At 43.6% G+C, this 65,795-nt stretch overlaps 1 protein-coding gene across 3 annotated transcripts; it reads left to right on the forward strand.

Moving 5' to 3' along the window:
• The first annotated feature begins 3,115 nt into the window (after positions 1-3,115).
• Positions 3,116-47,382, forward strand: LOC137124224 (protein jagged-1a-like). Of its 3 annotated transcripts, none has more exons than XM_067498992.1 (26): positions 3,116-3,241; positions 22,544-22,840; positions 30,580-30,637; positions 33,030-33,287; positions 33,710-33,770; positions 34,040-34,170; positions 34,441-34,560; positions 35,171-35,284; positions 35,361-35,474; positions 37,052-37,165; positions 37,472-37,518; positions 38,104-38,277; positions 39,098-39,248; positions 39,328-39,492; positions 39,625-39,738; positions 39,820-39,933; positions 40,547-40,660; positions 40,742-40,858; positions 41,550-41,577; positions 42,069-42,154; positions 42,784-42,897; positions 42,996-43,105; positions 43,944-44,174; positions 44,335-44,466; positions 44,904-45,054; positions 45,916-47,381. In XM_067498992.1, the coding sequence occupies exons 2-26, from the start codon at positions 22,586-22,588 to the stop codon at positions 46,446-46,448; spliced, it is 3,606 nt and encodes a 1,201-aa protein (XP_067355093.1). In that variant the 5' UTR covers positions 3,116-3,241; positions 22,544-22,585; the 3' UTR covers positions 46,449-47,381. The 3 variants fall into 3 exon arrangements, with proteins under 3 accessions (XP_067355093.1, XP_067355092.1, XP_067355091.1); XM_067498991.1 differs by lacking the exon at positions 3,116-3,241 and adding an exon at positions 20,514-21,231 and having other exon boundaries at positions 45,919-47,382; XM_067498990.1 differs by lacking the exon at positions 3,116-3,241 and adding an exon at positions 20,519-21,231.
• Positions 47,383-65,795: the final 18,413 nt, after the last annotated feature.

Raw genomic sequence — 65,795 nt, forward strand, 5'->3', positions numbered from 1 at the left:
CTCCTGTTAGGAGCGATTTCCGTTTGCCTTGTTAGTTTCAAAAGCCATATGTCAAAAGCCCTTTTGTTATTAATCACTCGCAGTGTCTCATCTCTTGGATCCTCCCTTAACCAAAACCCTGTCAGAAATGCTCTATAAACAAAACTATTCTATAAAAATAATAGGCCGATCATTCTATCCTGGGATGTTCTGCTTTGTTGTTCTCATAATACAGGTAGCAGACAGGAGGTAACGGACTGAACCCTAATGTGTAATGATGCCCGAGAATGTTCACACTGACTGGTACATCTGTAGTACAAGTATCAAGGACCTACGTCAAAGGATTGTGTGCAGGCCTCCAGTGTATGTGTGTTAAAGTTAAAAGGACTCATTTTTAGCTTCGTACATCGGGCTGCGTTCATTCTTCCTTCCACGTGATGCAGACTTCTAAAAGCAGTTTTTTTTCGATCATATTGTTTTGTAAACCCAATTTAACACACTCTGTGCCTCCTCAAGCATAAGTGTTTAAAATTAGACAGATTTTACATTTGAATCATTAATTACCTAGTTAGTTTATCAACAGTGATGCAACTGTTTGCAGTCATTTTATTATAACTCTCTTTTTACACACTGCTCGATCATTTTTGTTTCCTCTGATAATGAATATTTGCACTAGGTGACTGTGCATCAACCATTATGTGGAATACCATAATAACAAAATAACAAATTTATTTTCATTAAATTTGTTATTTTGCATTTGGACAAAACTGCATTTGAGCGGATTTCAAATGGAATTGGTGCATTTGTTAGTTTAAATTGTGCTAAAATTGTGTTTCAGTCTGATAAACACTGTTTCTCAGTAGCTGTTGGATCATTTGTTCAGTCTGGTTTTATTCTCACTGAAATAGATCTGAGCTAAACCACAGTTGTTTCAGAATGAGCAGGATGAAAACCACAGATTTACCTACTGGTGCTGTATTAGATAACGAGAGGATGAGGTCATTTCTTAACTCTATTCTTCTAAAGTGTAGATACAAAGAAAAGACTGGACACAAACAGACTGATCCCTGGGAAAAGACTCAAACGCATCACATTAAAGCTCTATAATAGTTTTTTATAGATTCCTTCTTGTTGCTATAATTGTTCACAACTCTATAAACGAGGGAGAAACAGTCCAGACGGTTCATTAGAGCGCTGCAACATCGTTTGAGCGTCTCGCTCTCGCCTCACCACGACGTGCGAAACAAGAGCAGGATCTGTAAAAGGGACATCAGTGAGACGTTAGCGGAAATAAAAAACACATGTAGCTCACAGAGACTGCATTTCCCAGAAGTCACCACACAACAGAACTTAGCTCAGGAGGTTTGATGTTAACAGGAAGGCCGTTGGTTTGATGCCCGTCTCCTCTAAATGCTGATGTGTCCTTGAGCAGGATACTAAACTTCAGATGTTGTTTTTAGAAGAAACAGGAGGAAGAGGCAGAAGTTTGGTGACTGCTACGATCTGCAGCTGAGGGGGCAGGAAGAGACAACCGGTTAGGACCTGGGTCGGGCTGGGCCTCATAACGGTTCACTAATTGTAACAACAACCCCCACAATTGGTTTCACTACAACATAATCAAACCTCCATGGCCCCTTAACCCCCCAACTCCAAATACACATGCGGCTCCACAGACCTTCCCAGTCGTGTCCGTCCACAAGCAAACGTTTGCTATAGTCAGAGTGTGACAGTCTTTTTTTTAACATAACTCTTGGAATATTACAATTTGTAAAATCAACACACAAACAGCTTCTAGGACACTGAGATAAAACTCTCAAACCTTCCAACCGTGAAACAAGTATCAAGTTTACAGATGGTCATTGGGTTCAATCACAAATACTTGGGCTGCACGTGAACATCCTCCAAAGTTGGTGCTGCAACATTTCCATTCCAGACGCCCCGTGGTGCTTTAGTTTGGATTCATGAATATGCAGCCTTTCAGATATATAAAATATGAGTTGCCATCCAGTGCAAAAACATAGTTGCACAAACCAATTAGTTGCGTAAGACGTAGATTTTAGAAGCCAGTGTTGCTGGTTAATATTTCAGTGCCACATTGAGATACCCGTGAAAATAAAGGGGAAAACCAAGAGATTTTGGACAGACTGGAGTCCACCCCCACTTCATAAAACACTCTTCAGATGCAGATGTGTCCAGTCCGGCGGGTAGCAGGGAGCTACATGCTGACCCAGCTCTGCCTCTCAGATGGAGGGTTTCCCCCAACCCTGCGAGTGAACACTGAGCCTGATTGGTCGCAGTGGGACTGAATGTCCTGACCTCTGGCAGCATCGGTGCCTCCCTCTAAACTGCTCAGAGACCACATTTATGTTATTGTGGGATTTTAATCGCAGCAAGACGTCAACATAGAAGAGACAGATTTAATTTCTTTTGTCTTTTTAAGTGCTTCAGCATTTTCTTTTCCAGAACATAACAGCATCCTTCGCTCTAAAAGCAGCGAAACACTTTGCAGCACTGTTTGCTCAGTGGAAACAGGGCGTGTCATTATTACAAATAAGTGAATGTTCTGGTTTGGCAGCACTGAGTGAAAAAGACATTGCTGGATATTGACACAGTCACGGGAAACCCCTTGTCTCCCTCCAGTTGTTGTAAATTCTGTTCTTTATATGGGTCTGGAGAGTGAAACTCCCACACAGTTGACCTTAATCGATTTATTCTCCCTGTAGCTTCAAACTGCATGTCAGCGTGCACCAATGTGATTACAACTAAGCTGAAAGAAGCTTCTAGAGGTGGTTAAGGCGGCTGCATTGAGCCTGACCCTTTTATAACATTCACCAGCCTTTTGAGGGGCCCACAGTTTAGACTGGGAACCACCAAACTAAATTAGGTAACTGTTTATGTGCAGTTAAATCTAATTCAACCTGCTATAACAAAGTGAAGTATCTGCATTAACGGCTTAATGATATAATATCAGTCACAGGGTCCTTTGTCTGCAGAACAATAGCAGAACTGTACTTTTAAAAGTAAAGTAAGTAAAGTACTTTATTTGTCATTATACATACAAGGTGTACAACGAAATTCCGAGGATCAGATGGAGGGTTAGTCCTGAGCTGCTGCGACTAAGCTGCCACTGTGGGCCAGCGGAGAACCCGGAGGAAACCTCCGCAAACATGGGGAGAACAATGCAAACTCCACACAGAAGGGCCCTGTGCAGTCCGGGGATTAATCCTGGGACCTTGTTGCCGTGCTGCCAAAGTTACTTACTGTAAGTAGAATGTTGAGCACAGAATTTTCCCTTAGAATAACGGTGCAGTGATACTTGAACATAACATGGCTCCGCTTTTTGAAATATAATTGTCTTATATTCAGGTCACGGCAGTTATTCACCAACAACTCATAAACAATTTGCTGTGCCACTTTCTGGTGTAACCACGGAGCAATGTCCCAGATTTCAAAGTTCCTTAAAGTCAGAAAAGCTGGAGGAGGTTGAATAAAGTCCTCACTTTTCAGGTGAAACTGAGCAGAAACTGTGGCTCACTTCCTTCCTCTGACAAACAGACCTGATGCTTCTTGACAAGCTAAATCATCTGCTAAATGTGGAGACTTCCTCCCTCTGAGGAGTTCAGCTGTTCAAGCCGTTGAGGCAGAAGCAAACGAGGAAATAAATCTAAAAAAGGCCTGAGGGCAGACTGACACAAGCTCCATTAACTGCTTATCCCACAAACATTTTACACATGTCGCCGTTTGGCGTCCGTCTGCAGGTCAGCTTGGCGCAATCATTGCATATCTGGCACATATTATTTTGGGACTGGACATTTCAACGACACTTTAATGGATTAATCAATTAAAGCCAAATACAAACATGTACGCGTTTGAAATCCTCCAGTCTCTGCTCACACATGCATTTTGTTTATGTCTTTTTCTCCGTTGCAAAAACTCTAATTTGGCTCCAGAGTGTAAGCATCCATTTCTCATGGTCTCAGGTTTCCATTCTGACATTTGCAGTCTGAGTCACAGATGTAACAGATGAACTGTGATGCAGCAGCCAGGCGCTCTGGTAAAGGTCACACAGGCGGACTGGACGGGTGTGTCAGGGAGAGAGCACGTTGTTCCTGCACCCATGTTTCACGGGTTTCACGTCTGAAGCTGCTCTCTTCAGACTAAAGGACACACTCTGGGAGACATGGCGGCCGGGGGTCTTTACCTGCTCGGGGTAAAAGTGCAACCGCTTATTTGCAACTGTCTGACTTGAAGTGACGTCCTTTACTGTGTTTGATGCGTCCACACTTTGCATGTTTAAAGTCAATTCTTCCCAAACAAATCATGAAAGGAAACACTGATGCTATCTATTATAGTACTTCACATACAGACCCTATGTGAGGGGGGCTTCTGTGCATATAGTTTGGCAAACACTCATCACGGACGAGAAACAGCTTTAACAGCAGAAAACACAGGGAACAGGGGGAAAAAAGGTTCCATGAAGCTTTTTCTCCATTATTGGTTTTACGGTTGAGAGTTAATTTAAGGCAACTTAAAGTCAATGGGTTTGCAAAAGATCCCATTCACGGTTAAAAGAAGAAGAACATTAAGATGGCTCTGCTTCACTCTGCATGCTGACTCAGTCTGCCACCGTGTGACAGGTGTGTTTAGGCTGAACACAGGTTTAAGTGGGGGGGGAAGCAATGCAAAGACGTGAGCAGATGCAGTGTGTGTTTGTTACCTGCAGCTGATGTCTGTGCAGTCTACACGGGGTCAAGCTTGACGAGTCAAATCAGTGCAAGTAACACAAAGCAAAACGTGCAACTTCTGAGGAGCAGGAATGTTCACAGGTGATCAAACAGATTTTCACTTACTAAATGAAGGCAAACAGATCAAGACCAGATTAGCTCACAGGCCTAATGTGGGCTGAGCCGAGACCCACTACCCAAATGATTCCACATATATCACGTTACCTTTTTAATTGAAGTGACAGGATCCTGAGCTAACAACACCTTTACAGCACCAAGTACTCGTATCAAAACAGAATAGACATAAATAAATGCTGAGCTGTTTGACTTCTCTTCCGTCCCTTCATGTTGCCTTCAGGTATCCACAGTGATTAAACATTTTTACGGCTATTTAATTACATTTGCTGCTGTGCTGGCGCCTCTTTGAAGCTCACAATCCTCATACACCTTTTCATTGACCTTAGGGCACGTGGAGAGGACTGTGAACTGAAGCTGCACAGTTTTCTATGTTTTCACTCTGAAATGACAAATAGAAAAGTTGGCAGCGTCCCATGCTGTCAGCATTCGGCGTTGATTTCAGTCGAAGAAAGCATGAGATTTCTTTCCCCGCAAAGTCTTCAGTCTCAGGATGGGCCCCGGGGGATCATCGCCGGAAAGTCTTAAGTTGACGCTGATGCTGTGCGATGCTGATGGACCTGGCTGATCACTGACGGATTTCTCTGAAACCCTGCTTTATGGGGTGGTTAATCAGGAGACAGTGTGTCTGTGGGTTTTGAAGCCATTTCATAAAAGGCTAAAGAGTCACACAAAGGCTGAATCTTTGAAGGTAGTTTTCAGTAAATTTGTCCCAAAATCCTTTGTAACTTTCTTAGCAGCTTCTTACCAATTAACAAAATATAGGTTTTGTTTATGCAATGGAATCAAACTAAATGAATAATAGCAAAGCTGTATATAGAAAGTAATTTCCAAAACGGCTGTTTGTACAAAAGGTGATATGTAACACACACACGTATTGGCTCAAAGTTATGTTGATAACTAGTCTGAACATTAACCCTGCATCACAGCTCACTGACGCAGAGCAGACATAATAAGTCCCCCCACTGAAGTAAGGTGTAAATGGGTTAAAGCGAGTCTTCTTTCAGCCCACTGATGTGTTGGTCCCCTGAGCATTTGTGACCTTTTCGAAATGCTCCTCTAAATGTAAAGCTGGAACCAGTGTCACAAAGATAAAAAAAAACACCCATTTCAGCTGCTGAGGATGAATCCACCACGTGGACATTTTGCGATTGCTGTCTCTGTCCTCTGTCCTTAACCATTGGTTCCCCCTCCACAGTACCCACTGCTCATCAAACGGATCATCCGAATCTAAGTTGGTATCTGAACACACCTGATCCAGGTAATCAGCAGGTTACCTCTAGATCACCTGTCTTCACAGAGTGAGTTACCGATTACGAGTTTAAGTGATTTCCACTTCTGAAACATTAAACCGGAGCTTTTTTCACAAAACTTTCTGGGGTTTTACAAGAAAGAAACAGTTCCTGGTGGCACTTGAAAAGAAGGGCAGGGAGCAGCCAAACCCTCTTTGGGGAGTTTATCCTCTTCTGGGGGGCATGAATATCCACAAAACCATTCATGGAAATCCCATCAGTGGTTGTCAAAATATTGTACCAAAGTCTACCCCGACGTGCCCAGTTGACCACAACTCCTCATTTCTAGCAGGGCAAAGGAACAGATCAAGAGAGTAGGCAGGAATCTGCAATAGAATAACCAAAATGAAGTGAAAATTGAAAGTGTGATTAGGCATTGGGGAGTGGGGTGGACATCTTTGCAGTCTCTTGGATCAGCCTGATGAATAATTTAAAGCCTCTTCAGACAATAACGGCTCTATTCTCCTCTCGGGGGATTGCTGTTATGATGCCAGGCTCCGGCCCAACCCTCAGTCATTACCCTGTTTGCTGTTGTCGTGGAAAAATCCACCTAACTGCAATATTGCGGTTTCACTTTTTCCTTCCTCAAAATAAAAGCTGACACGATCATCAGTGTGTTGACTGACTTGCATGGGATTGTCGTAGAATCCCGCTGCATGACGATTTCAAAAGCGCATCAAAAGTCAATGAGAAATGAATTTCTCTGTCCTCCAGTCGCTGTTAATTGTGCAGTTAACACACACGTACATGTGGTGTGTGTCTGACAGCATGTGTCTGGATCACAGCTGTATGAAGTTATGTGAGGGAACGGCTTCTGGGCTCTGTTTGCAAAGATGGAACATGTTAAAATGAATGAGAACTGTTTGGGTGGGACTGCTGCCAGAGCACCCCCTTCCCCCCGAACCTCCCCGTTACCACCCCACCCTAAACGTTTTGGCTCCGTTCCCAGGCCTTGTCTCAGCCTTGTAATACATTTCTATCACGCAGGAATGCTGCACAGTCCCCCACCAGTCTCCTCCAGTTAAGATTTCTGTGGGACGGGACAGAGATGCCCCCGGATCCTCAGTTCTCTTTAGTCAGGCAGCAACATTTTAAAATGTGAACAAGATGTGCAGCTGCACAGCAAAAATTCTCGAGCGGAAAAATAAGTTGTGTCATGTGAGATAGAGTTGTTCTTAAACAGTTTAGTTTGGCTGCAGGCGACAGATCTGTAAACTACGATACTACGATGCAGAACATGATTTATGAAGCGCATTTGAAAACCACAGACCTTTGCTAGAATATGGTTTATGAGCTTGGATATGTTTGAAGAGTGTGGTTATGCTATCTGTCCACACATTGTTGTTTTTCTTTCCCCTCAGAGTCCACTGTGCGTGTCTCATTGTTCCAGAGACAAGTCTTCAGTAATCAGGAGACATTAGTTTCTTATAGTGTGTCAATTATTGCACATGCATTTTTCTCTAGAGACTTTCTTTAAATGGAAAAATGATACCCACAAACTATTTGGGTTCCTAATGTGGCCTCCAGGATTTGCCAGGGCAGCGGCTCAGCATCCTTCAGTCTTCTCTCCTCTCTGAAGCTGAACTGTCTGAGTTTGTGAATGTAAATGTGCACAGTGTCCTGCATTGATTCAGAGCCTCGCACGACCGGGAAGCAGCGGTGTGTGTGTTCCCTTAGTGGGAAGGCTGAGCTGCTAACATGCTGTTAGCTGCTAACATGCTGTCAATGAGCAGAGTTTGACTGTGCGTGTTAGTAGCCCCGACTACAGGACATGGCAGTAATGGAGATGACCAGCACCTGCACAGTCAGTTAGGTTGTATATTCAGAAAGACAGGGTCTGATGTCTCTGATGTTGCAGAGGACAGATCTGTCTCCGAAAGACAGATGAGATATGGTCAGTAAAGCTCAGTTGGTTGTTGATGATGATCCCCAGACTTCTAGCAGATCTCGTTGGGACAAACACTGAAGACCCAGTGTTGATGCTGATGTTGTGTTGTGCTGAAGTTCATAACCACAATTTTTCATGACTATACCTACGTCAAAGATCAACGGCTTTCAGCTCGTCCCTTGAGGGGTCACCACACTTCTTGATTTGACAAGAGTATTTGTATGTCAGATGCCCATCCCGCTCCAGACCTCCCATTTTATCCGGGCTTGGGACTGGCACCAAGGTGGCCCTTGATGGCTCCTTCAGCATCCTAACCCGATGCGCGACCCGTTGAGCCACCAGGCCCCCATCATCACTGTATCTACATACCCTCAGAAATTGTTCCATGGTGCTTCAAAGAATATCTGCATAACGGTGACCCTGTATTTTATCTCGTGGCTACATGTCCACATGTCTGAACAGTGCCTTCGTAGACATGTGCGTATGGCTCATCTGCAGCTGACAGGACGTCATTATGCATTGCACAGTACACGTCAAAGAATATGCAAGTATTTTCACTTCACAAATTATAAAGGTGAAGTATTTGGTATTTAGCCTCAAGTAAAAGCCACATCCTCCTCAGCTCTCAAACACCTGTCTGGACACATATGGAAGTTTTCTCCTCACACACAATAATGATTTAGATTTGTACTGTGCAAATCTCCAAACAAGACATGTCCCAGACCACTGTCTTGAGCTACAAACTCTTCTTTTACTGAGCAAATCAAATGTTTCATGTTTACAAATGAAAGGGCCTCTTGTAACCATCACCACCAACAAGGATATGAGGAGATGTTTGGCTGACGGCAAGAAACAGAAGCAGAAGAACCAGAAGAAGAAGCAGAAGAAGCAAAAGAAGCAGCAGAAGAAGCAGAAGAAGAAGAAGAAGAAGCAGAAGAAGCAGCAGAAGAAGAAGAAGAAGAAGAAGCAGGAGAAGCAGAAGAAGCAGGAGAAGCAGCAGCAGAAGAAAAAGAAGAAGCAGGAGAATCAGCTCCTTTGTTTGTTCTATTCCACTGAACAACAATGACAAAGTGCAAACATAAGTTCTTCACATGAACAGTGAACCATGAATGTTCACAGACTCAGGCAGGTGATGACACTGACATCATGGACACACCCTGACATGAAGACCGTGAATTGGCCTCAACTCTTCTTCCTGTTTTGCAGGACGAAACCTACACGACTCCTCCATCCTCATTAGTTCCTGCCAGGTCGTCTGCAGAGAGTTTGACCTGCTATACTCCGAAAGCAACAAATTCATGTCAAGCTTTTTCAGTTCTGATAAAGTCTGGTGACATTAGGTGAAACTAACAAACTGTGTGTAAAGGGAATTTTTCCCTTGATTACTGGCATATAAACAAATGTTTTAAGATGAATGAATAGGAAGTTGTTGTTTCACAGAAGACAAAGCTCTCACACGTTCTCTCCCCCGGCACAACTAAAAAACCAGTAAATTAAATTAAATTAAATTTTATCTTGGAAACACATTTAAATAAATTGAGGTAACAGGTCCCTGAATTACTTTGTATTTTGCCTGTTTTCGGTCTCTGCTCGGATCCTGGACTTTACCTCTGTCTGCGTCTTCTGCTGGGACCAGGACTATCTGATTTGAACCCCTTTAGAGCTGTAGAGCGGGAAGTCTGATTTCACACACAGACATTTAAAAGGTTACAGCCCCAAAAGCTTTGGCTTGTCCACAGAGGATAATATGGTTCCAATTCCTGAACCCAGATGAAAATGGCAACAGGACAAGTGAGCAGCTCGTACCGTCCTCATGTAAGTCAGATACTTACAAAACGGGTGTTTCCGTGGATGTGAACACAGTTGCCTGTTAAGGGACTGTCTGTGACAAACATCTGCACAGATTTTACAATCCAAACATCTGGCGATGATTAGCACAACTGGCTTCAGATGCTCATGCTGCTCTCAGTCTCTGAAGGAAGCTGGAAAAACTGGGGTTTTCCTGGTGAAGCAGGTGTAACGTTTCTGACACCATCAGGGCCCATGGTGTATGGACTGGACTGATGGTTCTGCAGAGTCAAAACCCATCAACGTTTCTGAGTCTGCAGCTCAGCAGAAAACAAGAGGAAAACTGTAAGACACAAAAAGAGTCCAATGGTGGTTCTCTGTGTTTTTACTCATGGTTCTCTCACTGGTCGTCTCTCTGTATTTTTCGTCTGACTGGACCTTCGCTGTTAGAGCTTCTCTGGTTCTAGGAACCTGAATTCTAGGTTCCAAACTAACCTGATTTTAGTTGAAATGCTCAGAACGGGTTCTCGGTCTTTACCTGGTTCCTATACTGCTTGTCTCCCTGGTCCCTGGTTCTGAGTCTCTGGGTGCTCTCTGGGACTGTTCCTTGGTTGTCTCACTGGTTCCATTACTGGTTCTCCTAGTGCTTTTCACACCATTTCTCTCCTGAGTTTCCTCTCTTGTTCTCTCTGTCTAAATGAAACAGCTTTCCTGAAGATTTGCAGAAAGCATTCTGGGAAATGTAGTAGCTCACCAAAGTAGATGAGGCAGGAGAAAAAAGGTCCTTCTGTGACTCTGACTACAGGGAATTGTCCTCTGAAGCGAGACTCTTGCTGAAGCTCTGATTCGCTCTGTGTTGTGTTCAGGTTGATTCCCGTGTCAGTGTGTCTGCGGTTCTCGGTTCCCACACATTCATTCACCATGTGATTCCTGACGGTGGGAACGCCAACACAGAGGGCTTGTGTCTGCAGCCACAGTTCATTGTGGGAAGGAACCTTAGGAAAAACAGAAGATTGATTATCTTCTTTTTTATTACGTTAACGTTTTTAACCCTCAACTCATCTTCAGCATACCAGAGGAGTCAGGAAGGTGTGTGTGTGTGTGTGTGTGTGTGTGTGTCTGTGCGCGATGAAAAATCTCTGTCTGAAAACAGCCCGTGGAGGTTCTCTGAGGTCACAGATCATCACCTGTCAATCATCTTTTCACCTGGAGCTGCTTCGGGACATCAACCTTCACTCCATTGACACCTGTCAGAGGCGGTTAGGAGTGTGAATCCAAAATCCACATGGCTTTGGAAACGTGTCAAAAATGCTGAATTCCTGGGAATCATCAGCTTGACCGGAGTCGATCGGTTTTATCAGAGCCTGTGCAGTCACTCAGAAGAAATGTTGGTTTGGTCTGACTTGAATTATTACACAGATTACTCCTTTATCTCCATTGAAACACTAGAGATTTATCGTTTAACTGTCTTTAAAATTCTACCTGCTAAGAACAGATGTGTGAACGCTGAACACACCTTGAATGAAAAAAACTGGACGCACGTCCTTTGGGAGCTGTGGACGGGACAGCTCCTTGTTGAGGTCACTGTGCAGTAGACATACTTCTATGTCCCGCTCCATCAGCCCTGGACAGTGGACAACCACCCTGACATTGTCCAGTAAGAGACTCGCACAAACCTGAGATTTCATTTTTCCCCGTCTTTGCACAAATACTTATACTATATTAGTTGTTATAGTAGATGTGTTGGACGTACGTTGCAGTATATTTACACACAAAAATAATTGTAAAATTATTACAATAATTCATTATTATTACAAATAAGTGTTCACTGCGAGTCCTTCAAAACACCTATTACAGTGTTTCTCAGTTGCTGAGATGCGTTAAATGGATCTTTGATCCACCTGATCTTCATCATCATCTTCTCAGCAGCACAAATCTTCTCTCGTAAATGTGTTAACCGATTTTTATTGGTTCCACACAGTTTTTACATCATTTTTCAAAACAGCTAACACACTTTTCATTCAGTGACAAACAAGTTCCGAGGTGATAGAAGTTGAAATTCTGGCATAAACGTGTGCAGCTCTCTACACAAACCACAATCAGTGATCAGTTCTTATCATCTGGAGAGTTCAGCTTTTCTGTGTTTGAACAATGTGGACAAAGAATGAAATCGGATGCAGCACAGTATAAAATGTCTTTCAAATGTCTATGTTTTCATTCACTGAGGACAGAACACAGTACACACACTGTGTCACACTGAGGGTCTGAATTGGTCCAGTCTACATGTTCACTGTGCAGGTCAAAAAGAGCAGCAGGGTTTGTTCTATCTAATAAAATTACCCTGGGATATCTGGATACTGATGGATGTATTTAGTATTTTGTTGTCCACTGTGTGGTGACTAAATGATAAAAGTTGTGTTGTGTGAGGGAGAAATCTGCTTTTGTTGCATGTTTTTAATGTGAGAACATTTTGCAAACACAGTCTTTTGAACAATGAGCCTCTGTTTCAGCCTGTGTGATTTCAGAGTGAACACAAGTGTCTAAGCAAATGAGAAATATATAAATGCTGTTAATGTTTAAATCACTGCAAATTTGCTCCTTGTTGGTTAGTACGTCTACACCGTTTAACTTTACACAAAATCAGCACAGTGAATGTAAAACCTTCATTATTTTTATTTTTGTGACTTTATTGTGTTTTAATAATATTTTTTTTCCTATGTTTTATTCTTCCAACAGCGAGACACATACTTTGTTTGTTTGCAAATGAAACTGATTCTGGTTTTTAAAAGATCCTTTTGGAGCGTTTGTGGAGGTTTGACAGCAGGGTGAGAAGCACATTTTCACTGACGGAGGGGGAAATGTGGATGCAGAACACACTACCATCAGGAAGTGAATCCAAAAGTCTCAAAAACTTTGAGGTTTTTGTAGAGTCAACATGGATCCTGTTGATTCGATGCGCTGTATGTTTTATTTGAACCTTGTTGTTGCAGATTGTAATGACAGATCCAGAACTGGTTTCAGGTTTTGGCAGCTCTGAGTCCGGCCGACCAAACTGGTCTTATTCCAGCTGTTACATTCAGTTCAGCACATTAGTTCAACCGCAGCACCTCTGGGGAACGTGGCCTTTTCTTCCCAGTGAGATTGCATAATGAAAATGTGAAACACTGCCAAAACAAAGCACACACAGAGTGAACATGTGGGATTCTGAGAGCGTGATGTACAGATTATTTTTTACCATTGTGTGCTGTAGATTCAGTCTGCGTCAAGTCAGAATTTTTAATACGATTGCTCCCTTCAGGAGAGAGAACTTCTCTGAACCTCTGTTCAGGGACGGACAAAATGGGCAAATGTGCTGCACTTTAATTCCATCAGGCTGTTCTGATGGAATTCTGCTGTTCTTCTTTGCTGTTAGATGTGGAAACTGACTCATTTAGACTTGGAGGAAGTTTTGCTCTGTCACCATGGGTCCCAAATCATATCCCTGTCATTCTGTCCCATTTTGCTCCAGGTTTCTCTAGCCAGGAAATCTGACGACAGGAAGAAGCATTGACGTGGTGACACAGAAAGAGGGTCGAAGACAGTGTCCTAGATCTGTGACCCAACAAAGTCTGGGTCATAAGTGTAGTTTGACTTCAGAGCTACATCACCATTAGTGATGCACCGTGAAATGAGGCACTGATTATAAAATCAGGTGTCCCTCGAGTCTCTCTTTGGTCTCCTGTCCGTTGCCATGACTGGGTTCACACTCTCCTCCTCTTCAATCCTCAATCAGCAATCAGTCGATAACAATTTGCTTTGTCTTCCCCCAACAACACACCCCTATGTACGATGGTATCCTATTTCAGGTGATACGCCGTGGGTGGTGCAGGGACAGTTCAAAAACAAGCAGGGGTCCCGGAGGAATCCCTGGTCTACACAAAGCAAAGTTAGTCCACAGTGTGGCTGAAAACTGTGTCTCTGCTTTGACAAACATACGTCCATTGTTGAGCTCTAGACAGACGGTATGCCTGACAAAAACCTGACAAGCCATAAAACTGCAGTTTTCTGGGTTGGAGTCTGGCTCAAACCCCCTCTTTTCTTTCATGGACCTCTCAAGCACCTTTAGACAAAAAAAACAAAAAAAAAACAGTTGTAATATTTGACTGACATAGACCCAGAGTGTCTGGTTTAAACATTATGGTTCAGAACACTCACATTTTCTGCCTCATCTCCTGCTGTGTGCTGACACAGATACTGTTGCTCTGAATACGTCCTTCCTCAAGCAGAACTGAGGATTACAGGTTGCACGTGGAAGAAATTCCTGATTTGACAGCTGGTCAGACACGCTCTCAGTTTACATGAGGCATCTTTGTAGCTCGTTCATATCAAGAGGAACCCAAAATCAAGTTTCCTTCAAGAAAACAGCTTAAAATGGGCTTCAAAGGTTAGATGTGCTGGGTTGTCAAAAACTGACTGGGATCACTGTCCCTTCAGACCACAACAGGATGATTCATGTTGTTGGATGTGCAGGATTGTGGCAACAATATAAACTACAGCTGCAGTTTTAAGAAGCCCCCAAACAGCCAGTACGGTGACAACTTTCCCCATGTGGCATGTGGACGATCGGCCGTCTTCAGGCCTGCAGCGAGTTTCCAGTGAGGACAGAAACTAAGAAAGAAATGTAATTTGAGCGTCAGCGTTTAGGTGGTTTCTGCTCCTGAGAGCACGTGTGAAAAACAGCATCTGTCTGCTGCTATTTGGTCTTTTCCCAACCGAAAGTTTTACTTCTCTGCTGGATAATGTGAGGATGCATCACTGTAAGTACATGTAGGTGAAAAGTCCAGCGCAGACATCAGGACAAACTGGGGTACACACAGAAGATGAGACAGGGGTCTTCACTCTGCCGTGAATCCAGTCTGTTGCCCTGAAGCAGATTCTTTTACTTCAAAGCTTCGAGGTTCTGCTGCTGCTGTTTACAGAGCTGCTTCACTTCACAAAGCAAAGAGCAGCTTCATCTAATTACACTTTCCTCAAACAAAAGGAGGACAGAAAGGCATCTGTCAGTAAACAGAGGGTGAGGGACAACATGCTTCAGTCTCCAGGAGAGTCTGCGGTCGTCATGCTACATAAGCATCAAAATTACCGGTTTCAACAATAAGCGAACGAGCAGCAGTTTGATGCTCGGTGCTTCACTCAGCAGTATCTGACACGAGCCACTATCAGGGTCCATGTTTGTTTCATGCAGCAGAGTTCTGGGAAACTGCTCTGCATGAGTGGGTCAGTCAGACATCCGAGAAGGAGAAACACACAACTTTCTTATCTGTTATCACTTCTAGGAGGAGCTCATGAGCAAAGAAGCACAATAAAGCAAACAGTAGGTGGTTCTCAAACTGCCAGCACTTACGGTACCTGATGTGTGCCCCTGTTTGCGTCTGCATGGCACAAGTCCACGGTAAAATAAGTAACTGACAACAAGCATGTTGGACTGTCACAAACGTCCCCACTTTACACTGCGACGGGCCATTGAAGCAGATCATTACAGAAGATGGTCTCTTAGTGGTGTCAGTGTCAGTGTCTTGCCCAGGGACACTTCAGCATGTGGTTAGGAAAAGCGGGGCAGAACCTCCGACCCTACGGTGGGTAGGTGGTCACTCTAACAACTGAGCCACTGCCGCCCCCATATATCATACTACATGTCCACCATGTCCACCCTGAGCAAGACACTGAACCCCAACTTAGTGCTTTGAGTGACAGCAGGTAGAAAAGATAAGTGCAGAACATTTATATAGACACACTACTATATAAACCTTTATATATGAAAAGATCGACGGCTTTCAGCTTGTGTCTTCAGGGGTCTCCACAGCGGAACGTATTCCGCCTGTTGATTTGGCATGAGTTTTTATGCCGAATGCCCTTCCTACCGCAATCTACCCATTTTATCCGGACTTGGGACCATCACCAAGGTGGCCCCTGCTGGCTGGGTGGGGCCACACCTACTCGGACCCACAGTCTTCTGCATTCAACCCAATGCTCTACTTCTGAGCTGCAGGGCCCCATTATACAACTTTATATATACTATGTAAGACTTAAAGCTAGTAAAATAATCTAAGGACCAAAAGATAGAAGAATGTGCAAAACTAAAATCTAGTCCAAAGTACTGTGCACGGAGTTCAAATGGATTATAAATGTAAGCAATGACAGAAGTGGAGATCTGTGTGTGTGTGGCCCCTGGTGATCTGACCGAGTTGAGGGCCTGGATGGCCTGCAGGACAAACTGTCCTCCTTCTCTTTGTGTTGGACTTCAGGAAACGGTGATTGGGGTCCATCACCATCGTCTTTCTACCTGATGTGATTCCCCTTTCAGTAAAACTGTCAGGGGGAACCGGAAACCAAACCACCAACCCTGGAGTTCTTAGACGACTGCTTTGCTAACTGACCCACAGACGCCAACTAATCTTTTCTTGTCTGACTGAGCCTGATGGGTCAAGTTGGGCCCTGAGGGTTTGGGTTGAACACAAATGTATAGTTTGGCTTAGGTTCTGTCACATAAACCTGTGAATCAGATTTTCATTCTAAGTAAAGTCATTTCCTAAACCAGCTGCTCATTTGTTGGGGACTATTTTTAGCGCCGGCTTAGCTTTAATAAGAGAGGAGGACTGTGTTTGTGTGTGTGTGTGTGTGTTTGTGTGTGTGTGTGTGTTTGTGTGTGTGTGTTCGTAGTGACCCAGAGCTGGGAATTGTGGACAATAGGAAAAAAGTAGAATATCACCAGAAGACAAAGAAGAACAAAAAGCAGGAAACTTGTTGTTTGTTGGTTTGTGATCTGCATCTCACTGAGATAAAAATCACACGAGTCACGCTGGAGAAGCAGCAGGGCCAAACCTCTGGCTGCTGATAAACCTTTGTGGCCGGTTTGTGGTTTCAGCGACCGAGTTTGTTTCGAAACACTCGATCCCTCCCTACGCTGATGACCTCGAGGTCAGAGACAGGCGAAGAGGGACGGCGTGGGAAGATTTCACACTGAGCGAGGAGCAGAGCTCACAGAACAGAGCTGGTTCTTCAGTCCCAGGACAGTTCTGATCATGTGGTTTTTACACTACTGTACTGTTGTTCCACACACACACACACACACACAGAGGCAGCAGGTTAATGTGCAGCTCATTCTAATTTTAAAACCCTTAAAGAATTAGTTAAACGTTTAGTGAAAAATTTCCTGTGAAGAGCCTGAGGTCAGTCCCATGTCTGTGTGGGACAGAGCTGGACTCAGGACGTGGTTAGCTTAGCTTAGCATAGAAACTGGGAACAGCGGGAACCAGCCTGGTTCCAAGGTGTCCAAATGGATCCTCCACCTGTGGGTTGGGGACTATGTCTTCCAGCTATGGTCGTGGCCTGTCTCCTGACTCTGTGAATATCACCTGCTAAATCCTGTTTCTTAGAAAACTCACCGGAATAATCTTGACGTTGTGGTTTGTTGCCGTGACACCAAATGTAAAAACAACTCATCTGGTTGCTCGGCTGCAACAAAACCTCGCAGTCTTGGTTTCATGATGAACAAGAGCTTCATACTTTCCACGAGACAAAACAACAAGCTATTGTGCACAATTCATGAGTGAAGACGTATATGAATTAAACTGAAACTTAAGCGTTTTGGGCTCTTTATGAATCAGCATTTAAACAGGACAGATATGTGACAAAAAGGAGCTTCTGCTGAACTGAGCTGAGCACAAATGCACCAATACATTCACGTGAACATTTCGGGTGTGTGTCTGTGTGTCAGAGGTGAGTAACAGAGGGATTGTTAGGTGAAGATAACTGGGAGAACAGCTGGTTGACACAGTGGACTTTACAGGAACTTTTACTTATCACACGAACATTCCACCTTGACACAACTCTGTTCCCAGTCAAAGGGTTTTACACACACTGGCCATGAACTCTGGCCCAACACTGACCTGAGATCTGCTTACTGGACTGAATCTGAGTCCATCTTACACATATAGTGTAGCTGCTGCTGAAATCCTCTTTAATGCTTTTGCAGGTGTCAGTGCTGCACACAAGGCTGCTTCAGAAAACACATTGAGTCTATGGCTCAGACAAACAAGCTCGTCCAGACTGCAGATAAAACTTTCAGGTTTTAGCGTCTGTGTGGTCACTGTGGACAATCAAAGTTCTTGTTTCACATATTTCTTTAAGATCTTTATCTATTTAGCTCGTACCTCAAACCAGGACACTTTCAGCTGACTCTGGTTAAAGGGCCTGTCTGGAAACGAGCAGGTCATGTTTTCAAATCCCGCAGTGATTATTACAGTAAATATGTGGACAAATGAATCTGTTCTGGGGGAGGAGCTGGACTTTCTACATGTTGTGGCTGAAAGCAGGAGGATGCTGTCCTGGACAATCTCCCCCACCCTCTGCACAGTGTGAGCCACAGACTGATCACTACCTCATCACAATCATGTGTCATCATTTATACTCACACTCAACCTCTAACCATCATCCTTCGCATTCTCCTCAGTACATCACTTGTAAAATTCCCTAAACAAATCTTTTGCTAATTAAAGTGCATCAGACAAATAAAATGTGTCCACCAATTTACTGAAAACCATGAACCTCAATCTTTCTTTACACACAATGTGTCAGAACATATGATTTCTACCAGAGTAAATGTAGCTTCACTTCTTTATATTTTCTGTGGAACTGTTTGGATCTGCCATCCAGGACTCGGATCCCAGAGCCCTGCACAAAAACACCTTGTAGATCTGCAAAGAAGCTCTTTATTATTTCCATGTATACACATCAGAATGTTTGATGGTTTACTTTTTTCTTTGACTCCTGCTTCACATCCCCTCTGCCTTTTCTTACTTGCCCCTGCAGACATGTCAGTACCTGCAAGCAGCCAGTAGCTGGTTTATTGTCCAATTAGCAGCCTGTAGCTCTTTCTTTGTCAGTTTACTTGACTTTGTGCGAAGCAGCTTGATTTCAGCAGGAAGTAGCTGGTAATAGCAGAAAATTGTTGTTTTGGCAGAAGATGGAGCCTTTGCTTACAGGTGCTTTAATGTGCTTACAGGTACAAATGAGCCTGCGATTTGATGTTTTGATGTACAGTGTTTTTTAAATTTTCCTTCATTTATTTATTGTGAATTCCACCTCCAGCCGTGAACAACTCACAACCTTATGCAGAGAAATCTCACACAAAGCATCAGAAGCAATGTGAGCAGGTAGATCAGTTTAACCGAGATTCTCTGGGCCCTCAAAACTCATCCGGGTCAGGTTGTTAAAATTTCAGGGGGACCTGAGTCTCTGACACATCATTAGAGGCGCAGAAGGGTGTGGGGGGAGGAGGTGGTGGTGAGGGGGAGGTGCAGCTTGGTGGGGGGAGTGTTTTGTCTCCCTTTCATTGACAGCAGTCCAATAATCTATTCATGAGGCTCCTTCAGGGAAAAGAGCCCAGCTGCTCTATTTTGAGAATAAAGAGGAGGCCACCTTTGTTCTGTCGCTCAGGCTCTATTTCATGAACATCAGCCCCCCTCCGTCACCGCCTCCGCTGCTTCCTTTCATTCCTCCACTCCCCAAATTCAGATATTTCTTTCTAGATTTATATCTGTATATATATCTTTTCCTCATAATTGTTTTAGATTTTACAGTCGGTTGCTGTCAGGTTTTAAACTACATTTTGTTATTTTTGTCCAATTTATTTGAAGGTGTTTCCATCCTTTTATTCAGCTGCTGCTTTATAAAATAACAGTAGAAATCCGATGGGAACTAGTGTTCACACGTTTAATGCAGAATGAGAAACAAAATTGAAGAACAGATGTGATAAAATGGGTGAAAGTTAAAACTGTGCTGATAGATAAAGATGATAACTCTGGTAGTGATGAAGGTGATGGTGGTTACTTTGACAGCACCTGCAGCAACTTGGTTTGTGTTCCCCTAGTCGGACCCTTGGCGATGACATATTAGATGATTTGACATGTCGAGTCAGCGTCGGTCAGTGTCGGCCCATTGGTGAAAGAGACCACTCTGATTGGCTGTTCAATAAGTGAATAAGTGAATGAGAACGGACCATTAGCAATGTCAGTAGAAAATGGTACTGCAGGCATAGAAGCAGTTATAAACTGTCTGTGATACGTCCGATTGGTCTGAAAATGTTAATCTTGTTCACAGTTTGTACAGATTTTCCATTTCCTCCTTTTCTTAGCCCAGATGAAGCTGGTAATAGCCAACAAAGCAGTTGGTTTTTTCTGGTGCTTGTTCTTTCACACAAGTTTGGGGTGTTATGGCCCTTAGACCACAGAGGCTTTTGATTTGAAAGTTCCGTCTTTCAGGGTGTGCACATACTTTTCGCAGTAAAGTATATGTTATAGTGGGGCTTCAGCTTTTTTTTATAAAATTAAGTGTGAGTGTGAATGGTTGTCTGTCTCTGTGTGTCTCTCTGTGTTGGGCCTGAGACTGGAGACCTGTTCCACTCCCCATGAGGCTGAAAAGACCAAGTGGTGACAGAAAACAGACGGGCACAAATTTTTAAATTTTCTTTCCAAATATATTTTAGTAGACTTTCTGGAAGAGGTTTCTTTATTTTACTTGCATAATTCAGGGGATTTCATGAACTTTATAAAACCTTGAGCTGAATTGTTAATGAAATAAAGATGCTTCTTCCAGGAAACTACAACAGTTTTTCATTTTTGTCATTTTATGAAATATTTTATAAACCTACATACATATTAGACCAACAACCCCACAGCGAAGCAAAACCAAAGCATTATGATTTTTTTGTTACGTAGAAACAAAAAAATGTCTGCTTGACATTTCCGAGCTTCCGTATAGGCAACAGCTTAACAGCAACAAGTGACAAACTACAGACAATTTTGGAAGGAAGGAAAATATTTTAAAAATTATTTGAACAGTAACCATCAGCAGGGCTTCAGCTTCTTCTCCTTCAGTTTGTATAATTATCACTTAGACGTTAAGACCCTCTCATGTCAGCTTTAGGGGGTGTGAAGGCACTTCTCCACCTCCATGTGAACTGTCTGTCAACAAAGCGATGCTCATTAATATGAAACAGTGGGCGTGGCTTGTCTTTAGGCTCCTCCCCGCGCTGGAGGATATTACCCAGCCTCCTCCGGTGCCGCTGAAAGTGCTGTCCGGGCTCCAGCTGGAGTCAGTCGAGCTGCGATAAAGACAACAGGACAAAAACAGACAAAAGGTTCCGTGCAGGACCGAGGCAGGACCGGTCTTTACTGGCACATCTCTGTGGACATAGTTTTGTCTCCGCTCGTGCATGTCCCTTCCTGAAGAGCGTGAACCCGGAGCGGAGGGTCGCAGCGAACATCACTGAGCACCGAGAGCCGCCAGGTAGCAGCGAGGCGTCGGTATGACCCTTACACGGAGCTCCGTCCCCCTCCCCGTCACCTTCATTCTGCAGCTGCTGCTGCTCTCTGCCCGCATCCAGGTACCAGAGTCCCGCTGCTTTCTGCCTGATTTTAGGTTCGCTTTCCACCCGCAGCTGGAAAAGTGGCGGACAAACGGTTTTCAGCCCAAAGGAGCCTTGTTAACAACTGTCAGAGAGTTTGAGAAAAGTCCGAACTGAGCTCGTAACACTTTTGCAAGTTGTTCATGAAATAGTGCAGTTTAGTATTTGTGGCATTTAATTTGGAGACTTTGAGAAAACTATGGCCTGATGCTCAAACATATTAAAACGACATAATGAAATGTATTTGTTGATTAGCTGCAGCCTGTGCTTTGCATAAATGTGAAGTATTACATCTTTTTACAGCTGCTGATCCTGTTCAGTCTGTTTTAATTTCAATCATTCATGTTTTTTAACTGCAAACTGACACTTTAACTGTAGAATTTAAAAAGCCACAGCTGTGCTCATAAATTAGTCATTTTTTTTAATGGGACTGTTCTGCAGGGACAAATTCCTTTAGATTTAGCTTTGGATCACACGCACTGTGTTCTGAGCTCATGCATCTGAGGCTCCGGCCTTAAAGCGCTGGATGAAATCAGTCTTCAGCTCGTGTTAATCAGAATCCTTCTTGTTTGTCACATTTGTGAGCTGAGAATGAATTAGGTGCTGCAGGGAACAGAAGTCGTAAAGTGAAAAGTATCCACAGCATGATGGACTCCGGCTGTTTCCTTTTGTTATTGGATATATTTGATCTTCAAACATTTCCTTTTAGCTTTTAATGGAGCGATGAGATCGGAATTAATAAGAGAAAACACAGTTGAGCTGCAGTAAGTGTGAAGGTATTGTGTTTTTTGTGTATGTATGAAAATCTTTGTCTTTGGAGCTTTTGTTTAATAAAGCCAAACATGTGAGGAGACTGTTGTTAACTGTAAAAGGCGTTTCTCCCAATTTTCAAGGAAATGATTGACAGGTTAATTAACATTAGCTTCCTGTCTGTCAACTGACTGGTGAGCTGGCCCATAGATTCAGCTGCGGCGCCATAACTACTATTGTTACAGATTCATCTTGTTTTGTCCTTCACTGATAATTTATAATAAAAAAAAAATTTCATTAAATGGAAACCTGATATTTCAATGTATAAAAAAACGTGTGAACACAGTCAGACCTGGTTCTGAGGATGACGAGACCCAGAAATCTGGTCTGGTGGGCACTTTTTCACTGTTGGACATTCAAAGGATCTGCAGCAGTTTAAAGGGACAGAGTACCAGCGAGGACAGCAGAGTCCTAATTTGCGATGGCTGCTTTAATTTGTCCTACTTCCTGCTGTTCACTCACCTGTCCACCGTGTCTTCAGGTCTCTTCAGCGTCGGGACACTTTGAGCTTCAGGTTCTGTCGATGCAGAACACCAACGGGCAGCTGCAGACCGGCACCTGCTGCGATGGGCCCCGGGACGAGAAGGATCGAGGATGCACCGCGGACGAATGTGACACCTACTTCCGCGTGTGTCTGAAGGAGTATCAGCTGAAGGTGTCCTCGGCCGGGCCCTGCAGCTTTGGCACCGCCTCCACACCCGTGCTGGGAGGAAATACGTTTACTCTGAGGAAGAGCGACAAGGCCAGTCTGGTGTTGCCCTTCAGCTTTGCTTGGCCGGTGAGTCCAAGAGTTTATAGCTTTTCCATCGGTCAGAGACGAAGGGAGGTGTGATGTCAAAATAATGCGGATAATGATGCACATTTTCAGTCGGTCTCTCCTGGAACACGTTTTATGTAGTGCTGCACTTTGCTGTTCGTGTGAAATAAGCAGTAATATTTGTTAAAGTTGGCAATAAAACAGCCATGGAGACATTCAGATGTTTGCTTTGTTGATCGCAGCCACATGAACAAACCTACAAAATCCTGGTTAATTTCATAATTGCAGCCTTCAATTTCACATTTATGACCATCAGCTTGTAATTATGAGACTTTGGCTTGTAAATAATAATTATCAGTCTCTGTGCAAAGCTCCTGGGTTCGACTGATAATTATTAGCCCCTCAGAGATTTAGTTCCTGGTGGGAGCCAGCAGTGCTCCTCCTTTCTGGGCTCCGAGCTGAATCTGCTTGGCTGTGTGAGGGTGCTGCCTCAGGGTCCAGGTCTATGTGCTGCTCAGCAGACACTGGCTGAGGTTTCATGTGCTCATCAGTGGCCACTGTGGTTTCCTGCCTGGATCAGCGCTGAGAGTTGCTTTGTGTCGCTCTGCTCGTTTTCTCCCCCGACCTTGCAGCGTGATGGAGGATAAAAGGCCGTTGTTGGCGGCCGCGCTCGGCCGGCTGCGGGACATTCCTGCTGTTGACCCTGGTAACTGGCATGTTAGACTGCTGTCGTGGTTGTCTGGCAGGATGAGGTTTCTGTTTTTGTCTCCTCCTCCTGGCAGGACCGACCCAAACAGCATCTCTGTGTGCGTCAGCCATGTTTATTGGAGCTGGGAGGGCAACTCAGGATGTGTAAAGCTGTGCCAAACCTGCAGCGCTCCACCTTTGGTTCATCCGCCCTCCTCCTTTTGGGTTTTATATGTTACTTTTTTATTCTTTCCTTCCTGATGTCCTACATGCAGCATTTGTCTTTTGTCCTCTTTCCTTTTCAACTTTTTGTTTAGGAGGTTTTTTAAGCACTGCATTCCCTGTCTCTTTCCCTCCACCCTACCAGGCCCAGATGTGCTTTATACATGCAGGGCTTCTGCAGGAACAAAAGTTCTCGCCCTGGCTGGGCTGCAGAAGAGGATTATGGCACAATGCTGGGGGTGGAGGACTGTGAAACTGTGACGAGAGCAGAGTGGAATCCTCGCTCGTCTGCGGATGGGCTGTTTTTTCATTGATCCACACACACAAGCTACAGTAATTTGTGTGGACTTTTCCTTTTTTAGTTATTTGTTTATAGTGTAGCAGCATTAGTAGTAGTAATCTCAATACTCAGTAATCTGATTACTGTGTCATGCTGGTTTTTATAAATGATAGTGGAAAACTGCAGCAGTTGGAGGAAATTCGTGCCATTTTCATGTTCATCGATGGTTAATGCTGAGGCAAGGATGATGCTATTTTGACCGGACCACCCCAACACACACACACACACACACACACACCAGTTAAACGTGCAGTTGAATGGATGAGCGGTCACCCAACAAGTCAGTGTCTGAAATGTGAAGGTTTTTCTATGGTACAAATTCGCCCCAGTTTAAAATAAATATATATATTTTTATATTGGATGGATTCATTTAGCGTTTAAACAGTGTTTTGTCGCAGCTGCGCTGATGTTGAAGCCAGTGTTTAAAAGAAACCTTAAGCAGTGTTTGGGGTTTGAGGTTAAGTTAGTTTGGATAAAAACGGACATTACTGAGAAGTTTCCCATGTTTCTGTTGCCCCGACTGAGGCCACAAGTCTTGATTATTGGTCAGTGGGAAATACTAAAACGATGTGGAAGCACAAGTGGAGTAATGGGGCCAAATGTGAAAGAAGAGCGTTTCATGGCTCATTGGTTGTTGTTTGGTCCTTTAAAGTTGCATAGCGCTGCTTCAGCGTTAGAACACAGACAAACTGCCCACTGAGCGATGAGACGGCACAGGAGGGTCTTAGTCCTGCTGCTGACTGAAGCCAAAAACATCCAGTCCAGTTGATTGCGTTCCCTTCATTCTCTGCTCGCTTTCTTTTTCTGTCTCTCCAAGTTCCCATATAAGCCCACGCAGACAGATGCCAACATCAGGCGTGTTATCACAAGGTTTTTCCCAGCGATCCATCAAGTTGAACGTTACATTAGTTTGATCTCTGTCAGTGCTGTAATCGCGTGCTTACATGGTCCAGTCACACTTTCATTTACATTTCCACAGTCATGATTTGGCAACAGTAAATAAGAGTTTGCTGAGTTATCGCTCAAGTCCCTGCATGTTGAATGAATTGAATCCAGCCACTTACTGGAAGAGATTAATCTAAAAACTGATAAGATCACGTTAAAAGAAATGGCATTTTTATGGAAAACTGTCTGCATATTTTTGTTTGCTTTTACCCATGAAGGTCTTGTTTTCTTAAATAACATTGGTTCAACCCGTTTCCAGTAGTATTAGGTTTATTAATTAAGAGAAACATTGCTGGATTTATTATAGAAACTGGTTAAATCTGCTCCAAAGCCAATGTCCAATTTTTCTTTTTAACAGTGCTAATAATACAACTTAATCCACAACAAAAGTATTTGCAGTTTCTGATTTTTGGCGCTTTTCCAGGTGAAACGGGGAAAATACATACAATATTTTCCAACATTTAAAAGCATTAACTGTTTGCGTAAAGATGAAGACGCTGTATTCTGGGTTCATTTTCCTGAGTTCAGTAACTCAGCATGACTGCTGTTGAAGTTGTCAAGAACTGAGGGACAGAGGTGATGTTTGCTGCCTCGTAGCATAAAGCTAACGCGAACAGCATATCTCCATCCACACGACAAGAAAAGAAGCGTTAAACGTTTAAATAAGTTTACTGCCACCAGCTGACATCCTGAGCTCATGGTGAATGTTCTGCACTTATCTACCTACTGGAACTTCTCAGTTCCTACCAGGCCACACTTCAACATGTGCCCTGAGGAGCCAGGGATCGAACCAACCACTCAGGGATTAGCGGGCAACCGCTCTACCTTACTGCGCCACCGTCGCCCCAGTTGCCACAGGACTTTTTATCTTTAAATGTCTACTGGAGTTTTTCTATACAAGCTTTAGTCCTGTTGCTGGTGATGTTACTCGAAGTCGGGTTCAGAGTTACGGCAACTCTAGCTGTCAGATCCCCGTAAGTCAACTCAGCTCAAAGTGGCTATTTAATATTCGTTTCAACGAAACACGGTGGACACAAAACACGGAACCACGTAGCTACACATAGATAAACAAAACTAAACAAAACGGAAACATAATGTGCCAATAGTGCAACGAGTCATAAGACCTTTTTGACACTGATGCATAAAACGCCAAGTAGTACAATGATCAAACCTGCCACGATCGTGCACCGGCTGCTAGCGAGCGGAATCTGCTAGCTTTTTGATGTCGGGACCCTGCCCTTAATTACAGGCCTCCCACCAGGCAAAACAGCTGCACTGTCTGCATAATCAAAAGAATTGAGTTCTTTTTTTTTTTTACTCTAAATGATGCCTCACTGAAAAAGGATGTGGTTGTGTGGGGAAAGCTCATACAACCATGTCATTGTGTGATGGGTCTGAGGGAGCTGGACCTGCAAACCACCTAACAAGTGGACTGAACCCAGGCATGAGATTCGTGTCCGTCTCTCTGAGTGAGACCATTAATCTGAGGATTTCCCAAAGCTGTTCCTTTTTTAACGGCAGATGCAAACCACATGAAGCAATTTCTAAAATGTATTTGAAGCTTAATAATTTTTCACCTTTCCACGTGAACTCGGGTTTGTTAATGTTTTCTAATTGATTCGACTATAAACTAAAGCCATTGAATGTTTATCTTCATCCAGAAAGGAAACGCAGCCTTCTGTAAAATGAATCACAGCTGTTTGACTGATGAACGACCAGATCAAGCGAAAACGCTAAACATGTTCTGGTCGCAGCCTTTCAAGTGTAAGAATTTGTTCTTTTATGGCATTGCAACCCTCAAATTGTAGCGATTGTGACAGGCTGAATTGAATGTGTTGTTTCGGGCTCTCACAACTTGAGAAAATAAGCATTAGCTGCTGCAGTCCTTTGAGAGAAATCTAAAGTGTTCTTGTTTTACTGTGGAGCTCCCTGGGGATTCCTGAATGTTCCAGATTCTTTCTTTGAGAACCAGCAATGCCTGCCGTGTGTGTTCTTCTCATCGTGCTATCAGTCAGCCTGGACAAGGCATCAGATAAAGCCATCAAACAACATAAACAGAGGAAGTTTTCATTTTTTATTTCAGTGTGACTGAGTTCAGACCTCTGCACCTCCCTCCTCACTGCCTGGACCTGCCTCCACATGTCGCCTGGCTCTGCTGCTCACAAACTATTTTCCCACACCAAGCCTGCAGCCAGAGAAAGCAGTTCCACCTCCTCGATCAAACAATCAAAGGGACGGGGAGTGACGGGAATCACCAGCAGCATGCAGACAAATGCTGGTACCTCTGTTTGCTTTGTTGTTTAGTTTTTTGGCAGGGAGAAAGTGGAACCTGTTGGCAGTTGACCAGCTGTCAGGTTCTCATCCGCGCACTCATTTTAAAATCTAATTAGCTGCTTAAATGTATCGAGGTGCCACCCACTGTGCGGACAACACGTTTATTTTTCCCTCCAGGGTCAGGAGTCATCAGCCCGACGCCCTGATCGAGTTTCAGCCAAAGAGGTGACGCAAAGATGTTGCAAGAGGTGTTCAGAGGGTTCCAGCTTTGGCGTTTTAGCTCGGTTCTGCTTTGGTGAGAGTTATGTGGCGTTGTGTTGAAGAGCTCTGTGGTACACTGGAGACATGGTGTGCTGTGTGTGGAAGCAGCCAGGAGGGTTTGTTTAGGTCTTATTGATTCTGCTTCTGGATTCAGGACAATCGCTTAAATCGTTTCACGAACCTTTTTCACTTTCAATCAGAGCATCAGAACGGGGAAGATTGAAGTGGCTTTTGGTGCCCGACATCCTGCTCTGAGGAAAAAGAAACGCAGACAGTGAGCAGCAGTTCTCTGGGTTGAAATGTCTTGTTGATACATTGTCGCCGATGGCAACTCGACAGTAAGTGGCATAACCACTTGTTACAACTAAGGTATGAAGAAAAGCATCTCTGAATGCACAAGGCAGGAAGCTGAGGCTTCACTTTGGACACTTTGGGCCCCTTGGCGCCATTTGAGCATTGTTTATATGCCATAACCTACCTGAGCATTGTTGCTGACCATGTCCATCCATTATGACCACAGTGGACCCAACACAAAGCTAAAGTCATTTAGTCAGATATTTCACTGTACTCAAAGCGCCTCCACAGTCACCAGATCTCCATCCGATCGAGCAACTTTGGACTATGGTGGATCGGGAGATTCGTATCACGGATGTGCAGCTGACGTATCTACAGTGACCGTGTGATGCCATCATGTCAATATGGACCCAAATCTGTAAGGATTGTTTCCAGCACCTGGTTGAACCAGTACCATGAAGAATTCCTTCAATTCATCTAGGTCTAACCTGCTACCAGCAAAAATCCAGCAAAAACTGTCCTTTCCATAAAGCAGAGTCAATGGTTTTTCTCCCTTGTGTTGTTCAGGAGCTCACCTTATATTTCCATCCTCAGTTTGAACAATGGAAACATGCGAGACATGAATTAGTTCCGTGTGATGTCTGTTATGGCTCATTATGGTCTAATAATCCTGTCAGCAGCTCGGAGCGCTCGATAACCAGATATCACAGCCCGAGCTAACCACTAATCTGTAAACTGACTGTGGTTTCCTGCAGTGCTGAGTGCTGCGTGGAGAGAGTTTATCTAGCGGCTGTGGATTCGCTCCAACACCAGCAGGCTTTGGTAAATGTGGATGAGATAATGTGAGACCACCTAGGTAGACGTTCAGGCACATTTAACGCAACCTTAATTACTTTCGTGCAATACTAATTGTAAATGTACAGTTTGAGCTGTAACAGCTGCAACAAACCAGGAAACACAGGACAGATGTCAAGACCTTCACTCACCTGCATGCACCAGTTTCAGCACTGAACATCAGAGCTCTCCCGTTTTTACTCATCAACTTTTACCGTTGCCCAACCAATCAGAGAATTTCTCCTTGAGTACTTTTTTGCTAGTTTTTACTTGTTTTGCAGCCTCTTATTTATTGTAATTTGATAATGACTAATACCTGAAGGCTTTTGCAGAGCGTAGCAGATGAGAGAAAAGCATGGCATAGCAGAGTGGATTGATTGCGCGCGCACACACACACACACACACACACACACACACCTGTATACTTTTTGGCATAACATATCCTGAACCTAAGTTGAACTTAATGCTGCATTCAATGCACATTGCAGGTTGGATATGTCGTATTTTAACACCGGACATACGATTTTATAGTGTTCTATAAATCACAACATAGATGTGAACCTTCAGCTTATCTGTTTATCGTGTATGTGTGGTAGACGCCAAACTCAATACATCGGCAGAGCTTCTATACATCACTGAAGTTAAGTAATATTTACACATAAGTCACTTAAAATGTAATTTACTTACATCGTTGTTTCACATTCTGAGTTTTATTCTTTAAACAACAATGGAGAGAACATTCTGTGGATTCTGCCATATTGAATGAAACCTTCTTTCCTGTGAACAGGGAAGTCGGAGCTCCCTTCTATCACACTTCTTCAAGTCAGAAATGTCCAACCTCCTTTGTGGGATTGATGCAGTCTTTGTTTAACATTGGTCCACAATCTTTGCAGTTGTGTCCTCACTTTGTAGGACTGAGGACATTATGCAGCCTTCGTGATCCCCTGCTCTTTATTTCTGGGACCTGCTTGGTGCCGAGCACTGAGCTCGGTTTTTGTGATGTTAGAGAGAGAGAGAGCTCACACTCACCAACTCTGGCTCTGTTATTCGATAGTGGTGAGAGCGACAGTGGCCTTTAGAGACACAAAGAGTTTCAAAGTGGAGCCAAAATAATGAGATTGGAAGTTTACACACACACACACACACACACACACACACACACACACACACACACACACACACACACACACACACACACACACACACACACACACACACACACACAGAGGATGTCTCACTGACGTCTCTGGATGTTTTAGTTTCACCCTAGTTGAATGTTATTGTGGGACATTTATCACATAAGTGCAGAAACATTGTCTAGGAGTAAACATAGAATCAGATTTTCTTTAGAAAAAGCAATATTCAGGTTTGTTTACCAAGATTGATGATGATATAAATGTGAGTATTTGTCATAAATAGTGCAATTTTAAAAAATAAAATTGTACTATTTTATAACCATTACACTTATAGCCTAAAATATGCAATTTATAAAATAGACTATCAGTGCTCCTTGTTGACTAAAGACCAGTATGAATTTTTATTTATGAATTTTCAAAAATTCATTCTATAAAGGTTCAGTTATTCTCAGTGCCCATTGTATATAACAATAAACAGTTTTCCCGTGATGCTTATGCTGCACCACAGAAACAGTTTATTTTGTATTGTTTACTTTTTCATCAATTTATGACAATGTTTTTTTATTAACTGACATGAATGGAAATGATCAATTAAAAAAAAAAAGTGGTAACAGTTCAAAGCAGAAACCAAGAATAATTTAAAAGTTACATTTAATTTCCTTTTAAATGTTGATTCATTTATTAATTCTTTAAACTTCCACTGATTGTTTTTTTTGTGTGTGTGTGTGTGTGTGTGTGTGTGTGTGTATGTGTGTGTGCGCTCGCAGAGGTCGTACACACTGATCCTGGAAGCCTTGGACTTCAACAACGACTCGTCCTCTGGCAGTGAGTATCATCATCACCATTCACCCTGCACTCTGCTTGTTTTTGTTTCCCTCCTACTGAATCAAACACGACCTTTGACCTGAGATATTTGCAAAGAATCCACAAACTGATTCCATTATGACATCACGTATGTGTGAAAAGTGAGCCTCACACACGCTTCAGTTTCTTAGTTCAAGCCAGAAAGAAAGTGTTTGTGAATTTTCAATTCAATTGTGAAATCAGAAATCCATTCTGTTATGAATGAATGAATGTTTTGAACTTTATTGACAAAGCATTGAGTACAGCATTGGCACCAAAACCACGAATTACAGCTTCTGCCCCATGTAAGGCGTCATACTTGTGCCCCAATTCTAAAAATGTTATGGGATTTTTTGTGTGCACATACGTAAATGATATTCGGTTAAAATATGTAAATGAAAACGAGTATTAGAGGATTATCTGAGGCAAATGGTCATGAACTGCACTGGTATTTACAGAATCGTAGCCTTAAATTTTTTTTTTTTTTTTTTTTTTTTTTAATAAATAGAATTTTCTAAGTAAACTGTTGGGTCCCTGTCTAAATGAAACATAGGAGCATTATGTTCTGCTTCATTTTCTTCACCCTGTTGCTCAGTTCCCTCTCTTGTTTATTGCAGTCATGAAACCAAGCCTCCCTCTGACACCAGTCTGTGGAGGTGTTTACATGCACTGGATGAGTCCCATTGAGAAACTGGCTATAAACTGCATGTGTGAGACTGAAGCTGGCAACTTTTTTTGTTTGAGCTTGTGTTTATCACCCAGCGGTCAGCGAGGTGGTCAGAGCGAGAGCTTTTGCTCAGTGCTGTATTTGGCGTCCCACAGGGAACCATTATAGGCCCGGTGTGAAGTCAGCTGACATTGGCCCAGGTGGGATCTGGTGAAGCTGAGAGAGGGGGATGTGGATCTGGTTCATTTAGGTTTTGCTGCAAACATGAAACCAGAAATGTGCCACCTTCCAGTAATGCTGCAAAGCTGAAACTCGGTGTAAGATCTGGAAATGTTGCACAGACAAACGACTGAAAGGTCTATGCTGGACCAAATAAGGACAGAACAAATATTGACCCTGTCCATTTAGCATCAGCAAGTTAAATGGACTGTAATGAAAACGTGCAGCTGAGGTTGTAGCTCACTGCTACAGTGATGCGGAAACATCCAGCAAATGAAGCTTGGTGAAAGCTTAAAGCAGCTAAACAGTTGTTTTCCTCGGAGTTGCTAGTGGCCGAAAACAGAGCTAAAAGAGCGGGAACTAGATTCATCATGTTGCCCTTTGCCTTCTGGTTGGGGGCTAAACCTTTAGCCAGAAACTCGTATAACACACATGCAGAAATACGAAAGAGACATACGAAACGTGCAGTTTTCCTCCCATGTCCACTTGGCTCAGAGGTTAAGATGCTGCTCAAGAACAAAATGGGACCTTGGTTATGTCTGTCTCACTTTTCTTCCTGGTCTCTAAATCTCTATGTAAGAAAGTCTCGAGTTGGTGTCTTTTTGTTCCAGTAACAGAGAAGATAGAAGCGTCAGGCCTCAGACTGGTGGAGGATGTTTGTATCAGTGTTCCAGATGCAGCTCTCAGGCAGGTGTTGCCGTGTCACTTAAGGCGTATTCATCAGTGAAGTGCCATGTTTAAATATTTGCTTAAACGTCCTGGACAGAACTGATCCAGCCTTTTTTTTTTTTTTTAACAATTTTTCACATCTGCCTCCACTGTGCCATTTTTAGCACCTTTCATTTTATTCTCCATCACGATGTGAAGTGTCACAGTTTGCTTCCAGGCCGATGGTGCTACCTGCTGAGCTTCTTTTCAGCTCTTTAACTCCGGCTACTTGTCGGTTAAAGGCGCTCTGTCACCTCAGTCCAAGCACACTTTCCACCCCGCCGGTGAAATACCACAGAGCACCTCAGCATTTTCAAACTCTCTCTGCAGCCACAGCCACCGAGGACGCTGTCTGTTTGTCTTTGAGCCTCATGGGCAGCAGCTGCACTGAGCGACGCTCAGACAGACGAGAAAATAACTTTGTACACCGTTTATCTTGAGCAACTGAAAATGATTTAATTTTTCACTAAGGACATGAAGTAAGTTGAATAGAGCCAGTTTGTCAGTTTCATCCTCCTTCAAATATCCATAACTATGACTAATGTGCTGTGCAATGCTACAGAGTCACCCAGTGTAACTCAAATATAGTCTGAGAGGTGAAACTCTCAGACTAAATGTGCATCTAACTCATAAGACTCATTGTTCATTTACTACAAACCTGCCTGCAGTTCTATCACAGTAAAAGCTCTGATGCTTCGTCGCTATCTTTCCTGCCAAATGGCTTGTTCTTCTTAACCGCGAACCACTGCATGTTCACAACACCTCCGTGGTGTCTCGCAGGCGTCGGTGGCGCGGTGATCGAGAGAGCCGTCCACTCTGGGATGATCAACCCAGGCCGACAGTGGCAGAGCCTGAAGCACAACGGCCTCGTGGCCCAGTTCCACTTCCAGGTTCGCCTCAGCTGCGACGAGCACTACTACGGCTTCGGCTGCAACAAGTTCTGCCGCCCGCGAGATGACTTTTTCGGCCACTACGACTGCGACCACAACGGCAACAAGACCTGCTTGGAGGGGTGGTCCGGTCCGGACTGCAACACTGGTGAGTTGTCGCTGAGGATTCTTTGGAGGTTTTTTGGTTTTCTTTGTTTTCCTGGTGGATTTGCTGGTTTAAGCCTACTGAGGACATTTTCTTTTACTTCTCATAGTTTCCTTTCCTTCTGGCAGCCATTTGTTTCACTGCAGCTTCAGAGCCTTGACACATGCAGAGATAAATCATAGCAATAAATGTTTAGTTGGGTTTTAGTTGTCATTAACTTGACTGTACTGTGGTAATGCAGTTGACAGCGGTGACGTTTCGAAAAATGACCTCCTCTTGGTGTGTTATGATGCTGGTGGGAAACACAGAACACCCATAACCGCCAAAGCAGCAGCGGACAGAGGAATTCATAATCATATTTTCCTAACAGTCATGTTTGCCTCTCGTCTCTGTGTCCCTCTGTCCCCCCGTCTGTGTGTCTGTAGCAATCTGCAGACAAGGCTGCGGCACAGAACATGGATCCTGCAGAGTTCCTGGAGAGTGCAGGTAAGAGCCACTGTTGTACACTTGCTCTCAGTTTCGTGTGAAATGAGGCATATAAACAAATAGATGTGTCATTTGTTTAGTTCATGCTGAGAATCTCTTGTTTACTTTTTTCTTTTAGATTAGTAGCATTGGATGGAAAATATGTGACTGTTTGTATTAAAGTTCACATAAATGTTCAGAATTGACCTTGTTTCTGTTGGAACAAGAGCTTCCATCACTAATGGTGTGTGTGTGTGTGTGTGTGTGTGTGTGTGTGTGTGTGTGTTCAGGTGTCTGTATGGCTGGCAGGGGGAGTACTGTGATCAGTGTATCCCTCATCCCGGTTGTGTTCACGGCAGCTGTGTGGAGCCCTGGCAGTGTCTCTGCGACACCAACTATGGAGGACAGCTGTGTGACAAAGGTGAAGACACACGTCTCTGTTTCTGTGAAACAGCTATAAGGCTTTTTTTGAAGAACTGACTTAGTGAGCTCACACTGAGAGGGAGAAACTATATGATTTAGGAAATTTCATTTTTGGTGACAAAAGGTGTTTGGTGTCACTTCATCCTCATCGTATGCAGAAATGTGGCCGTGGTGGCTCGTACTTATAACTCATGTGTTAACATCCTAACTAACTGATTAATTGACATTATTCGGTTGTTTTAAGTGCTGCTAATGCTGTGTCCTCTAGACTTGAACACATGTGGGACACGGCAGCCATGTTTGAATGGAGGAACCTGCAGCAACACTGGACCAGACAAATACCACTGCTCCTGTCCTGATGGTTTCTCTGGAGTCAGCTGTCAGAGAGGTGAGAGCAGCAGGGTCAGTGGTTGGGTGTCCTAATCCAGGAAAATGTCTGTGGTTGAGAGCTGTCTTGTGGTATTTGATGAGGACAAAAGTAAAGCTGAATACAAACTCTGCTGCCTTAAGATCTAGTTACTAACCATTTGATATTTGTGACTGAAATCAGCAGCAGTGATGGTTATAAACAGTAACCAGAAGGTCACCGGAACTTCTCTTTGTTTTACGAAGTTGTTTTTACGTCAAATTTCTGTGGAGACTCAGTGGTCTAAGTTGTCCACGCTTCTCCATCCAGAATGTCCCCCTAAATCTGGGCTTTGGTCATCCTTTTTTTTAAAGAATTTAATTATTATTATTATTATTTTTTTTTTAATGAAAGTTGCTTCATTTAACACCCATTGCCCCCATAAAAGAGCAAATGACGATTTCCGTTGTCATGGGATTTGACTAACTGTAATGGATTGATGAGGATTTTACTGTGTAGCAACTCGTTCTAGAATTACAACTGTTTAGTACTTGTATTTGTACTCGACATAAGTACTCAAATGTATGTGTTTGTGTATGTGGACATCCTACCTACCCAGAAGGTTTTTATTACCATCTCTGTGTCTCCACAGTGGAGCATGCTTGTCTGTCCAACCCCTGTCTGAACGGAGGCAGCTGTGGTGAAACCAGTCAGGGCTTTGAGTGTCGCTGTGCTCCCGGATGGACTGGACCTTCCTGCTCCATCAGTAAGACCTCCTAAAACCTTCAGCTACTATTTGAACCTCCACCGAAGCTTCATTAACCGATTTATTTATTTTTCAGACGTGGACGAGTGTCAGGTAAACCCCTGCAGTCATGGGGGAACCTGTCAAGACCTGGTTAATGGTTTCAAGTGTACCTGTCCTCCTCAGTGGACTGGAAAGACCTGTCTTATCGGTGAGTCTTTTCAAGTTCAGCACCAGAATAGCTCATTATTTGGCTCCTGAGAAATTAAACCTGTTTGGGAAATGTCTGGAAACTCTTTGTTGTCTTTGTCCATGTTATGACTCCCCTTCGGTTTTGGAGATTTCCTATTAGTTCTTTGTCCAAACACATTAATCTCACCAGCTGAAGCCAGATCAAACCTCTTCCTCGGGCGTTTGCAGTTTGGGAGGTCGAAGTTCTATACTGCATGCCTCCTTCCCACATGGACTCCTGGAGATGTTTTCCGAATCTCTGAACTGGTTGTGGTTTGGAGACTTAACACCACAGATTGCCTCACCGCAGCACTCAACTACTGCCGACCACCAGCCACATGCTCCTTAACCTTTAGCTGTGGCTGGTTAGTTTGGTCTGCCAGTCCTCATTCTCTTCTTTTTTTTTTTTCCCCTGTTGAATGATTTTGGGCACATCTGCTGCATCAAGACGTTACTTGCATGGGTCCTAACCAAAAGCCAGACCCCAAATTAACGCTATCTACGTTTTCATTATTCCAGAGACTCAGTTTGTTCCATCTGAAGTCAACGTGCTGACCTTTGACTTTTGTTGCTCCATAAAAGCAGGACATAGAAGGAGCCACCATGTCCACAAGCCGCACTGACAGAAGTTTGCACACAAATGTTACAGTATCAACTAATTAGGAGCAAAAACTAGTACTTCAGTAAAAAGAGTAATAAAGAGTGATTTTTATTTGTGAAGTAGTTTTGGGGTAAAAGTACTGAGCTCAGTACCAGGATCTGTTCACCTCACATCATTAGTTCTATGCAAACGAGCATGTTAATGCACCATTTATAGTATCCATTTATAGCATATTAAGCTAAGCTCAAACTAACCTGCTAATGTGGCAGTTGTTGCTAATAAACCGCTATAAAAGCTTCTTTGCACATATCTGGTGGTGACACCGCTCACAATTGTAGCGTTGACCTGCTGAAGGGTTTGCAGAGTTCATGTGCTGGTTTAGGATATTAGTCTGCGGAAATTTGCCAACTGCAGCTAAGGCTGAACTTACAGAATATAGAGATATGGACGTGCGCTGATAGCTGAAGGCCACATTACCGCAGGGTCATGGGTTCGAGTCCAAGCTCAGGGCTTTGACTGCATGTCTCTAAGCTTCACTGTGGAAAATGATAACTTTAAAGTTGCTACAGATACAAATAGAATTGGTTTGTTTTGGTTGTATTGGATGCACCATCCCTCCACATTTGCTACATTTCAGTCTACAAAACTTATTTGTTCAAACCACCTTTAAAGAAACAATGTAATATTTAAAAAAATATCTTGGTGATTGTTTTTTGACGTTTTATCTGATGTCATCTCGTTGATGTGCATCACATGTTTCAGCCAAATCTTTCCCCAACACATTTGTTCCCTGCAGCACTTCACTGTTCTCATATTTCCTCCTCTGTTGTTTTAATGATGCCAGCTGGGTTTGATTTTCTATCATTAATCAACATGAGCATAAATCATGTCCAGCGGCTCTGCTGTCTGCAGGACGCGATGCTCTTTGGTTTATTCTGCTGTTTGTTTTGTTTCAGACGCCAATGAGTGCGACTACAACCCCTGCGTCAACGCCAACTACTGCAGAAATCTGATTGGAGGTTACTTCTGCGAGTGCCTCCCGGGTTGGACGGGCCAAAACTGTGACACCAGTGAGTGTGAGATGCTCCAACAACACAATAATGGGCACAGCGAGGTGGATCAGTGTGAAAGCCAGACGGGCGCTGTAAACATTTAGCTTCAGACATTCTGTAGCTGCTTCAGCCTTTTTATCTCCGTCAATTATCTTTGACCTGTAAGAGTTTGATATTTGATTATGTATAAACTGTCTATAAAATGTAGAGAAGGATTCGATGGAGGAGCAGAGCAGCTGTGTGTTTATTCTAAATCTCGCTGATTATCTTTCTGTCTCTGCTGTGAAATCTGTCAAAAGCCACTGTTGCTCATTGTTTCTGCAGATTACAACGACTGTCGAGGCCAATGTCAGAACGGAGCGACATGCGAGGTGAGTGCTTCCTACAGCACCCGCACTTTATCTACCTGTGTGTGTGTGTGTGTGTGTGTGTGTGTGTGTGTGTGTGGCCTCCACAGCAACAGCAGATCATATTTCCATAGAAGATAAGCGGTCGGTCCTCGTTCTTTTCAAACGCTGATTTGTTTTTTTGTTTTTCTGCTGTTCTACTTAACTCTAACTAGCTTGTTTACTGATACGAACCTCATTAAATTGCATTAGTGGTCGTGCACAGTACGTGTTGAGCACATTCAGGGGTCAGCATCAGAGGTTTCAGTGGCGCACAAACCAAAAACCAGAGTTCGGTTTGCTGAATTGAAAATTTGGAAGACAAATTTAATCCACTGAAAAGTTTGAGTTAAAAGTTTTGACATATTCCAGCCTCCAGGAATGTTTCAATTTAGTTTGGCAGACAGCTCACAGTCAGTTGTTATTTTTTCAGGCTGTGTCTGCTGCCTCCTGCTTTAAATTACAGTCAAGACATGAGTACGAGTCGTACTACAACGTGCATGAAACCCGCAGAAAACGCAGTTTAACGTGATGAATATTAACACTGGGTTCATCAATTCTCTGCTTCAGGACCTGGTGGACGGCTATAAGTGCGTCTGTGCTCCAGGTTTCAGAGGAGACAACTGTGAGACGGATGTGGACGAGTGCGTCCCTGGGCCGTGCCTCAACGGCGGCAGCTGCCATGACGAGATTAACGGCTTCCACTGCCTCTGTCCCCCTGGTTTCTCTGGAAGTCGCTGTCAAGTGAGTCATTAAAGCCACATTCATCACCTGGACAACAGAAACTGTTGAAATTACGTTTTAACTTTTTTAAGCCTTGTTGCAGGAATGTAGAACATTTTTAAAAGGTTTAATTATTCACAACTCTTCATTTTCTTATGAAAAGCAAAATAAACATTACTATTTTTATAGCTCATTATTGTAGCATATATATTATATATTTAAACTAAACAAACATTTAACAGCGTTTCATGTTTGAATTTACAATTTTAAATATGCTGCTTTAAAAAGCAAACTGTTCTTGTTATTGACCTTTTTCTTTTGTTCCTCTGCACATTATTCTTTTGTCACGTTCACAGTAACTTTACACCAGCTCTTTGTCCGGCTGGTTAATAGTGAAATGCTGCATCTCCACCTACATCTATTTGTCTCAGGCCACATTAGGGAAATGATTCAGTAATGAATCAGTTCAATACTCATAAAATCAGGCAAACCTGATGCTGATTGTGGATGTGTTGTGAGAAAATCTTCTTCAGCTCTTTTCAGTTTCACATTGTTATTTATATTTTTGGGTTTGTTGAGCAGCATCTTTTGGGCATTTTGTGTTTTTTTTTTTTTTTTTCAGGAATCTTAAAGGTTGTGTCTCAGGGTCCGTTCTGTGCTGATTAGCTAAAATAGCTGCTTTGTAAAGAGAAATTCTGTTTGTTTTAGAGACTAATATCAGTTTGATCCTCAGGGTTGGACTCATTATTTAGTCATAATTGCATGTGAGTGCAGAATTATGGGCCCATAGCTTGAAATGGTAACTCTCTCATTTTTATTGAATTATTCTCTCTGTCCACAGTTGGACATCGATTACTGTCTCCATGCTCCGTGTCAAAATGGCGGCCAGTGTTTCAACCTGGCGTCCGACTACGTCTGTAGATGCCCTGAAGACTACGAAGGCAAAAACTGCTCTCAGCTGAAGGACCACTGCCGCACAACACCATGCAAAGGTTCAGCTTCAGCCTTCCACCTCTTTGTTTCAGGATGTTTGTGCACCAAACCAACTGTCCTAATGTTCTCTGTCTCCAGTGATTGACAGCTGCACAGTGGCTGTGGCATCCAACAGCACACCGGGTGGGGTGCGTTTGATTTCATCTAACGTGTGCGGCCCTCACGGACGGTGTCGTAGTCATGCTGGGGGACAGTTCAGCTGTGAGTGTGAGGAGGGCTTTGCTGGGACCTACTGCCATGAGAGTGAGTACACGAAACTTTCCACACTGTCAGTATTTACTTGTTATTTCTGCTTGTGGGCTTTAACTTTGGTTTTACATGAACCAAATGCATAACGATCTTTTCCTAAAATGCTTTTCTTTGGGGCCCTTTCAGATATAAACGACTGTGAGAGCGCCCCCTGTCTGAATGGAGGAACCTGTATCGATAAAGTCAGTCAATACCAGTGTATCTGTGCTGAAGGCTGGAACGGACCTACGTGCCAAAACAGTGAGTCTTCACTCTTGTCCCTCACCCTTAGCAGTGAACGCGGACGTGTCTGACATGTCTTAATCTTATTTTTGCACCTAGATGTCGACGACTGCAGCTCTGCTCCCTGTCAGAACCGCGGTGTCTGTCGAGATCTGGTCAACGACTTCTACTGTGACTGCAGCAACGGCTGGAAGGGAAAGACCTGCCACTCACGTACGTCTTGTGTGTGCGTTTGCCCAAAGTCCTGCAGAATCTTCTGCTTTTGGAGACACTTGCTGGTCTGTGACCTTAACGTTTGTCCACAAAAGTTTTCCTCCGCTGAAAATGTGAACTTTTATCACAACAGGAACAAATTTTGGATTAAAATAGAAATGCGATGCAGATGTTAATGGTAAAAGGTGGAAAAACATTTTTTTTGTGTTTGTGGCAAATTCATATGTAATTGATGTATTTAAAACTGATATATTGTCTTATTTAGTCAGTAGAAATGATAGAAGACAAATCCTATTTGGTGTAATACAAAGTGTAAAGTAGCCGAAAAATAAAATGGAACTCAGTGCAGTGTGAATACACTAACCAACATTACATTTAAGGAAGAGGGAAAGAAAAAAAGTCTTCTTTAATCTGATTTAAGAAAGTTCAGATGTCGTGCAAAGACCTCATTGTGTCTTTAAGAGCTGAAGTTCTCACATAACCAAGCTGCCAATGAAAAGCAAAGCGTGACTGACTGAATCACATCCCACACGACTTGTTCCTGTTCTGATACCAATGGGATCTAAAGGTCTCTGGTGAATCTGACTCGCTCAGCTGTGCCTCCCTTTTCCAGGAGAGAGTCAGTGTGACGAGACGAACTGCAATAACGGAGGAAGCTGTTACGATGAAGGAGCCACGTTCAAGTGTCTGTGTGCCGCCGGCTGGGAGGGAGCCACCTGTAACATCGGTCGGTTTCACCACGTTCAAGCCGTCGGCTGTTTTCCGTAATCGTTAGTCAAGTAGCTCACAGTCGTATTTGTGTCTCCAGCGAAGAACAGCAGCTGCCTGCCCAGTCCCTGTGAGAACGGAGGAACCTGTGTGGTGGACGGAGACGCCTTCAGCTGCGTCTGTAAGGACGGCTGGGAGGGCGCCACCTGCAGCCACAGTGAGTTACTCCACCTCTTATCAAACACAATCATTTCACTTGTAACTGTGCTGAAAAGGACACATCGGCCTCTCGTCTTTGTGTTTGGGACAAAACAAAACCTGGGATGGACAAACGTTTTTCCAAATGTTCCAACATCTTACAGAGCAGACTGATTAAGTTTAGCACACGATGATTCAAAGACTAGAATTAAAAATGACCTCTTGCCCCGAGGTTATATCTTTGATCCTGAAGTCATTAAAACGACAGTTTGTTCTTTGCAGCCTGAGAAAACTCTTGAAATGGAAATTGTGTTTTGTTTCTGCCTGTATTGCTCCACATTTAATGCTTTCACATTAAAATCTCACGTTAGTATTTACTGTGCTAACAAGCCCAATAGGATCATATTTCTAATACATTTAATATTTCAGCCTAACAAGCCAACGCACATTGCGAACACCACTGAAGCTGCTTTGACCAAAGTGCTCAGCTCTTTCTGTCACAATGGCTTGTCCACAAACGTCAGTCACATTTTAAAGGTCCACGTTGTCTCCACTCACCCGCCCATCGGTGTTGTTGCTCTGAGGAGCCGTCGCTGAGTAATGGCGACATGTGCAGGAAAAGGGATAAATGCCACACAAATGGAACTGAAGCAGTTATGACATGAAAAAAATTCATTTGGTTTGTTCACAATTTGTTTCTTTACTTATAGATGCCAACGACTGCAGTTCTCATCCCTGGTGAGTATAACTCAAACCTGGCAACACACCTTGTGCTTTGAATGGCAGAAACACAAAATGCAGCTTCTGCCGACTTTACCTGTTTAAATTCCAATATTAATGACTGCACACGTTGGTGAAAAGAGGCTTGAAGTCTTAGAAATCGTTTCAATCGTCTGCTAAGATAAGAATCATCAGGAAATCTCGAGGACAACAGGAAGAAAACAACGCTGTCCCTGTCAGCTCCACTCTCGATCTGCTCGGCTCCCACTTTCCTCTCCAAACCACAGAGCCACGACTTGTTTAAATCTCTGGAAAACTCCAATCAGAAGAAACTGTTTTCGCTGTCTATAATTAAGCTTTAGGTTTAGGCCCGAGGGTTCCGGCTCAGTTGGGTCAGGGGCTTTTGGATTTTCCTTAGTGGGAAATTAAAATCTGCAAAGTATCATTTGCTCTCGGCTCTGTAGTTTTGTGTTTCTTCATGTGTAGTAAACATTTGTGTCCTGCTGCAGTTATAACAGTGGGACCTGTGTCGATGGAGACAACTGGTATCGATGTGAATGTGCTCCAGGGTTCGCGGGCCCCGACTGCAGGATCAGTGAGTGCTGACCTTTGACCTTCTGTTGCACTTTATTATAATACTACTTATTTATCTGCCTCACGCTTTTTCTGCTGTTACATTTCACATGAGCTGACTCGGTGCCCACAAACAGGAAGAGCTGGACTATGGATCCAGCTGCTTTTTTAACCTTCACTTAATGTGACCTTTTGTAAACAAGAGTCAGATCTGTTTTCTCTCTGGTTCAGGTCCAGGCTGTGGAAACTGTTAGCCTAGCCCCCTTATAAGAACACAACAAGGGAAATCCCACTCCCAATTTAGCCGATTCACTGGATGTGTTTATGGGTGCTGATATGATAGTTGCATCTTTTTCTTGTGTGCCTTTATTTGAAGAGTTGATTAATCCAAAGAAAAATTCATGATTAAAATAAGGGATCTTTGAAGGTTTGTTTCAAGCCAACACGTCTCTTTGGTCTTTGTTTGGTGACAAATGTTTATTTTTTGACTGTTGGTCAGAAACAGAAAATTCAAATTGCACACATTGCTCCAGTTTTGTTGCATTTTTCTCTTTATTTCTTGATGTATGTGGGTTGAGTTTAACTGAGCTGTGATCACCAGTGGATGTACTGCTAAGACCTAAAAACAGACCAATCCTCCGTCTCTCTCAGACATAAATGAGTGCCAGTCATCACCGTGCTCCTTCGGCTCCACATGTGTGGATGAAATCAACAGTTACCGCTGCATCTGTCCCCCGGGAAGAACCGGCAGCCGCTGCCAAGAAGGTAAAACATGCTCGTCAGCCTGTTAGTTGCACTGCAGCAGTAGGTTCACTAAGCCCCGACATCAGATGAGGGTGCTGATGCTGGGTTTTGTGCTGCAGTGTCCAGGAGACCCTGCATCGTCGGAGGGATGGCGGCTCTGGATGGAAGCAGATGGGAAGAAGACTGCAACAGCTGCCGCTGCAACAATGGGAGGGTCACCTGCACACAGGTAGAGTCATGTTGAGGTGTTTCTGTGCTTTATTTGCTGAAAACTGAATTTAAAAAAGGATTCAGACCTCACCACTATTGTAAATTTAAAGCCAAATGGGGAAGAAAAACAAAATGTTCCCATGCTACACACAGTAACCTGTGACAAAGTGAAATTAGCAAATTGATCAGCAACTTAAATCTGAGGGAAACCGAACGGATGGACATGGTTTAGATAAACAGAGGTGCTGATATCAGGTCCTACAATTCACTCTGTCAGGACAAAAACCATAACATGTTGTTGTCAGATTTATCTCTGAAGACCTCAAACTGTGCTGGTACATGGTACTGGATTAGAACGGTGGAGATGGGTGTGATACTTTAAAATTCCCTGCCTGCCCTAACTTTCATAATCAGCCTGATTTTCAGAATGAATTATGTTCAACAGTCCACACACAGACACTGGAAGCCGCAGGGAACAGTCTCTGCTGTCAGACTGACAGAAACCGACTCTCCCATGTGTTTTTTTACAGTTAATCCAGGCGACAGACTGACACAACAAAGACAAGTGGAGACAATTTGTTTCTCTCTGTACAGGGATTGTTGAAAACAGCATTAAGTTATTGTGTAAAGTGTGTTGTTCTTACTCTAACACTGTTTCTCTCACTGACAGTGAAGTGACTTTCAGTAAGAGCAGCATCTGTAACAAAGTCCAGCAGCTACTCTTCCTTAGAAAGCTGGAATAATTTAGGATGTGTGGCCAAAGTGACACTGGCGTTTAAAGTTAAACCTTAAAGATTGTTACGTTCCTTTGTTTTCATCTTAATTAGTCTAAAGCTCCTCATTCTTTTGTCTGACAGCTTTGGTGTGGACCTAAACCCTGCAGCCTCCACAGTAAGTCTCGTGCTGCCGAGTGTCCGGCCGGTCAGACCTGCGTCACCGTGCGGGACGAGCACTGCTTCGTGAAGCCCTGCTCCAGCCAGGGGGAGTGCTGGAGCGCCGCCCACCGCCCCCCGCCTGCAGCCAGGTGTCACCCAGAGACCACCTGTGCCAACATCACCTTCACTTTCAACAAGGACAGCATGACAACGGTACATGTGGTTTGTTTCTTCTGAATTTTCTGTCCAACGTCTGCGTGATAAGTCTTGCTTCCAGTTGATGGACAAAAACCTGCAATGAAAATCCAACATTTCAACCACGATTTGTTCCGACCTTTGTGCAGCTGCTGATCTTGTTCCTGTGTTGTTACAGGGTGCAACGGTGCAGCAGGTCTGTCGTGAGCTGAGGAACTTCTACATCGTCAAGAACCTGTCCTCAGACTCCTCCGTCTCCATGACCTGCGAGCCATCGCACAGCGCCAACAATGAGATCCACGTAGCCATCGTAAGTCGCGTCTGGTCTGAAACTGTCATTCGTAGCTCGTGATAAACAAAGCGCTGCAGAGCCACTGCCAGTCACTTCAGAACACAACTTTAAGTGTTTACCAAAAGTCTGGGATTAAGAAATGGAAAAGGATCAGGAATCGTGCGGCTTTAAAAAAACCGAGAAGCTGTAAGAGCTGTCACTGCAACTAGAAAACGCAAAGTAATGATTTGAAAGGTTAAAGAATGGTTTCAAACCACTGGTGCTGCAGCCAGAAAATAAAAGGACTCCTGTGAGCCAGATCATTTTTCTTTGGAATGACAAAGTGCAAATGGAAAAGCTTTCATGAACTGGTTAAATGGTTGTTGTGTTCAGGAATCAGGGATTAGAGGAAGATTAGAGGAAATGTCAAAGAGGCAGAGCGACCGACCATAATGTTTTTTTGCTGAATGTTTCAGTCGACAGAGGACCAGAAGAGAGGTACAACCTTTGTCAAGGAAATCACAGACAGGATCGTGGATCTGGTCAGCAAGGGCAGCGCCAACAGCTCCATCATCAGCGCCATCGCAGAGGTTCGCATCCAGAGGCGACAGAGCCACAACCCCAATGGTGAGTGGAGAGAACAAGTCCATCTAGTCAAACATGAAGGCTTATACTTGACTTTGGAAACTATCTCCAAAAGGTCCAATTACTCTGTTAACGTCACTGTTCACCAAAAAAATAGCATTAGCACGTTCAGTAAATGTTTTTGTGTGTGTGTTCATGCAAACCACTCATGATACCTGAAGTACTTTGCAACAGCCAATGCAGCCTGACCATGCAGAGTATTTTAAGCAGCTCTCCATCCATCCATCCATCCATCCATCCATCCCTCCATCCCAAACGAAGTAAACATGGCCCCAGCTGGAGGAGCTGGGGGGGGGGGGGGGCAGAGAGGGGTGCAAGGAGTGAGAGGGAACTAGTTGCCTGCTGCAGAACTGACCATGAACCTTACTCACAGTTAATAACCAAATCTAAAACATCAACGCACGTGTGCCACAGATTGGCCGTCTGCTATCAAATATCTAGATCCCCCTGTGGGGGCTGGGCTGGCAGTTTGTACACAGATAAAAGCAGTGTCCTGAGTCCCATCGCTCCTTAAAAGACTACGTTTTGTAGAATTCACGTAGATGTTTTATGCACATTTTAGATTTGCACCTTTAAAATTTTAAAAGGTTTTACAATATTTCAAGTTGTTGTGCTTATTGAAAACAAAGGTTACTGGATCATACGATTCTTCACATAAAACATGCAACAAACTATCATTTCAGTCTTGTTTCCATGTGGCTATCAAATAAGCTCATGGCAAAGGACCCAAACATGCATGACTCCTTTTTAGTTTTCACATTTTCTAAATTCAGTTTAAATTTGAGTCAAGTTGTGAAACATGACTCTGCTCCTTCACTGACCTTCACTCCTTTCTCCGTCCAGCAGACCACCTGGTTCCCCTGCTGGTGTCCGTGGTGATCGTCGTCTGGGTGTTGGCAGTCACCTCCATGTTGTTATGGTGCGTGAGGAGGCGGAGGAAGCAGAGCGCTCACATGGGGGTCAGCACCCAGACCTCATCGCCTCCCACTCCCCCAGCCGAGGACAACAACACCCTGCACAACAGCCTCAGCACCGCCCGTGAGCAGCTGAACCAAATCAAGAACCCTATTGAGAAAAACCCACCCAACCACCAGCAGCAGCACCACCTCCTCCTCCATCACCACCTGTACGAGGACAAGAACTCAGTCAATGCCAAAATTCAGAAATCCGATGCCGGGAGCCAATCGGACGAGGACGATGGGGACAAGAGGCTGCAGAAGGCAAAGTTTCGGCGAGCGCTGCCAGCGTACTCACTTGTAGACTGGGAGGAGCGACCCTCCCACCAAACACCAGCTAAACCCCCACACTGGACTAGCAAACAGGACAACAGGCAAGTGCAGTCACAGAGCGCGAACAGGATGGAGTTGGTTGTATAGCCAATGGGGCCTGGAGACGAGAAGCCTCCTTAGCCCTGGTGGACAAAAGGGACGTGTTGGAGGCGTTTTTATGTTCTTTTTGTACAGAAATGGATTTTTATTTGCTGTTTAATTTATGTTTTGACTGACACTGGTCTGGACTGTCCACTGTGGAAACCTTCATTAGAATGTGGACATGCAGGTACATTCCTGAGAGCCCAAAATGAGTTTTATTCAAGGTGGAGTTTTTTTTTTTTTTATGCGAATGTGTTGCAGGTTCATTGCACCACAGCACCCAAGGAATTTGGGGGAAAAATATTTATTTTGTTTAAATCTCTGTTGCTGCCAATATGAAGAATTGTCCACAGGAATGTTTTTGTATAGATGTATAGTTTTATTAATCACTGTATATTTGATTTATTAAGTTAATCGTCCAGAGCATTGAGAGATTCATTTGTTTATTTATGAGTATAGAGTTGAAGGTTTGACAGCTTTGTAAGCTTAGGACTTTTTTTTTTTTTTTCAGTAACGCCAGTGGTGTTCTTGAAAAAAATCCTGATCTATTTTAACTTCTTGGATTTGGGCATTTTTGTGCCTCAACAAAATGTTTTGTACATCTGTTTTGATATCGTCTTGTTGGAACGTTCCGTATGTAGAAAGGGAGGGAAGACAGATTTTGCTGCTGCAGGATCTTTGTATACAAACCAACACGGTGGCAGACGATGCCTTTGCTACTGAACAGTAATTCTTAAAGGGACACAACCGTTTTGTTAGTGGTATTTCTTTGTACAGTGTAAAATACAGTATCGAACAGGTTTTGGATCTTGTTTCTGTGTGTTTTGTAACATGTCACAAAGATCAGCTGTGTGTAGTTAAGCTGAAGAGAGAAAAGCGTAAAGGCATGAAACCATGTTTGATTTCAGTTTATAATGGAGGAATAAAAAAAACCCATTTGCCCCATTTTACAGGGAAATAAAAGCCCTCGAGTTAAAATAATGTACAAATACTTTTCACAGATACAAATCTGCAGGATTTCACTTGTCATTTAAGAGCGATTTTAGGACAAACTTACTGACGAGACAAACTGTAAGAAGGACCAAAATATTTCACACTAGCTGCCTTATCAACACATAGATGCTACAGGCCAGTGAGGCTTCTCTTAATTTTGAGTTCAATGGAACCAGACGTACCAGAGACAAACCAAGGTGGCATGAAAGCCAATAGGTAGCACTCGAACACAGCACAGGGACAACAGCCAATGATCAACGTCCATGTAAGACCTGCAGCTGCATGAGGAAATTTAAGGGAAACACACCACTGTCACTCGTGATGGTTTAGAGCTTCTTCTTCTAGTGGAGAATATTTCTGATGAGAAGTTACAAGTGGGACTACAGGTGTCATGATTCTCTGATCTGAACAGCCAATCACTGCTCTCTCTCACCGACTGGTTCAATGGGCACCAACGAAGCAGGACAAACTACAAACATGATGGTGAGGGACACTCCAGCGGCCAAACTTCAGCTTGGTCTGTCACAGTCAGTTGCCGTCAATTAAGCTAAACATGCATAAATGTATCACTTAGGCACAGAAGATAAATCGCTGCCTGCTGAAACGAACATCATCACATAAGCTAATTTCTTAGTCCGACTCAAGCACAGACAAACTGTCTCTCTGTGGGAAAGAAGTGCTGCATCAACTCTCACACACAGAATTAGATTTAGATACAATCTATACTGCACCAGCAGTTATTCTATTTAAAACAGACGTCACCTCTTAATCTGCAGCGTCACTTTGTGACCGAGGACGTTCGATTTTGTGCTTTACAGTAAATACAGAAATATTTCTCAACCACAATAACAGAACCCCTTCCTGAATAATCAAGACTTTTTTTTAAATAATTCACCTAATGAAAAAGTGCAGTCTTGACTCTTCACATTCAAACAATCACAGTACGTATTATTTATTGCAGCTGCAGCTACAGAACGTTAACATTCATTCTGCAAGAAACGTGACCCATCAACCCAAAGAAACCTGGCTGTTGTCTGGTTAATGAGCCGTTTGTACTGGACTAAGATCGACCGTAGGAACAAGAGGCGTCGCTCTGTACGACCAGCACTGGACTGTGAGTTTACTACAGGGGTTCAAACAATCAGCATCACTTCAGTTGTCAGTCTAATCACAGCTACAACTGCTGCACAGCGAGCAGACACAATAAATCTGCTGCATTTCCCGCTGCAGAGGCTGAAACCGATTCCTTTGTGGAATTAACTCCTTACATACCAACTGCTCTCAAACACCTGTTAGGAGGAAAACTCGGCGTGTAACACTGTCAGTTCTGTTACATACTGTACATGCGTCAGTACAGAGGCTTTGGTTTGTTGCTCTTTTGACCCAAACAACTCGTCTAATGAGGTTTGTCAGAGGCGCCAACAGAAGTTTCTTTGTCTCTAATTTCCCAGCAGTCCTCTGCTCTTCACCCCATCGCACACTGTGCTGTGCAGACGTGAGATTTACGCAGCAGAGCCGAGCATCACTCAGATAAACAGTGCTGGACGTTTTGAGTAAATGCTTTTTCTGTTTCCACCCCCAGACTTTCATCACGGGGAAAAAAGACCCAGCTCCCGTGTGGTTAAATCACAGGGGAACTGCTGCTTATGGGCATTTTTCTGCAGATATGCAAACTTAGTGATTTTCAGACGGAGGCTAAGTGAATCCAAATCAGCTCTCTGTGGATACCAGAGGGGTTTGATGGGACCGATGAAGCACGAGTCGTTACATAAAGCCCACTGTCCCCTCAGCTATCTGCCATTATGGTCACATCTCAAATTCAGCTCCCAGACTGTCTGACCAAAAACAATTCATAAGAAAATTGTATCTGTCTGGATTTATTGGTTGTTAGTCAAACCATGCTTAGTTGGTAGAGTGGCCGACACCGACCATGGGGTCAGAGGTTCACGCCCCACTCTCCCTGAATGTAGTTAAAGTGTCCCTGCACACACACACACACACACACACACACACACACACACACACACACACACACACACACACACACACACACACACAACCCGCAACCACCCATCCAGCAGCAGCGCCAAGTATTGGGCCCAAGCCCAGTAGACACTGGGGAGGGTTGCATCAGAAAGGGAATCTGGCCTAATAAATGTGCCATATCAACACGGGGACAATGATCCTCTGTGGCTCTAACTGGGAATATCCATGTTTCACATTACTAATAATTACTGCAGCAGAGAATAAGGGTTTAATGCAAGTGTGCAGTGAATCACCTTGTGGCAAAAATAAGGGTTTAGTCACTGAAGGATTAGAGAAAGTGAATCTGAAGAATGAAAAAAATAAACTAAAAGTCAAAGTTTTTGTCGTCAGAGGAGCAGAAACTGTTGAGTGATGGTCTGATTAACACGATATGAAATATTGACTAATTCTCAAACTGAACCCTTAATTACTACAAGCTGACAAAAACAAACAAACAAAAAAAAACAATTTTCAAAGTTTCCAAAATCTCACAAGCAAAAAGTGGTTTAATTCGACACAGAGCTACAGAGTCAAGTTACAGATTATTCTCTGTGCTCTGAATCAGTGGACCAGTTTGAGAACAGGTGAACCAAAATGCACCAGTAACCATGGTGATTGTCTGGGCAGTAAACAAAGGAAAATTCTGAAGTTTACACTTTGGAAAACATCATTAAACAAAAAAACAAAAAGTGCCATCAACTCCATTTTGGGCCCAATAGATGTGGAATCACATTCTCACCACAAACAAACTCTTCCACAGTTTATTTGGCATCAGACAGAGACCACATCCAGTAACAGGTCTCAGCGGCTCCATACCAGAGCGCGGCTGTAGTTCAGAGCCGAACAACGTTCACCAAAGAGATGAAACAAACCAGAGGTTTAACCTCAAGCTTTTAATACACACATAATGTTTCCACCTGGAACTTTAGGACACTGCAAGAACGTTCACCTGACACCAACTTCAACTGATCAGAAATCGACTATTATGGCGACACAAAAGCTTGGTTGGTTGTTCTGGTCACCGACTTAATTCACAAGTTGTGACTTTGCAGATTCAACAGCTCTGAGAGTGTCTCTCCTGTCGTCTCCAAGACGACATGGATCCTGTTTGTTTTAACTACATCGTCGTAAAAGAGACAAGCGATGGATGAAGATTTCTCACCGATTCCTCCTGAGAGATGCTAAAAGGAGCAGGTTGTGGCCGAGTGGACACAGTACAGCGTTTGCAGACTGTTACATGTATGTGGACATGATGCTGTGAGAAAATGTCTGAAGGCTGTAACATCCCCGACTAGCAGCAGCTGAGAAAGAGGAAGTGGAGAAAAATACACCGTCTCTGTGGTTTTTATCCTCAGCTTTGTGTTAAATGAGAGACTGGGTTAAGCATCTGTGCATTCAGGGTCATACGTTAGTCGTCATGTGATGTGAAATCCAAAGATGGACACAACTGTTAGTTCAGATTATATTCGTCCACAGCAGCTCAGGACAACAGAAACGACTGAAACTCGTCTGAAAAACGCTGTAACTTTGATTCAGAACCAGCGTAGCCAACTAAAGTCTCAGGTGAACTTGGAGAGTTCTCCCCAAATAACGAAGCCTGTAAACCGTGGCCCCCATGTCTTCAGTGTAGTTTGTGGAAACATTCGTGGACAGTGTCACATGTGAGCATAAAGTCCCTCACGTTTCCTGTCCTTTAAAGAACAGGTTCAAACATCATACCCATCATTTAGCTGTTTAATTATCAGTACAAAGACCACAAGGATCCAAAACTGGGGACCATGAACATTCCACCGCAGATTCTGCCGTCTCGTTCCGGACAAGTGGACACCAACATCCCCCTGAAGCCCCACGACTGGCAGAGTGAAAAAGATCGATGAGTTTTGTTCATGGGTTTAGTTCATTTTACAGCGAGTGCAGCTCAGAAAACACTGATATTCATCCACCAACAACAAGTACATGTGATTTTTAACGAGCTGAAACGTGCCCAACACTGGTTTGAAAGTTTGCACAAACTGCTATCAGTAGCTACACCCTGCTGTCTTTACCCCCCCCCACCCACACACACACACACACACACACACACACTCCCTCTGTGCTTCTGTTCAGTTCGCAGTCATCAAACGCCCCGTGTCCCCGGATTTTTTTCCTCTTTTTAATGGTGTGAGTCATGAAATGTGAACCTCTGCTGTGCAGCGCCGCTTCAAAGGCTGTTGGCAAAGCAGAGCTAACGTGATCGTTAGGTTCGGCGTCCGCCCGCCCCCACAACGTTCCACCAATTCATCGGAGAAACCAGAGTCCGACGCGGGGAGGAAAGACGCCGGCCGGGGCTTTTGTTCAATTCAGACATTAAACTAGCGATTTGCTGCTACAATCCTCCGTGGAGCAAGGCACCAACAATGCCAGCGGGGTCGGGGGTTTGATGCTGTGACCAACCGCACTAATAATGTCAACAGATGTGGAGCTGTAAGGTTTCAGCTCCCGAGAGAATCGATTTAAAGTTGAATTCAGGCTGGTTGTTAAGGATTTTGAAATGTAAGAAGTCAGTGTTTGCACAAATTGCTCTGTAAGAGGTGTGGTTGAAGTGTGTGTGTGTGTGTGTGTGTGTGTGTGTGTGTCTCAGCTGTGCAGAGACAGTTGTGGGAACTGCAGGAGTCAGGAGACAGAAAGGAGAAAGGGACTGACGTCAACTCCCTGAGGCTGAGCACAGAGAAGTAAATGAAACAGCAGTGATTCATCCCAACAGGCTCCCGCTATGATTCCTGACATGTTTTACTGTCACGCTCTGGTTCTCGGTGCTTTTGTTTCTGTCCACTCTCAAAAACGTTCAACATCTTGACTCAATTTCTCACAATCAAATCTGCAAACACATAAAAAAAAAAACAAGTCTGTGCAGAGACGTTTGGTCTCTGAGCAAAACCTTCCACAGTGGATAAACAGACTTTAAAGGAAAGTCCCGTCACTCCAACATTCAACGTCTTCTTTGCTTAGTCTCAGATCCGACTGTTCATTGTTTAAAAATCCCTTTCAGGCTGTTACTTTAGAGCCCAAAGATCAGAAGGCCTCAACACACCACATTCATCACATCTCGTCATGTCAAGTGACACCTAAGGCTGGGGACGCATCTGAAGATGGACAGTACCACACTTAACAACTGGACCCTCTGGAGAAAGACACACACTCCAAATCTCACGAGAGCAGGACATTGTCACATGTTCTGGTGCCAAAACAAAATGGTGGCATCTGGGAACTTTGGCAATTTCTGCATAAATGATCAAAAGGTGAAAAAAAAAGCAGCATCATGGATGTAAAGATGAAGACCCATTGGACTAGAGAGTCTACAGGGACATAAAGGTACAAGCTGTGGTTACTGTGGCTCTGCCTCAGCTTCAGCTGGCTCAAGGTCCAGTGTGTAGGATTTAGTGTCACTTGGTGGTCAGGCTGCAGATCACCACCATTAGAACCCAACCGCAACTTGTCCCTTTCCAAGCCTGAGAGAGACTGTGGTGTCCCTCAGGTGACGTGTTGTCCTCTGTGACCACATCGAGCAACATGAGGTTACCTCACAAATCTATAGCCTGAAGTTAAAGTGAGGGTCATAGCTTCCATCCACAGTAAAGGGAAAACCAGGTCGTTCTGCTGCTGCTGAGTGTGAACAGACCACTGACGATAAAGGTGGTAACTTAGTGTTTCTATTCTACTCAGCTCCAAGAATCTGAACTGATCTGCATGTAGACACACTTTTCTTTATGTGCATGTAAACACAGTCACACTTTGTTTTAGAGCGAAAAAAAAAAACCCCACCAGTTGGTTTTGATGGTCAGCAAATCAGAGAAGATGTGTTTGTGGATTTACTCAGTTTAACTGGGAGAAAACACACACACACACACACACACACACACACACACACACACACACACACACACACACACACACACACACACACACACACACCCCATCTGGGTTTAAGAAACATGAGAAACTAAATCTTCTCCATAAAAACCAGGTCTCATTTGAAGGTGTGAGGGCCTGCCTCGACTTGTAATAACAGATTTAAAAACTTCCTGAATCTTGGTTTTCACTGGAATCTGGAGGTTTTTCTCATGAAGCAGATAATTAGTGTAAACTCTGCACAGGATTAAGGTTTGACCTCCCCACTCCCTGCATGGAGGCTCCAGGCTCTGGGATTGAGGAGTGGTGATGAACTCGAGGTGAATTCAGGCATTATTTGCTGTCGAAGACAGGTGTCCCACAGCGATGTGTAAAACCACCCTCGTACTCTATGAGTATAGATGTTCTCTCAGACCAGATCATCAGTTTAAGGCCTATAGTGAACCCTGGAGCATCTAAACAAGACCAGTTTCCAAAACTGCTCCGACTAAGACAAACTTTCTGCTGAGGCCAATACTTTGGTTCCAGCTGACCTGAAGTCACATCATCCCCTTCACACTCTGAGCCCACAGCAGAGACTGGTGTACATGCCATACATTCCCATCCAGAGAGAGTGTGTGTGTGTGTGTGTGTGATGGGGTGTAATGACTTCCACATGCTGCCGTCGACCTGAGTGTTTGCGTCGGAGCTGGTTTCCAGTGTGACTCATAACATAATGGCTGAATTTTGAAGCGTGTGCATCTCCAAAGCCACATGATGAAGAACAACACAATTCAAACTTCAGCAGCTGAAGTGACTCATTGTTCGAGCGTCTGCTGCCAGCGGGGACTCTGTGGCATTTCGGAAAACCGACCAGCTCCCGCTCTTCTGACTTGGCCCGGCCGAGCCCACTTTGGGTGGTCTGTTTTTGCAAGCAAATATGCAAATCCACCGCTCCGAGTTCAGCCTGGTTCACCGTTCCCAAGCGGAGCAGGAGGCAGCGCTGACAGGAAAAGTACTGCTGGATGCATTTTCTCTGCTTTGGTTTTGGGGTAAACATCTGCGGCGCTGCTCGACAGCCTCAGGGATTCTAACCCTCACAGAAAGCCATGTGGCTGAGAGCGCTGCCAGTCGCCAAGCCGTGGTATGCGAAGTATACCAACGCCGGCCGAGCTGAGACGTAAACGAGTTTGACACCAACTGCATAGCAGCGTTTGGGCGGAACAAACTACAAACTGTGGTTTTAGGAATTAGCTGTGGCTAAAAAAAGGGGGAAGTGTCACGGTTACAGCAACGTCAGGATAAAAGGCCGAATGTGGAAACGAGCATCAAGCTAAACATGAGGTCAGGCTGTTAGCAGGGTGGTCTGCATGATCCGTCAATCATAAGGACGATTCCAATGTTAATCAGCCTCCGAGGAGACACTGCTCTGCTCCGAACAACGAGACACACCAGTAATCAGAAGGTGAAGCTCGAATAAACTCTCCACCAGCAGGTGGAGCACAGCTGGGGAAAAAGGAAAAAGCCGAACTTCACCTGAGGAGCAAATGTTTTTGTGAAATGCTGCAACGGGAAGTTTGTTGAGTTCAGCTCTCTCACCTCAGTTTAAAACTTCACTGCAGGATTTATGACATCACCAATATTTAGAACCAATCCACGTTTGTTAGAAAAGTTTCAAATCGGCATATTTATATTTTCAGGGTTTTTCAGAGAAGTTAGAAGATTTAACATTATTAATTTTTTAAAGGTTATCGATTGAAATTAAAGAAACTATTAAAGTAACTATTGGAGTTTTTCCGTTTTAAGCTACTTCTACTACACTACGTGTACTTGACTCTTTCAGTCACTTGTTTCTTTGTTAAGATGAAGCTTGTCAATGCAAAGTGTCTTTACACCTGTAAGTAAAACGTGGTAAAAGGTGAGCTTCCATTAATTAGCACCTGTTTTAAATCTGGACTTTGACACCGTCAATACTGTTCATGCGTTTTCTCGGTGAAGTATTGTACATTTTAAACCATGTACTTTTGTACTGCGAAGAGGCAGTTCTACTTGTACTGGAGCATTTTTTTGGTACTTTTATTTGAGTATTTTATTTTTGTGTCCTTTTCCCACCTCTGGTCTCATGTCTTAGCCAAGTGTGTCAGGACAACTGCTGCTAAAATAGCTGCACAACATAAACGCTTCTAACAGGACGTGAGTAGGTGAAGCTCAGTTGTGTGTGTTTAGTTTGGGTTGGCAGCAGGAAAGCGTGAGCACGACGCTGCGTCTCTTTAGCCAATCAGAGAGTCAGCTTTGCTTTGTTGACGACAGAATAAAGCCACCAAAACTCATGTATGACGGTCAAAATGTCCTTTTTCCGTCTTTGTTCCCACCTTGATTTTTAAACCACATAGTGTGAATGAAAATCCGAGTTCGAGCTGTTGATGAAGCTTCTGAGAACATACAGACTGCATCGCTTTTAAGACCAGGACACACTAAGCAAAGACGGATGTGTGTGGACCCACAGCTGCTGTCCTCAAAGGAAACAGGCTGCAGGAAAAAGGAACCATAATAGCAGCTCCTCATTCAGTGGGGTGTCCTCCTGACGAAGAACAAACACACCCTCCTCTTCCTCTTCACACTTCAGCTGATCAATATCTAATTACAACAACTGGCAAACGTGAGACAAAGTTGTGGACACTTTGGTTTGCATCTCGGTAATCGGCCAACGTGTCCTCAGGTCTTTAAAATCTCACGCTCTCATTCCTTCCCCAGAATTTATGGACAAAGCTGCACTGGGAAACAATTTGGCATAAACACCACAGTCCAGCTCACCTGAGAAGCAGGTGAGTGTGTCTGAGCTCAGCTCCTGTGCTCTGCACTGTTCTGCGTGTGATTCTGGTTGAGACAGCCCGGTTCCATTTCCCAAAGCGTCCAGTCATCCATTAAAATCTATTCCTGTACCATCTTCCTGTCTCTGATGTGAATGTCCTCCAGCTCAGTGGAAAGAGTTTTATTAGTCTGACTTTCAGGAACTTATTGTTTGCCTTGATGTGGGGACAGAAGGTTGTTTTGGGGACGATAAAAAGCAGAGCTCAAAGAAAAGCTTCTGGCAGCGTCAAACCAAAACTAAAAACACTCAGCGGTCAGGCCTGGTTCTGCTGCTGAATTGCTTGTTTAGAAACTGAAGCAAACATGGAGGCCCTTACCCCGATTACACAGCAGTTCTTCATCCTGGGAAAAAGCCCGGGAGCTGTGCTGTTCACGTCACCCTGAAAAAACACCACAGACACATCGGACTGAGGCTGCAAATCAAATGATGGACAAACCTTTTATCCAAAGCTGATAAAAGTCATAAACGTCAAAACAGCTCGAAAAAACCCTAATAAAAGTGAGAGGAATTCAAACAAAGCAGAGGACTAATGGAGCCAAAAGTGACAAAGGAGGAGTTTGGGCAAGAAAAACCGCAATAAGAGAGAAGCAGCGGGATTATAAAAATGCTTTTCTCTACAAGGGGAAGGACGAGGCCTTGGACGGAGATTGGTGATTCTGGCTTAGAAATAAAACTAAATAAATACACCATGATCTCTTTGGCCTCTTCGCTTTGGCTCAGTGGACCAAAGTTCAAGAACCAGTGACGAGCTGTGTCCAGTATCTAACTCCCGAGTCAAATACTGATCAGTGCAGCTTTTCTTGGAGAAGATCAATTAAGAGGACTGGTTCCTCTCCTCCTAAGTACTGAAACATGGACGTGTCCAGATTATTTCCTGAAAACTGAACCAATGGCACAGTTTGACATGATGTCCCCAATTAAAGCTTTTAGCCGACAAACATCCCGAGCAGCAGTTCGCACCGTCTTTAAATATATTTATTTATCGAGTATAGACTGAAAGTGAGGTTTTTGTTTTGAATTGGAGCCATTTTCTAGAACATAAACAGGAAAACAACACACATGGACTTTACTCACAATGTGGAGACAACAGATGATGGAAAACACGTTGAAGATGCTATTTGGAGCAGGTGTGCAGGCAGGTGAAAGGTCACTTAGACTCTCAGGTGCTTGGACTCACTGAGGACCTCTGCTGAACTGGTGTGGAACCACATTCCACTTCAAAGGGGCCTGGAAGCTCCGAGGGATCAGCTGGACCTGCTCCTCTGGGTGATGATGATTCAAGCTTTTCTCAGCTGCACAGCGATTCGCCTCCCACTGCAAACTGACAGACCCTGTTTGTTCTTCAGTATTTTACAATTTCCATTAAGCTTGATGTTTTTGTGCATAAACCTAAAAACATTGAAGCTCTGTGTTCATTTTGTAACCAATTGTATTTGGGCACAGTAAGAAGTAACAAACCTACTAGGAGGTAAAAGGTCACTGAACAATAATAACAACAAATCTCACTGGATACCAGATACAGAGATAAGGACGGGATTTCTTTAGGTCAAATGAGCCTTTAAAGAAGGACAAAAAGGACACTCCATCAGTCATGGACCAGTCCGTCCAACACTAACCCCAACCTGACTGAAGTGACCAGCTGGATCTTAACGTGCTTGACCTCTGACCTCCTGCAGACCTGGCAAAGAGATACCAGTGCCCCAAAGTGACTGACATGAAAAACTGGCACATATTCATATTCTTCATCTAAATCCAACGTGTTTGGGAGTCGACAGAGAACAGTCGTCCACAAAGAAGAGTGAAAAAAATCCCATGTGCATTAGGAGTTTGTGCAGAGAAATGCAATAACTCCTTTAGAATAAACACGAGCTGACTCAGCTTCTCTGAACATTAATAACATCGCTGAGTGAACACATGCTGCTGAGCTCATGTACCTGTTAGTACATAGATTATTCCACGGAACAACGAGGAAAATGTACATTAGCATCACCTGTAGCTGCTGGTACATCTGCACACGTAAGGATGATCAATGAGCGTTTCTGTCTCTGTAAATGAGAAGAAGTAACTGAATTCTGGTTCAGCAGAAACCAGCCAAGACAATGAACCTAATTATTGATTTAAAGAACAAATGAAACACAGCAAAGCTGGAGCAACTTCCACTTGATTTCCCTGTGGATCCTCCTCTGCCCTGTGGTTTGGTTCTAAAACAAATACCTGCTAAACTACTCCCACCATCAGCTTCAGCTCCACTCTGTATTTAGGGAGAAACACCTGAAAACCATCAGCTGCTCATATACAGTGACAGAGCTTCCAGCTGTGAAGGCACCTCTGCAGCTGAAACCCAGCTGGCAGTGCCATCTACTGGTAGATCAGAGCACTGACACCTCTAAGTGGGGTTTCATTTCCCGAATCCAGGCTGTCAGGAAGACTTAGGGAGCAGCCCGTTCAGATTTGGTCATATTCCAGCTCCCACTGAACTTTTCTTCCTCAGTTCTGACTTGAGAACCTCCGTCATCAAATCTGTAGAAAAGTGTTACAGGCTGCTTTTCATACTCACATTCACACTCATTTTTGTACAAACGCAACTTAATCCTCTGGAAGGTGCAGGTGCAGGTGCAGCTGAGGGCTGAGATGGAAACTGCGTGTGGATGTGAGTATGCAGAGCTCATCCTCCACAGGTCTGCCATGACTTACAGTCCAGCAGTTTCCATCTCAGCCCTCAGCTGCACCTGCACCTTCCAGAGGATTAAGTTGCGTTTGTACAAAAACGAGTGCTTACAACAAACCTGCACAGCTTCGTGTTCTCATGTTGATTTTCTGCATTTGCTTCATGACATGTTTAAAGTCCTGCATAATAAGCTTTTTCTGGTGTTTATTTCTGTAGTGACCAACTTGTCTGTTTCTGCAGAGATCTTGTCTGACATTCTGTCGAGCTTCTGACAAAAAAATAAAAAAATAATAAAAACAGCATTTCACAATGTTGAAGCTCAGCTGAATTCTCATGTTGCTCTCAATATGTGAGCAACAGCTGTAGATATTTAGATCTACATCTGATCAGATGATTCTGCTAAAAATCACTGAGCTTTTAAAAGGAGTCACAGTCAAGTTCCTGTTTGGAAGATCAAAATGCAACTGAAGGTTTGACCAGTTCTGACATTGTTTCCTGCTTAAACTGCAAACGGGGATGTTTAAAGCTCTAATAAGAAGCAGAAGATGTTTATTGATTAATTGAGTAGAGGACAGACTTACACTGTTCTGCAGGCAGGTTTCACTTTGCGGGTCCTTTCTAAATGCCACTGAGCACAGTGAGCTCATCCAAGTTTCCCTCTAAAGCTTGTGTTTGGTGAAAAGTACATCAGTTCCACGTGGACGGAGGGATTTAAATTTGCAGCCAATATGAGAAGCTTGGCACAGCAAAACAACAACATTAGGGGAACGAACACGTTTTGAAATTTGATTGAACTTTGCTTCAATTTAAATGTCACTGCACTAGAGCATCAATTCCCAATTAATATGCATATGAAAATGTATCCTACAACTTTACTACAACTACTTTTAAATTAAAACACATGTCAGAACCTTGTGAGTAGGATTCATTCACCGTGGGTTTGGATCTGCTCATGGGATTTGCTGACAAAAAATTATCCATTTACACAATGTGACAAATAAAAATACATATATTTAACAAAATTCACCTTGTAGCTCAGCTTCCTCTTAAATGCTGAACAACAAAAAACTCAAGCCAATTTAAAACGTTTTGTTAAACATGTTTGAGGCACTTTTTTAGTTTTGGTGGTGTTGGTTTCATTGATGGACTGATATGTTGGAACATTTTATTGATTGTGATCCCACTTAATATTTCAATGACCAACAAACCATTAAATTTAACACAAGAAACAAACTGACAGCGCAGCTGCTTTTACTACAGTTATGTGATTAATCGCTGAATCGTCTATGTCCGAATCACGAAATGGTCCATTTATCTGTGGCCACAGGTGTTCGCAGCGTAAAATACAAGCTGGTTTCCCTCCTTCCATCAGTAAAGTTATGTGGAGAAATCTCAGTCCACTCTTTCCTCAGCGGGTTTTTGTTTAAGCGCAGCCTCCGAGCGTGCGGCGCTCCTCACGGCTCGCTGCATCGCCCACGTCACCAGGTGGATGGTGACGAAGGCGCCGCCGGCCGCCCACATCCAGTTCCTCCTGATCCAGCTCCGAGGCTTCATACCAACACTCTGCAAGGGGAAGAAAAATGTTTTTGGATCGTCTCATTCACTGTGTTTGAGGGGAAGCTGTAAGTTAGTCCTTCAACATTAAAGTCTCTCTCTTGCAAAACAAAAAAAATTAAATACAGTCTGAAAACACTAAAAGCACAAATCTCATAGAAGAGTTTGACAGCTGATTTTAAGTGGGAGCAGGAATATTTGAGTTCTCTGTAGTTGATGGCTTCCTCCTGACAGGCAGAGGACACAAGTTACTGAAAACAGTAATCTTAGAAGTCTTAAACTGCTTCTGACCTTAGACCTTTTCCCACATTCTGGATGTAACACAAGTGTGAGCCGTGTTCTGTAGAATCATTAACAACAATCATTAACAGGTTCACTGTCTTGGCCAGGGACACTTTGACATGTGGTTGGGAAGAGCGGGGGGCAAACCCTCCGACCCTAAGGTCAGTAGGTAAACTGGATATGTTTATGAAAAAAAAAATAGACTTTTAATCCAAGAGGTCCTGAAATTGAATCAGATTTTAAAAGTTTGTGCTTAAAATAAGATCTGATAATTAAAAGACAGAAATCTTGTAAGTTCTCTCTTTATTAATAAAGTCAGAATTACATGACACTACTAAATGTCATCCTCTATATTTTGTTTAATAAATGCATTATCCTACAGTGGCAGAGCAGTAAAAATTAGAAAGTAATTGTTTCTAATTTAAAGGAACTTTAACTTGTAATAATTTGTAGAAAGGCTGGTTATTAGAGATCCTTTAATGCAGTGAAACTTCTTCGGAGCTGAACTCTGCTGTGGTGGTTTAAACGGAGCCAAGTTGCAAATGGAGGTTTCATACCTCAGTGCGGTTCACTTGCTCTTGGCAGTGGGTGCAGCAGCTGGACGTGAAGCGTAAGCGACGATGCCGGGCTCAGGAACATACTCCTCTTTGGGCGGATGCAGCAGTGGGTTTGACCTCATATTGTACCAGCCCCAGTGAATCAGGCCAAGACCTGAGCCCATCACAATCAAGACTTTGTAGTTGGTCCAGAATGCCCGCAGGCCCATGACTGAGCAGCACCGTAGAAAACAAAGACAGCGTCAGTTTTCCATTAATGTGATGATATCGGTGACAATTTTCCCCACAACATGCCCACGTTATACAATATAAAACCTAACACGAGATAAAAACGGGTTTTCAAAACAGTTAGTTAAAGGGCAACTTCACCTATTTTCAATTTGCTTCTCATGGCTTTGATACGAGGAGCACATGCATAGGAATGCTGCTTAACATCCTTTTGCCTTTTCACTCTTGTCACTCTTCTTTTGGCTGAAAACCAAAGTAGATTTTCAGTTTTGGTCACGTCATCTGATTACTCAAGACTCGGAATGTTGTAGTCTTCCTCATCCAGAACTCTACCAGAGTGACATCATTTGAGTTTTTCAGCTAAAAGTATTGTTAGTTCACATACACATATGCACCGACCTAGAACCAAAAGATGCTTACAGTCAAGATCAAGACTAATAAACTAATAAGGGAATTTCCGGCTTTGCTGAGTTACATTTATAAAGACGCAGTTACATGTGAACGGAAGGTTTGTGGTCTCTGGTTTCAGGTTAAACTCATTGAAACTCCACCATTTTCTGTAGGAGTATGAAGCAGCATAAAATGGAAAACCTCAAGTAGAAATGGTCCGAATTGACCTTGCAGAGCATCTCCAAAAACACCCAGTAACTGGTGATGTCGACAAATTACAGAGTTGTTGCAGTGAAATCATACAAGGACATAACGTTGAAGCAAAGGACTAAACCTGAACGCTGCTGTGTCCCAGACTCCATCCAACCTTGCTAACAGCCTGCTAGCAAAAACGTGATGCTAGCAAACTGCTAGCTTCCTGATTTAGGCTCGAAATTAACCCGCATAAGTCGAAACTTTACCAGGTTAAAATCATAAACTAACCTGTGATGATGCAACTAAACCGCTCTCACCTTCAGAAATCAGCTGTTTCTCCAGCGCCGACCATGATGTCCGGATCCGGAACCAAGGCGACCGAACACCTGCCTGAACCACTTAATTAACGGCGGTCACGCTAAAATACACCAAACACGATGTTATGGAATACTGAACATGTTTCTGCTGCGATACAATTTTATTATACCTCAAACATCTTAATGAAGATGATTTTAAAAAGCTTAAACGCGTCGTACATTTTGAAACACGCGTTTTTGTCAGGCATCAATGTAGCTACATCCGTCACGTGACTCATTCAGCCAGGGGCTGTGTTTACCCTTCATTTTGTCTTCTAGGCTTCAAGTCAGGTGAAGGGTAAACAGACATAACACGGGTCCAGGGAAATAAGTTTAATTAAACACTGCGGAGCATTGCATTTACCAAAGGGCGGAATAAGATAAACCTTTTATATTTAATCGCGTATTTCGCATATAGGGCTCTCGTAATTATGACTTTAAACTTAACATACTTTCTTTGTGTGGGTATAAAAACATGTGGCCACTAAAAATGACAAGCCATCAAACTGCCAACTTTATCAACTTTTCCTCAAACGTTAACTATCATTAAGTTATAGTTCCTATACTGGTCTTTTCCCAGTTAAAATATGACTCCTCGCAATATATTTAGGTACAATCCAGAAGATTCACAGTGGAAGAAGAAGGAAAAGACTGTGATGAATAAAACCACTGACAGTGTTTGTGAAAATAATAAAGAAAAAACCCTAACATCCTTTTACATCTAAAGAAAAAAAAGGATATGGGTATTTAGTAGCAGAGTCAAGTCAGGGATAAGAAACTTAGTGGTCCACAGTGGGCTGTACCTGATTCACAGGTTACTGGGTGGGACTGTCATAGGTGCCCTGTGATTTTGTGTCACTCTCTGTCTTACTTTGTCCATGACAAAGGAGTTTAGTTACTCTGAGTTAAGTACTAATATTCAGACATTTGGGTTTTGAATCAAAGAAAAACAAATGCTGACCTGTCATCTCAGGCTGTTTCCTTTCAGGGGTCTCCACAGTGAATCATGTGCTTCCATCTAACTCTGTCCTCTGCATCTTCTTCTCTCACACCAACTAACTTCATGTCCTCCCTCACTACATCCATAAATCTCCTCTTTGCTCTTCCTCTAGACCTCCTGCCTGGCAGCTCCAACCTCAGCATCCTTCTACCAATATATTCACAGTTTCTCCTCTGAACATGTCCAAACCACCTCAATCTGGCCTCTGTGACTTTATCTACAAAACATCTAACATGAGCTGTCCCTCTGATGTCCTCATTCCTGATCCTGTCCATCCTCGTCACTCCCAAAGAGAACCTCAACATCTTAAGCTCTGCTACCTCCAGCTCTGCCTCCTGTCTTTTCTTCATTCCTCTGTTTTCCAGAGCAGACCTCCACCTCTCTAGATTTTCCTCCACCTGCTCCCTGCTCTCACTACAAATCACAATGTCATCTGCAAACATCATAGTCCAGGGAGATTCTTGTCTAACCTCATCTGTCAGTCTGTCCATCACCAGAGCAAACAACAAGGGGCTCAAAGCCGATCCTTGATGCAGACCCACCTCCACCTTGAACTCCTCTGTCACACCTACAGCACCTCACCACTGTCTTACAGCTCTCATACATGTCCTGCACCACTCTAACATACTTCTCTGCCGCTCCAGACGTCCTCATACAATACCACAGCTCCTCTCTCGGCACCCTGTCATACACTTTCTATAAATCTACGAAGACATAATGCAACTCCCTCTGACCTTCTCTGTACTTCTCCATCAGCATCCTCAAAGCAAATACTGCATCTGTTGGACTCTTTCTAGGCATGAAACCATATTGCTGCTCACAAATGTTCACCTCTGCCCTTAGCCGAGCTTCCACTACTCTTTCCCACAACTTCATTGTTTGGCTCATCAGCTTTATTCCTCTGTAGTTGCCACAGCTCTGCTCATCTCCCTTGTTCTTAAAAATTGGCACCAGTACACTTCTCCAGTCCTCAGCATCCTCTCACTCTCCAAGATCTTGTTAAACAAACTAGTCAGAAACTCTACTGCCACCTCTCCTAGACACTTCCATACCTCCACAGGTTTGTCATCAGGACCAACTGCCTTTCCGCTCTTCATCCTCTTCAATGTCCTCCTCACTTCACTCTTACTAATCTTTGCTACTTCCTGCTCCACACCAGTCACCTCTTCTACTCTTCGTTCTCTTTCATTTTCCTCATTCATCAACTCTTCAAAGTTCCACTTCCATCTTCCCATCACACTCCTGGCACCTGTCAATACATTTCCATCCTTATCTTTAATCACACTAACCTGCTGCACATCCTTCCCATCTCTATCTCTTTGTCTGGCCAACCTGTACAAATCCACCTCTCCCTCTTTAGTGTCCAACCTAACATACAAGTCCTCATATGCTCTTTGTTTGGCCTTTGCCACCTCTATCTTCACCTTACGCTGTATCTCCCTGTACTCCTGTCTACTCTCTTTAGTCCTCTCAGTGTCCCACTTCTTCTTAGCTAACCTCTTTCTCTGTATACAGTCCTGAACTTCCTCGTTCCACCACCAAGTCTCCTTGTCCGCTTTCCTCTTTCCAGATGACACACGAGTCCCCTCCTACCTGTCTCCCTGATCAAATTAGCTGTAGTGGTCCAGTCATCTGGAAGCACCTCCAAACCACCCAGAGTCTGACTCAGCTCCTCCCTGAAAACTACACAACATTCTTCCTTTTTCAACTTCCACCACTTCGTCCTCTGCTCTGCCTTAGTCCTCTTCATCTTCCTCACCACCAGAGATGTTTTACACACCATCATCCTGTGTTGTCTGGCTACACTCTCCCCTACCAACACTTTACAGTCACTGATCTCTTTCAGATTACACGTCTACCTCCGCTCTTGTACGTCACCCTATGTTCCTGCCTCTTCTGGAAGAAAGTGTTCACTACAGCTATTTCCATCCTCTTTGCAAAGTCAACCACCATCTATGCTTCTGCGTTCCTGTCTGGAAGACCAAACCTGCCCATCAGATTCTCATCACCTCTGTTCCTGTATAAGCCGATCAGGGTTTCCTCTGTTTTTTGTTTATGTTGTGTATTATAAGGTTAATTGGATTAAGAGGTATATGCTTAGGTGTACTGATCATTAGTGACATCATTTGGCTTTGATGATTGTCTTTATAGTTTACCTTTAAAGTTTGTTGTCAGTTGTCGAGGAAACAATGCATAGCAATGGTGTTGTTATAAGAGAGTTTAGTTCAGCTCAGCTATTAAAAGGAACAGATGTGGACAAGAGACTCGGTAGCTGGAGCAAAGGAACTAACTACAAGATAGTGGGGACCGCGACAAGGTAGACGTGAAACGTTCAGTGTGTAGCTGTGGTTTCTTGCCGAGTTCTG

Source organism: Channa argus, chromosome 3, assembly GCF_033026475.1.
Source record: "Channa argus isolate prfri chromosome 3, Channa argus male v1.0, whole genome shotgun sequence".
NCBI classification, from domain to species: Eukaryota; Metazoa; Chordata; class Actinopteri; order Anabantiformes; family Channidae; genus Channa; species Channa argus.

What these genes read in the sequence shown, in the direction of transcription:
- LOC137124224 (XM_067498990.1), top strand. Translation starts at nt 21,154, where the DNA reads ATGACCCTTACACGGAGCTCCGTCCCCCTCCCCGTCACCTTCATTCTG. An exon ending in CAACGACTCGTCCTCTGGCA is followed by an intron (nt 30,638 to 33,029) that starts GTGAGTATCATC and finishes GGTGTCTCGCAG; the next exon opens with GCGTCGGTGGCGCGGTGATC. An exon ending in GGGCCAAAACTGTGACACCA is followed by an intron (nt 37,166 to 37,471) that starts GTGAGTGTGAGA and finishes TTGTTTCTGCAG; the next exon opens with ATTACAACGACTGTCGAGGC.